Below are 71,617 nucleotides of genomic sequence, written 5' to 3'. Positions count from 1 at the left end.
TAAATGACAAAGCACAGCTACAAGTGAGTGAATGGCAACAACAAGTTAATGGCAATAACAAGCTAAGCTTAATCAATTTGACCAATTTTCTGCTAAGAAATCACCATCCTTATTTCTCTCTGTCTTTCTTCATTTCAATAGGAAAAAGAAAATTTTTGTGCCTAGATTTAGTGACGAGAGATCTGAATTCCTCTTCATTCAGTTCTCTGAGGGCTGAGCTTTACGTTTGACGCTTAAAAAAAAAGTCTTCATGGCATCATGGCATTCCTTTGAGATTCTGTTCCATGTTGGCATGGTTGCATCACACTGCAGATTTGTCAGCTCATTCATGCTGCGAATCTCCCATTCTACAGCATCCCAAATGTGTTCTATTGGATTCAGATCCGGTGACTGGGAAGGCCACTGAAGAACAGTGAACTCATTGTCATGTTCATGAAATCTGTTTGAGACGACTTTTGCTTTGTGATATCATGCTGGTAGTAGCATTATAAGATGGGTAAATTGTGTCCATGAAGGCACGCACATAGTCAGCAACAATACTTACATAGGCTGTGGCATTCAAGCAATGATTTATTGGCATTAGCGGGCCGAAAGTGTTACAAGAATACATTCCACACACCATTACACCACTGAACTGTTGACACAAGGCATGTTGGGTCCATGGGTTCATGTTGTTGTTGCCAAATTCTGATCCCACCACCCCACCATCTGTGTGCCTCAGCAGAAATCGAGATTCATCAGACCAGTCTACGTTTTCCAGTCTTCAACTGTCCAGTTTTGGTGAGCCTTTGCCAACTGTAGCCTCAACTTTCTGTTCTTGGTTGTCAGAATTGGAACCTGATGTGGTCTTCTGCTGTTGTTGCCCATCCACCTCAAGGTTCACGTGTTGTGCAGTCTGAGATACTCTTCTGCTCATTACAGTTCTATAGAGGGGTGTGACAAAGTCTCTGACTTTCTGAAGGAGGAAGCAGGAGCCAGGTAAACAATCCAACGTGAGTTTTATTGCTACACTTTTCAGCATCAATCAACAAACTGCTTTTCAGCACACCATAAAATGCATGAGCACACAGTCAGTGTCATGCATCTCTCTCTCTCCCCTCCGGCAGTCTGGACACCCTTTTTATCCCCCTCCAGCTCTCACTGAAACCCAGAACAGCTGTTAGAGATAATGTCCCACAGGTGTCAATCCTTACTGTTCTCCTTCTCCTGGCCTCGCTCTCCACAGACACTGGTCGGCCACACCCACATCACCACTTGGGGTTATCTGAGTTACCGTAATCTGTCTAGCAATTCTCCGTTGACCTCTCTCATCAACAAGGCATTTCCGTCCATAGAAATGCCGCTCACTGGATGTTTATGGCATCATTCTGAGTAAACTCTAGAGCAGTGTTTCCCAACCTTTTTTCTGTTACGGCAAACTTTTTACAACTAAAATATTCTACGGCACACCACTATCCCACATAGGCTAACCATCATCAATATTTTTCCTTTTCTTACTCAAACCTTCCGCCTGGTCCACATCGACTTAAACTGGGTGCTCGCCTGTGCTTAATCAAATGCATCAAGGGAGACTGATGCTGAAGCAATTGTCATTAGATTTTGTATCTTTGCCTCAGACAGACGACTTCTCGTGGCAGTCAAAACGCCTCATCAAACGCTGCATCGCCCTCCACGTGAAAAAAGTTGCAAAAATCATCAAAGAGGGACGATTTTACAGGTTCCCACGTAACAAAATGGGAGTTGTGCACATAAACATTGAAAACATGTATTTGGAAGAGAGAAAATAAGCTTGCAGTTGCTTTGATAGCAGAAAGTAATAAAATGACTTGTTTATGTTTAGGTCTAAGCATTTTCTTGGTGAATTTAAATTCAATTTCACATTCAATGTTTCTTCACAAATTTGGACAGTTTTTAAATATTTATTGTTGCTTAGTACTCTCAAATACATTATTGTTGAAGCAAAAACGTGTGTGAAGTGACGTCACTTCATAGACTTCAATGTAATCTGCAGCGCTGATGCGAGTCATGTGAAAGACCCTTAACATATATAAGTCACTTGTAAAATTAATCATTGCTCTTCACAATCAAAAAGGTGACCGATTATGATTTCAGTATGGCGAATTTCTCAGAAAGGTGAGGAGTTTGGATACTTGAAATTATAATTTCTTTCATAATTATTTATTTTGTGGAATTTTATCATTTTCCACAGCATGCCTGACAATATTTCATGGCACACTATTGTGCCGCGGCACAGTGGTTGGGAAACACTGCTCTAGAGAGTGGTGTGTGTGAAAATCCAAGGAGATCAGCAGTTACAGAAATCCTCAAACCAGCCCTTCTGGCACCAATAATAATGCCACTGGCATTGAAACCTTGTGTCTCAATTATTGGTGTACAGTATAGTAAAATATAGTGTGTTACCTGTTCCCTGGTCAAAGTCCATACCAGGAGCCGTCCAGGTAAGAAGTACAGCGTCCTGGATTTCAGCACTCAGATCTGGGAAATTTGGATCTTTAGTTGTACCTTTAATAGCCACCTCAAAACTCTCTCCAGTGGCTGTTCTGGTGAAGCGTCCTACCACACAGTTCTGTTCTGTACCTCAGTAACTGGAGGCTTCAGAGGGTTCTGCTCCACTAACACCTGAAAACAGAGTGGACATCAAAAGCTGCATTATACTGTAAGTGATTTTAGAAGGGGACAACTTGCTAACCCATTAAACCTATTTTTGATTTATTATCCCAACTTTCTAATTGGTCTCCACATCGTTGTGTAGCTTATTTTAATGACAGCTGCATAGCTACACATTAGGATTATATAAAACCTAAAGGAATTCAAAATGATGGACAAATGAGGAAATCTGGCTCTTGTTACACTTTTAAACAAACAAGGTTTTTAATCCGTTTGCTTTATGATATATTAGCAGTCTTGATGGCATGGTTTATCATTCACCACATATACAGGTATGTATAGGGCTCCACCCTTTTTTTTGGAGAGCAAGTTTGACTTGCCCTTCTTGATTCTTCACCCTCATTTTCAAGCTGCTTCTCCCATTTTTTAACTGAGTGTAATTCCTGGAATAGACACCATCATCTTTGAAAGCATTTGTGATTTAAGCACAGTTTGGAAATGTATCATAATGTTGTTTGTTTACATTTATTTGAAATGAAATGCAAAATCCGGTTTCTATGTAATTTACCCACTCCCTTGTCCAGGTGTTGAAATGTTTGTGTAGTTCCAGACTCTGATTCCAGTGTCACCCAAACTACAGCATTTATTACAGGCTTGTAATTCTGACTATCCTCAGCAAACACTGGCATAGGTTTACTGCCGTCGCTGAACAGCTGGTTCATGTGGGCTTTGACAATAATAGGGGGAACATCAGCACGATCTGCTTGACTTGTTACTGTCATGGTCAAAGACTGAAGAGTTCCACTTAGAATACTGTATTTCCAGTTTCCAGGCTATCGAAAACAAGATAGGAAAAGCTAATCAATAAGATTGCTGCATCACACACTGTAGTAGTTGAATATATAGCTAAATATCCTCAGTCAAGCTACCTTAAAAAATGTATTACTATAAGTTGCTTACAAAAATGAGCTAACTACAGTACATTCAAGAAACTTTAAGGGGTAATATCTTTTTTAAATATGAAACTGTCCAGTGATGTAACTTATTAGGATTTTTTTACAACTATATCTATACATTTTGTCTGTTTACATATGTAAATGTTGCATTCTGATGGGCTTGTTGACTATAAAGTGCATTTAACAATTCATGCATGCGGTTCGAGCAGTCTTTCCAGCAAGAACACATGCATGTGAGTGTTTGAAAGCAGCTGGCTGAAAGTCAAACAGCTCACAGGTACCAAATTCAGTCAGTACTCTGTACTGTAGAAAGAACCAAATGTGTATTTTTTGACACTGAGTGCCGCAGCACCCTAATGGGGAACCACTGATTGTAAATAACGAGATAATAATCAGTTAATTTACTTTCTTCACTCTTGTGCTTCTAAAACATCCAGGGCTATTCAGAAAAGATCCAGGATGACAACCTCAGCCCAGGTCCAGCAACAACCCTCATGAAGCATAAATGTAATATTCATTATGTATTAAGCAAAATCCTGCGGTAAAAACACCTACTGTCACTATTCCGCAACATCTAAAAGGGATAGTTCATCCAAAAAGGAAAATTCTCTCATTCACTCACCCTCATGCCACCCCAGATGTGTTTGACTTTCTTTCTTTAGCAGAACACAAATGAAAGATTTTAAGAAGAATATCTCAGCTCTGTTGGTCCATACAATTCAAGTGAAGGGTGGCCAGAACTTTGAATCTACTAAAATCACATAAAGTCACATAAAGTTAGCATAAAAGTAATCCATAACTTTTAACTCCAGTGGTTAAATCCATGTCTTCTAAAGCAATATGATAGGTGTGGGTGAGAAACGGATCAATATTTATCATTTATCAATATTTAATATATATATTTGGTAATATTTATCCCTATAAATCTCCACTTTCACTTCCGCATTATTCTTAGTGCATATCACCACCTACTGGTCGAGGCTGGTCAAAGGTGGAGATTTAAAGTAAAAAAGGACTTTATATTGGTCTGATATAAAGAGAGTGGTATTTTTTTCAGCCACACCATATCACTTATGGATATACATTTAACCACTGTTAGTTTTAAGGATTAATTTTAAGATGACTTAATGGGATTTTTGGAGATTTAAAGTTCTTTGTACTTGTTCAATGTATTTGTTCTTAGTTACTTTACACCACTGCATTACATTTCTACTTCTAGGTGAAAATTAGCTTGTTCCTGGTTAAGTTACATTTCTCCCCTAATTCCAAGATGGAACATTAGAGAAATTTGCATTTAATCTTAAACCTGCAGGGGTATAATATGATTTATTCAGAGGGTTTCAGATAAAATAATCAATAATTTACAAGTACTATCTGCCATTACCCTTAGTGCCTCGTCTGCACTGTTGCCAAAAGCTATTGAATGTATAATGGCAACACTTGGTATTGCAATTGGAACACAATTATTAGGGTTGTCTGACACCTTGCCATCTGTCAGAAAAATGATTTTAATCTCCTACAACACTCCCATTGTCTTCTTGAAGTACCTAAAAAGATCTTTAAACCTAGATTGATGCCTTTACAGATGTATGTGCCACCATTTGCTGTTCTTGGCAACTATTTGATGAGATTCTCTATCAATAAGAGTCAAGCTGCTAAGAGTATTGGGTTTATCATTAAAGGTCAAAATTCTCACACTGTCTTGATCGTCGATGATGTACCGCAGGAAATGTGTGGCTGCTTGCTGCAGTTGAAGAATTCTAGAGCCCTTGAAAATGGGTGAATAATTTTCACAATTTCGGTGGAAAAGGGCTATGAGAGAAACCATGTACAAATAGAGGAGGCAATGTTTCCAGGATTGTGGGTGACAACTGGGTATTTAGTGTTTGTAGTTATAAAGGCTCTATATTATATTTTATGCTGAATAAAGACCATGTACTGAAGACTGGCCACCAGCATCATCAGAGTGTTGCTTAGAAGTGGATGTCAGAGGGAATGTTTTACCAACCTACCTCAGCACAAGCACAAATCCTTTATTTGCTTTTTCTCTGTACTGCCAATTTGACAACTCGAAAATATTAGAGGAAAATCTGCTGAAAATTAAATATTTTAATGGAGAATCACAAAAAGATATGTTAGGAAGTTAAAAGGTAAAAAATAAGCTCAAAGCGATCAATATAGCCTAATTAAAAATGTGATTTCATTATAAAATGTAATGTTATAGAGGATGAGAACATATCTTTAAAATCACTGAGAAAGTGCAGGTTCCAGTGGGATTTCCCAAATCCATTTTACGTTGTCCTCATCATGATATAATTTGGTAACTTTCATAATAGGCAGTGACAATAAAACCTCAGCTGTTGTCAGCACAAACAATTCAATTAACCTTTTAATTATTTTTATATTTCCTCATTGTTGGGTGTACTGTGTGGCCAACTCTGAATTGTCAATTTGTCTTTATTGTATTAATTGAATTATTGCTTTACAACTAAAACAAAAATGTCAAAAAAGAAAGAAAGAAAGAAAGAAAGAAAGAAAGAAAGAAAGAAAGAAAGAAAGAAAGAAAAGAACAATAACAGACAGTGAATAATCTATTTACCATAATATCACAATATGGTTGAACCCAGAAGGCCCTTGTCATTGCAACAAAAGCTATTTTAAGGACATGTTTAATGTTATGGCTCATTAAAAGAATGCAGAATCATAATAAATGCAACAATACAAATATATTTTTCTTGAATTTGCTCTAGTTTTATTTTTTATTTATTATATTCTTCTGTTTCCATTTCTGTGTTTCATTCTTTTTTTTTTATGAATAATAGGATCGGCCTCCTTATACTCCCTACACAAATGCAAATGTTTAAGGTATATGTAAGGAATAATGTACAGGCAGTCATAGGGCTGTTCAGCCATCACTAATTCACCATGGGTTCCCTTAGGATTTTCCTATTGGTTTTTATAATGACAGTTTGGGATTTATGAGTAAAGTAAGATCTGTGGTAAACATCCCAGATAGGACACGTACATCTCCGACATGTCTGTTTATGATTGTTTCATCTGGAAAGTGTCACTTTCTAATGAACATCTGCTAAATAACTTAAAAATCAGATTTACAAACATTCTAAATCATAAACATCTCAAAGACACCTACTGAAATTCTTATTGGCATCAGAAAGGAAACATCTTATCGAGGTCCAATTTCGAGGACATAAATTACACACAGTCACACCTCAAAAGTAAAAAACATTTAGTGTTGCCAATAAGTTGCTAAATAAGGACTACATATGCCACAAGCATGTGAGTGGACATGCCTGACAAAACGGAAAACTTGTAGTTCTTATTCAGCAACTTGTTAGGAACATACATTTTTTGAAAACACAGTGGGTTCAAAATTCACTTTGAGGTAGACTGTGTTTAAGTTATGTGATGTTGTATAGAACAAAATGTATCTTCAAGTAATGTTTACCACAAACCTTATTTTACTCATAAATCCAAACTGCCGTTATAAACACCCATAAGAAAATCCAGAGGAAACCCATGGCTCTTAAATGCTAATTCTCTTCCAGGTTTTTGGACAACAAACTGAACAGCTCTATGAACTAAATAGCCATCATCCTAATGCAGGTTTATTAATATGTGGTACACATGTTTTGAAGACAAATTCATAAATGAGAACATAGCAGGATGAATACTTGCAAAATGTTCAGAAACTTGGAAATACCCTCTTAAAAATAAAGAAACTTTGGATTTAAGACATTTTCAAAACCTGTAGGATGCAAGGGCGAGGCTAGCTTCAGCAAGGACACGACTGCGGTCTGACATGGGATGGCAAATGGGTTGGCAAAGCTCATTTTTAGGGTTGCAGCTGCCACGCCGTGCCACCATTCTGGCCACACTCCTGCAGTTTACTTCTACAGTTTTGAAAGCTAAATTTGATAATGATAGTTGTCAGATCCTAATAGTCTGTCCACGCAGTCCCTTTTTTACCTCATTCCGCTAATTTAGTCTGATCGTTTTAAATATGTTTAATGTAGTATCTGTACGTCACAGATTACAACAAAGTACAGCCCTCAAATATAGTCCATTCTTGATTCATCCACAGTTTCCCTTAAAAACTACTAAGCATAAAAATCAGTAGCAAAACTCGAGAGCTTGCATATTTGGATTTGAGAACTTGTACAATAAATATTTGTAATTTAAATTTGCAATCACAGCATCGATGTGAAAAGAATTTGAAGTTGAATGTTGCAGTCTGCACTCACAGACAATAATTCAAAGCTTGTGTTCTGAATTCAAAATTGCAGACAAGTAGTCACAAATATGTCAAATGAAATTCACACAAACTTGTATTACACATGGACTTTTTTCACTCATAATCACAGTACAACCACAAATCGGCACTTACAACCTCTCAAATCTGTCACTGCAACTTTAAATCTTCACGCCTTGACTTTTGCAACTACTTTTACGAACCTGTAGCAAAACTCACTTGTAGAATCCTGATGCAAGAGAGCAAGACCAGTGTTCGGCGGGGGAGGGGGCAATGAAGTAATTTTATTGGTTGATACCTAGCCAATGAATCGGGACATTTTTGTACGTGATGATGTCATGCAAAAGCGCCAGCTCGTGTCTTTTTGTTAGGGAAAAGCAGGAGATGTGTTATGGATCAACTGGTGTTCATGTTAACTAGGTTTATAATTTGGGGGTGTATAACTGGGGATGCAAATCATTTCACTTGCCTTTTCAGCAGATTTGTTCAATGTGAATGTTAACATGGGACATTGGTTTGAATTGTAAGGGGTTTCATATTAACATACAAATGGAAAGAGATTTACAAATTACAAGTTTCACAAAAATGTTATTAATTCACAAATAAAAAGAATGAGATTTATAAATATAAAAGTGAATTCACAAAAAAATTAAATGATATTTGCAAATAAAAAATATAGTTTTTAACTCACAAACACAACTCTATCCAGCATTCATTTGGGAAGCGATCCGCATTTATTTGCTGATATATACGAACTATAGTCATATAGTATGAATTAACCCCTTTACGAACCCAGTTGGGAAGGGAGTTTATTAATAATGAATGTGCTTGACTCATTATGGTAAATTACAACTGCCTGAATGCAGGTGGTTGTGTAAAATGATGGGGAGCCTGTAGTTAAGGGAAGGGGCATAAGTATATGTTTGGTAAATGAAATAGCAAGTGCTCTAAACAGAGAGGACTTTATGTCTAGGTTGTTAAACCTTGTGAATGTGTTTTAAGAAGACCATCCTGCAGCAAAACATTTACCTTGTAAAGACACACAGTTCGTCCATGCCCATGAGGAGGCTATGTATCCAGTTGAGTGTGCTTTAACACCAATTGGGCAAATCTTACCCTGTGACTCATAAGCCAGGGCAGTCGCATAAAAGATCCAGTGAAAAAGTATTTTCTTGGAGACGGGCATTCCTTTTATGCATCCTCCATAGCACGCAAAGAGCCGATCAGACCATCTGAACTGGCGGGTGCACTCAAGGTGGATTTAATCATTTGCTCCTCTAAGGAACTTTATGATTAAATAATTATTACCTATAGTGGCGCCGGCTTCAGGTGCATGATATGCAGATATAATCGCCACATAAACTTGAGTGAGTCCTGCATCTAATCACTCTTGAAGAAATATGAGAATTTAATGTATAGGGCAATTTACTGGGTCTTTGCTATGTGAAAGACACCAATCAGTGAATAAATACAATTTTAGTACATAGAGGCATCTTGTGGACATAATTCTGGCCTGTAAAATGGTGTTCATATCTGAATGCCTCAGTTCTGGTGCATTTAGCATGCACCTTCTGGGGCCACACATGCAGGTTCCACAGTTTGGGCTGGGGATGCCAGATTGTACCTTGCTCCAGAGAGTGCAAGGGCATCAGTCCCAAGACGATGTGCTCATGAATAGCTCTTGTTCTGAGAGACGAATCGCATAGCCATTATCTTCCCCATGATCCACATTGGAGAGGATTTAATCATTGCATGGGCGAGCTGAATAGGGCGTGCACCAGGATTTTGACAGTTCGTTATGAACTTCAGGAAAGAAAAGAGGCAGATTTATGAGATGTGATCACTTGACGGCATCCGGACTTCAGGAACCATTCATCAAGGCGAGACTGTGTAGGTTCCTCCTGGAGGAGACCACTCGATATAGAGCTCTTCGACCACCATGGAAAGGATGCAAAGCATCTCCTTGTCAGTGGCGCGTACACGCTTCTCACCCTCGCTGAGGGGAGGTTTGGAAGTATCATCTACTGACCACTCGCCTGATGCGGCGAGAGACATGACATCGTCATCATCCCCAGCGTCAGAACTGCTGAACAAGACGAGGCCGTTTGCTCCTGCGGAGAGCTGGAGCTCCTCACGCACAAAATGTATCAGCATAGACACGTTGCATGGAGATTGAGGGGCTCGCAGGGCATGCAACAACTCGAGGTCCTCCTCAAATTCATCCTGCTCGAACTTGTGGCCCTGCCGTGCCTCCTCATGTGATCCTCTGGTTTCACAGAAAAGGCAGTTGGGAGCGTGCGGGAGACTGATTCGTCTCTCAGAACAAGAGCGATTCACGAGCACATCGTCTTGGGACTGATGCCCTTGCAGTGAGGGCATCCAAGAGAACTGACTCTGCGTGGTCGCGGCCCAGATGTTACTTGTGCCTCTTGCACAAGTTACGATGCGGAGAGTTGTTTGCCAGAACACTGCAGATGACAGGAGAGTCTACACCTTGCCACGAATATTCCACCCACTGACTCGTGTGGTCGATGGCGAAGCAGTTGAGGGCTTATGACGAGAGATGAATCGCTGTCTCGAAGGAAGAAAATTCTGAGGAATGTTTGCGCACCTACTTTTATAGTTTTGCGCCTAAAATGGTGGGGCTTAGACACCATAGCCAATATTAGAATATGGGGTTATAGAGAGGTTTCAACTAGGTCGTGTAGAAGAACACTACCCATATGCAATAGTGCAATGTCAAGTGTACTGAGTCATAAGGGAACATGTTTTTCTCTAAGATGTTGCATGGAGGTTCAGAAAACTGAATCTTCCATTGAGCCCTTTTCAAATCTTTGGAGGGTTCTGTCATAGTCTCTTGTTCTGTTCTAATGCTGACATTTAGTACACTAAAATGTATCATCATTAAGTAAAATTTATTTCAACAAATTATTACCTGAAATAAAAAAAGCAAAAATCCGCCTCAGTAATCTGTATAAAAATTATTAAAAAAAAACAACAACAACAAAATCACAAACACAAACAGATGTAATTGGTCCATCCTCATCAGCGATGAGTAAAGTAACACAAGTCACGTGAGACCGCCGTCCTTGTCCTGCTTAAGAAATGGTCTGGACAATATTTTCACTTAAATAATGACACAGAGAAACGTTAATAGTCATAGAATTGAAAATACACGGTGAAGAGTTGAAATAGAAAAATCATTATTTGGACTCATCGTAGAAACAATCCTGGAGCCACTTAGCCCCGCCCATTTTAAGTTCCCGTTTCAGATGCATTGCCTTTCCATCCGTTATTTGTATTTCTATGAGGACATCAGAGAGAAAAAAGCTTACTTTGAAGTAAACAGATATTCTCCGCTTGTCGATGACAATCAACTTCTTTCACATGCAATAGTCATCTATATTTTAAGAGCGGCCATAAGCTGAGAAACACTTGGCAAGAGCAAACTGGTAAATGTATTGACAGTGCTGGCATGCTTGCTCTGTTAACGACAACGGCAAAGCGCAGATAGTGCACTCACTAAATTGTGCGCTCAGAAGCACATTCTCGTGCACATCTGGGCGTGTATACGATATTTGCTCGAAATTGTACGCGTTCTGTTATTTACTGCATTTCTGCCGATGCAGAGGCTAACAGTATGTAAAGGAGGCCTAAACCGAACTACTCTGTCAATAAATGAAGGTACTGTCATAATTTTGATGAATACACAGGTTTATAGTGAATGTCACTTAACTAGATGGTAATAATGAAATACAAAAATTTGAGACTGAGACAGGTAGCGAAAAAGCTTATTTTTTCTATATAAAAAATAAGCTTATATATATATATATATATATATATATATATATATATATATATATATATATATATATATATATATATATATATTACAACTCGTTTGAGCATAAACATTTAAGTGAAATAAAAAAAAATTAAAAAAAGTAAAGACAGAAAGAAAAAGGTTGAACAGCTGATCTTGAATGCATTTGACGCAAGGAATTCTGTAATAATGTTTCATTGTTATTCTTTATTTTTTAAGGTTTAAAATAAAAAAGTTATTTCCAGATTTTTAATGTGTTTCAAACTTTTGGACTCAACTGTATGCAACTTTCTTTTTTTTTTTTTTTAACAGTAGGCTACTCTTGATGAATTATTTTAACACCGGTTCATCACTCAGTGCAGTTTACTAATGCACATTATATGCATTTATATAATAAAAAGAGTTGGAACCTTTGGTAGTTCTCTGAACCAACACTTTCATCTATTCTCTTTCCAAAGCCTTGCAGCATACGGGCTGCTTGTTTAGGGTGCTCAAACAGGGAGGATATCATGGACCCGAACGAGAAGAGGCCCAACAAGTGGTGGACTGAACCTGACACGTTTGCCATGTTGGCACTCATAGAGCAGATGGGTTTAGTCCATGAGCTGGACAAGAAGCGCCAGCGCAACGAATCCCTCTTCCGTCATCTCCGGCTCAGTCTGGCCAAGAGGGGCATCCACTTCACCGTCACCCAAATCCGAAACCGCTGGAAAAGCCTCAAACACAAGTACCGCAAGATAAAACTGGCCAGCTACCGGAGTCCCGCTGCACGCCTTTCTGCTATAGAGTCATTCCGTTATTTCCATATGCTGGATAACATGTTGGTGCGTAAACCGAAGGCAGGAAACAAGGAGGAGGACCTCACTGATGGTCATAGCTTGGTTGGACGGACACTCGTGGACCTGGATGACAACACAGACAGTACTGCTGCCAGCTTTTGTATTTGATTTGTCTGTGTGCACTAATTTACTCGCCCTCATGCTGATTAAAACCTATATTCATTTATTTCTTCCGAGGAACACAATATAAGATATTATGTAGAATGTTCACACTGCTCTTTAACATATAATAGAAGTGAATGGTGACAGATGCTGTTGAATACCAAACATGACTTAAAGCAGCATAAGCATACCATAGAAGTAGTCCATACGATGCATGGTCTATGTTTTATATTTTCTGAAGCCAAACGATAGCTTGTGGGAAAATCTGATCTAAATGGATTAGATACAGAGACGAACATTTTTAGCAGATAATGATTTTGTACACTACTTCAAATAACATCTGTACTTTCACAAAACTAATATATGGCTCAGAAGACTTGGAGTACAGTGCCCATGTCACTTTATGATGCTTTTTGTCATTTTTTGAGCTTTTTGGTCCATCTCCATTCACTTTAATTGTATGGAAAATAGCAGCATGTATATTATTATTATTATTATTTATATCTCCTACTGTATTCCACTAAAGAAAGTTATATGGGTTTGTAACGACATAATTATCAAATAATGTTTTAGTAAAATAGCTTTTTTTGGCATGCCTTTTACAAAGCATCAATGTTATCATCTTTGTATTAGTAGCTTCTTTTCACTACATTGGCTTGAGTAGACAGAAATTGGGGGGAAAAATGGCACCAACAAGGACATAAATGAAATTCAAAATGTGGAGGCAAAAATGCCCTCATAATAAATTCTTAAAGAAATAGTTCACCCAAAAATGAAAATGTTCTCATCATTTACTCACCCTCATGCCATCTCAGATTTGTACGACTTTCTTCTGCAGAACACAATCAAAGATGTTTTGAAGAATTTCTCAGCTCTTTAGGTCCTTAAGTGAATTGTGCCAGAAAAGTTAAGCTCCAAAATCCACATAAGGGCAAGTCCTCCAGATGACTCCGGTGGTTAAATCTGATAGGTGTGGGTGAGAATCAGAAACTGACACCTTTTGGGGATTTGCCATATCTAAATCTTTTATAATTGAAAATAGTCATCCATATTTTATCCTCACTTTATTTTGATTTGATTTCAAGTGTTTTAAATTTAAGCGAGGGGGTGCAAAGAAAATGAATTACATAGAAACGTGCCCCGTCTCGAACTTCATGTTTTGCAAAAAATAAATAAAACATAATTTGGTGAATTTAGGTTATAAAAAGCTTAATTTGGTAAATACTTAAATATAGTGCATTGTAACAGGGCTATGATTCTATCATTTCAAAATAAGAGTCCTGAAATAAGTTAGTTTATGCTGGTATGATTTATAGTCAAAAGTCTTGCATTATGCTCCAAATCTGTATTTTGCTGCTTATTATTGGGATGTTGGTAGCACAATAAACTGCAACTGGATTTTGTTAATGTTGAACTCTTGTAGCGTCTATATCTGTGCCTGCCCTAGTAAAGAATGACTAAGATTTGTTTTTTAAAATTGTGTTAATCAAGTTTAAAAACTATCGGCTGATTAATCAGTTATTGGTATTTTCTCCCCCCTTCGTTATCTGTATTGGCAATATCCCCTATCGGTTGTCCTCTACAATTGGGGCGGCTGTGGCTCAGTTGGTAGAGTGGGTCGGCCACTAATCGCAGGCCACATTCCAAAGTGTCCTTGGGCAAGACACTGAATCCCAAGTTGCTCCCAATGGCAGGCTAGCACCTTGCATGGCAGCTCTGCCGCCATTGGTGTATGAATGTGTATGTGAATGGGTGAATGAGTCACAGTGTAAAGTGCTTTGAATACCATTAAGGTTAAAAAGGCGCTATGTAAGTGCAGACCATTTACAATTTTACAAGATTTGTATTCACATTGCCCTTTTTTCTGCTCTTCCAGGTCCTTGGCCTGAAGGCCTAGTCCCTAAATCTGAGCCTGAGAACTTTACTGCTAAACTGGAACTTGATGTTGATGAGAGTATTGATCCAGAAGATGTGGCTAGCTCTGAGCCTCAGAGTTGGGACGTAGGACCAGATGAGGTCATGACTCTGGGTTTGTCGGGAGAATATCTCTATGCAGTGAAGACCGAACAGACATCCCTATGCAATCCCAAAAGCACTAAAAGTACAAGAGAGACTGCTGACTGCAGTCAAGATAATTTCCCAGGTGACATACTGGTTAAGTTCAATCTGGTTAGACAAACATTGGGCTGTAAACCTCATGCAATTATGTAATTTATCAGAACTTACTAAGAGAAATCTCTCACATATTAGCGTATGATTCCTTAAAATGAGCTCTCATTTGTTGCTCTAAATTGAAACTACAATACAATACAAAGCAGATTTTAAAGTTTAGTTCACACAAAGATGACAATTTTGCCATTTATTCACCCAAATGTTGTTTGAAATCTGTATGACTTACTTTATTTTGTGGAACACAAAATACAATGTTAGGCAGAATGTCCATGCTGCTCCATTCCATTCAGTTAAAGTGATTGTGTCAAGAAAAATCACTATTACAATACCAAAAAAGTAGTCCATATGTATTGTACACTATATTCCAATTCATTTGAAGCAGTACAACAGGTTTGTGGAAGGAACAAACTAAAATTAAGTTGGTATTCACTGAAAATCTTCCCATCCACCGAAGCTTTCAAATCTCTTTCACTCTTTTGTATATTTACGGTCGGCATCTCAAGTTTGGTTGCAAGACATGCAGTAAACAGAACCAATGCTGTTTAGCTTCACTGACTTCAAACTGGAACAAAGAAAGTCAAACAGGTTTGGAACGACAATAGTGTGATGACAGATTTTACATTTTTGGGTGAAGTAATGCTCTCCGAGTCACACTTTTTCTACAATTCCTCAAAGGAACGTCTGAGGAGACCAGCAGCCTCATCCTCCAGCAGCTCACCATTCTGAACCACCGCCTTGGAGAACAGCTGGCTGAGCAGAAAGCCTTTCATTGCAGCATGCTGGGAATGATGGATCGCCAAATACAAGTCCTGGAACAACTTTCCAATTTCACCAGGAACCACCAACCCAAGCCTGAATCCACAGAGATGGACTCCTCCATTAGTCAGAAGGTCAACGAAGCCCTGCTGCGCATCCTGGAGGCTCAGACAAAGACTCTTCAGCCATGCTCCCTGTTCCCCAAGACAGAACTTACTCCCCCTTGGAAGGTCTCTCACTTGGAAGTCCACAAGAGTTCACCACCCATTGTGGGAGAGTCAGACAGTGAGACTGATACCTCTCAAACCATGGAGGGACACAAAGACAGCCCTTCTAATCCACCTTCTTTAGAACCTTCATCCTCAACCAAGACTGCTATTTTGCAGAATGGGTTATGTAATCACAATTGAATCCTTATTTGAACATAGTAACACAAGCCTTTTGTCCTTTAGACCCTGTTTACACCTGGTATTAATGTCCATCTCAGGTGATCTGAATACAAGTGGACAGCTCTAAACATTGGAATTAAATTACATAAATTGCAAACTTAAATTAATACAGTTAAATATAGCCATTGTCATAAGAATTCCACCCAAAAAATTATGGTGAGATTATTATTCAGAAGGCCTCCCCTTGACGCAATCCATTCAGTAGTTATCACAAGAGATACACGTTACCAGGTGGAAACAATGTTTCAGGAGGTTGTTTGTCTAAAGATGCAATATCTGAAACACAACCAAATGCATTGAGTTTGTCAGACTTTTGACATCTACCAGTGACACTTTTTGGTTTTCATTAGAATGTATCTAGTTCTCTGATGTTTTAATCAGTGTCAGTTTTGAGAAACAGAATAACAGACTATAATATTATTTATTAACTTTTGATTTCTTCGATTTCAACAGTTGATGTGAATCTTAGATTACAAGTAATTTAGACTGATGTTAAGAAATTGTAGTATCTGGAAAAAATATTGGTCATTGGTAACCAAGCTCAAAGTAATACATTTGCATTAAATTTAGGAATTTCTTATTAGGTTCAGGCTTAACTTTAAGGCTGATTTTAACAAGAGAGTGTATGTTCTCGTGAATTTCATCCTTTTAATCTCAACTCAAATGTAGTCCAGTACAAACTGATAAGTCTGTACATTTTTAAGAATTGCTTGCCTCTTATTATAAAGTCATATTTCACTGACTTTTGGCATAATATTATTCATATTCTCTTCATCTTTAAAAGTTGGTTAGACCAGGAATGGTTAAACCACGGGGTTAGATCCAGCAGCAAACACTACCTTCTCCTTTCAAGCGACATCCACCAAACTTGGCAAACTTCAGACTTTTCTGGAATAGTATGCTATGTCTTTGCTAACTGATCAGACTTATGGTTTTTGCACAGTGGACAATGAAAAATCTTAAATATTCCATAGACTTCAATTGACAGACATTTCAAAGGGGTCAGTAGAATGTTTGTTTATTTAAACTCCAACTGTCAAAAAATCAAATTTGAACAAACCCACAAAAGGCCTTTAACCTGCTTTAAAATCCTCCCATCCTCTGTCTTATCGGACTATGTGGCAGTCTGACTAGATTAGTTTGACTTAATGTCTGTATAACCAAACTTCACAATTTTTATACTAGTTTAATCTTTCAGTCAAGGCTTTGTCAAGCCAACATCAAACTTTACCCACCTAGTTTAGCTTGCTATCACTCAGCTACTTTCGCACTTCTTTTCAACCATAGTTTTTTCCAGCACATCCTGTAATAAAACTGGAATAGTGCAACAAGGCTGTTTGAATTTTTTTTTGAAAAATGTGTCTTTCCCCAATGTTTCATTAGCAGAACGGTGAGCACAACCTGGAAGCATCTGACTGAGGCATCCCTCACAGCCTCGTTTACATTCCCATGAAAAAGATAAAAGGCGCTAGGCCTACTCTGAATAAGGTATTATCAAACTGACAAAAGACATTAACACAAAACTGGATCACACCTCAAAATCATTTTTATTTCTGAGATCAACAGTGTAGCATACCAATGTGTGAATATTTGTCACTGCATTAGCGCTAAACCTGTTCGCAGTTGTTACTCCGCAACAGTAGGTGGCACTATTGGTCATATTCTATGAGTGCTACTGCACCAAAGACGAACTTTTGTTCAGCAGGATATTCATAAATGCATATTTATTTAACGACTAAAGCTACGTGCAAGCAGTAAGTATTTTAAAATGTGTGTGTTTAAATGGATGCCCTGTCATGATTAGCGTCTACAGATTCAGCAAGTTCAAATATCTCTGAAAGAGTAAAGTTAACTTAGCTATTGTCTGTCTTCACTGAAATCATAGAGATGATGTGCTTGTGTACATGCCACGTTTTTATTATTATTTTTTATTATTAATTAGTTCGGTTGTGTATCGAACAAGATTTTTAAATAATCTGCTGGGAGACTTTGTACTTTTTCAAAACTAGCTTAAGTTTTGACAGTACAGTCTAAACTTTACAGAAGCATCATTAATTTACATATAAATAACATATGTGATTCAGGAGATCAAATGTACATGCTTTTTTATGGCTGTAAAGTACAGTGTACAGGTGTATACAAAGTTTAAACATTCTTCTCTGGAGAAAATGAATTCAAAATAAACTTGAACCTCAGATCGCACCAGGCATGCGTCCAATGGCAATGTATTTGAATGGGCTTTTGTACACAAACCATGTAGATTCTCTTACCTAGAATTGAGGAGTTCATGCTGTATATTTGAGTTTGTATGATGAGCTTGGATGCTCACAGTAAAGCTCAGTTTCTGATGTTTTACTACGTAATTTAAATATTACATATGGTAATATTCTATGGACACATTATACAGCAATATCCTTTTACAGATGTGTTTTATTGGGAGCATTTCCACATGTCTGGAGATCTTCTCCATGTTCTCTTTCAGCAATGGCAGATGATGTTCTGTTTGAATTCCTCCACATGGAGATTGTGGCTCACATTTACAAGGAGCAGGTGACCCGAGAGGATATTGATAAGGTAGCAAGTGTGCAGCACACCAATTCGTCATACTGTAGCTCAATACCAGTAGTGAAAAAGTTAAAACAAACAAATAATACAAATAAGTAACTTTACCTTTATTAATATATCAATAAGTTAGGCCTAAAAGAGCTTTTTTTTTTTACAGACAAAAGCAGATTGGATTGGATTGGTGGACATTTTTACATTAGAGCTACTACTAGTATTGTATCAGTGTCTCAATTTATTATTTAGCACATTAATTAGATAATTGTCAAGGTCCATTCATTCTTACTAGATGGCTGTGAAAATCATTCCAGATCTACAACAGATGTTTTAGTCGGATGCCTTTAGCTTTCTGTTAATCAGTTTAAAAGAAAAAATTTAATTATGTATGAATGTGAATTGGTTTTGTTGTAAAAAAAAAATTATTTTGTTTTTACTTTAATGCCTGAATCATGCTCTGATTTCCTTTCCTAAGGAAAGAGTGACATGTGTATCTACTCTAGAGGCAATGGGCTTCAGAGTTGGACAAGGACTGATTGAAAGGTAACTTCTACTATTGCCTCCTGAACTTAGATGATGTTCAAAATGATTTGTTGTTGTTGTTTATGTTCACTGCTTGAATTAGTGTATAAAACTCAGAGGGGGTAATTGTGCCAAGTGAAAGTGCCGGTTATTTGCACTCTGGTTTAGCGCCCGTTTCACTAAAGGGATTGTGCAGATCAGGAAACAGCACCAATGTGCCACAAAATATATGCTAAGCGATATTTGCACGTGCAATCACGATCTTGCGGCCCAATTCTTAGCGCTACATAGCGGAGAATGCAGCAGACCATCGTGATCTGCCACACTTTGGTGGAACTGAACAGCATCACTCCCTTCTGTGATGCAGACACCTGAATAGTCTCTAACTTTTGCTGAAAGTGCGTTTGACTAAACTGCGCATCTGGATTTATAACGGGTTATTACGCTCTTCTCCATCATTTGATCATTATTAAATGAATTACGGCTGATGTGACTAATAGAAAATGTACACAACACCTGTTTTAAATCCAATTCAGTTTGCTTAATCTGCATTAATAGCATGATGTAAATTGCATCTGGCAATATTTGTTAATGAAGCATAATCTGTAATGAGCGTAATTCAAGTTAAAGGAGGCGTGTTTGCGTGGAAAGTAATGACAAAGACTCAAGATGCAGTACATTTTTAGATTGCGTGTGGGTAAGGTGAATGAGACGTAGGTTAGAAAGTGGGGCAACTGTTTAGTGAAATCGGCCCAGAGTATTTTCCTTAATTCAATGATTCTAATCATAGTAACGTACTCATGACATTTTGATTGCCTGAAGGTTTACAAAAGACTGTCCCTGTTTCAAAGATGACTTGGACATCATGAAGTTCGTCTGCAAAGACTTCTGGAGCACAATCTTCAAAAAACAAATTGACAACTTGAGGACAAATCATCAGGTCTGACATTTCAACCAATAAGGTATTTGTTAAGTGGCAAAGCATATGGAGTATTTAGTATAAACATCAATTGTTTTACTCAATTTGTTCTAGGGCACTTATGTCCTACAGGATAATACATTTCCACTACTGACTCCGTTTTCCACTGGAAAGCAATATCTTGAGGAGGCCCCTAAAGTAAGAATCTGTCATATACATATTTTGACATTTATATTATTTTATTTATATTTTGTTAAATATTATTCCATAAATAATTGGATAATAATTGATCTCCATGTTTTTTTCTTTCTCTGTAGTACTTGGCCTTTTCTTGTGGGATGATTCGGGGAGCTCTATCCAACCTGGGCTTGGAGAGTGTCGTGACTGCAGAGGTGTCTTTAATGCCATCGTGTATGTTTTTGCTAACCTAGTATTTCTCTCTCTTTTAAAAGGTGCACTAAGTTAGATTTTAGCTGGCTCCCATTGGTCGCTGAAGTACTTGTGGTTTTGGACCCTATACTGATGATCTGTAATCCTGGATACTGGAAGTTTGTTTAGTAAGTGCTGCCGCTTTACACCGAATATGTTTGTTTATCTTCGGTTTTGTTACTTTTAGTCTGTGTTTTTATCCAGCTCATAATACACATTACTATTATGGACATTGTTGTATTCAATCCATACAAATTTTGGATCGAATGTTGGAGTTTTGCGCTGGACCTTAACCATGCAGCTCGCGAGTTCTCTCACAGCTGAACAACACCATATGCTTGCACTGGCCTTTGATCTCGTGCCGTTTATCGGTGATCTGCGCCGTGAGAGTTGCAGGTAGGTGCGGTTTGTTTCATGACTCCAGCAGGGACCTCTTGTTGGGACATTTTATCTTTCGCTCTTGCACTCATTCTGTTCAGGCTGTTTGGTGGATCACACTGCTGTTTATCAATACCATACCATATAAATCTGGACTATACTGTTGACTTTGGGTCCGTTGTTGTTTGTGTATATTGTGTTTGTTGTTATATTGTTTGGTTTGCTTGTTTTGTTTACATGGATGTTTATTGAGCATTGGCTGAAATGGCTATATAAAGTAAACGTGTTATTATTATTGTCATTATAAGTGGTAATAACTCGGCAAATGACTTCCATTAAGTGCTGTCAACATGGCAGTGCCCATGAGGGGGCGACCTGCACCATGTAAAATTAAACCGCTTTTATTGGGTAACTGATGTCGAAAGTCTTCATCTCATGTGAGTGTACTTAATTTTCAACATATTTTAGTATATTATATATTAGTGCACCCTTTAACCCTTTTTTAATTCTTTGGCTATATAACCATATATTCAGAATATTTTAGGCTATTTGGATGGGAAAGCTTATTTACTGTTCAAGCATATGTGAATAAATGTTATTTGGACTATAACAGTCCTCACTGCCTTTTGTAAATCTTTTTTCTTCTTTTGTTTACAGGTAAATTCCAAGTTGTTGTACAAAATATCTTGGATTGACTAAATGAGCTGAGAACGGCAATGTTTCATCAAATCAAAACTTTATAAATGTGAATTACATGGACCTATATTCTAAATGTTTACACCAGAATGGCAAATAACTAAATTATTTTGATAAAAAAATGATGCTATATTTCAATGAGACGGATCTCATGCATTTCACATTTTTTATTTATACATCTACCCCTTATACATGACCATAAGACTGTTTTATAACAATTGAATGTCATGTTCTTCCTCTACATTACTTATTACAAACTAAATTATATTAATTGAAAATGACCGGAGCATATTTAGTTTGTGCTAATATGTTAATAACAAGTAACTAAAAACATATTTTGAAAGTAATTTTTTATAAACATTTGGTCAAGATAAGACACAGAAAAATTGTAGATACGTTAGTTTTTTTCTACTATTTAATTTATTTCTGTTTGTTTGTTGCCCTTGTATCTTTGATTATCTAAAACATAAAGGAAAAAACGTTCTTAATTTTTAAGGATAACACTTTCTAAATGAAGTTTAGCTGAACATACACTTTACAAGCCATAATTTAGTAATGATACACTTTGTGTTGAAGAAATCAATATCTTTTTTTACCCCTCAGTGTATATTAGGTGATTTAGGTCTCACTGGTGAAGTATTTAGGGGATAAATGAGAGATTCTTTTTTTTTTACACCAGAAGAGGGCAACCTTTGTTAGTCTATTTGTATGTCTCTGGAGTGAAAGACTTGTATATACTCGAACTGGTTGCAAACTTCTTGCACTTAAGTTAGTCTGCAAACTCTTTACTGCTGGTACCTCATTTAATCAAAGCTGTATTTGTTTTTCCTGTTGGTACTGTTTTGAAATGTAGATGGGTCATCACTGGACCGTTTGTTTTCAGTATCCTGCTTGTTTATTGTTTGTCTGTACATTTCTTAATAAATGTATAAATATTTAAATTAAAGATTTCAAATGAAATTAAGTTTGTTGTGTGTGTATGTGTATATATATATATATATATATATATATATATATATCAGAAGTTTACATGCACATTAGCATATACATTTAAAATTTTGTTTTTCAAAAGTTCTGAAATGTAATCATAGAAAACTTTCCCTGTCTTAGGTCAGTTAGGATCACTACTTTATATTAAGAATGTGAAATATCAGGGTAATAGTAAAGAGTGATATATTTCAACTTTTATTTCTTTCATCACATTCCCAGTGGGTAAGAAGTTTTCATACACTTTGGTAGTATTTGGTAGCATTGCCTTTACATTTTTTAACTTGGGTCAAACCTTTTGGGTTGCCTTCCACAAGCTTCTCACAATAAGTTACTGGAATTTTTGCCCATTCCTCCAGACAGAACTGGTGTAACTGAGTCAGGTTTTTAGATCTCCTTGCTCGCACATGCTTTTTCAGTTCCGCCCACAAATTTCTATCGGATTGAGGTCAGAGCTTTGTGATGGCCGCTCCAATACCTTGACTTTGTTGTCCTTAAGCCATTTTGCCACAACTTTGGAGGCATGCTTGGGGTCACTGTCCATTTGGAAGACCCATTTGTACTGAGCTTTAACTTCCTGGCTTGTCTTGAGATGTTGCTTCAATATATCCACATAATTTTCCTTTCTCATGATGCCATCTTTTTTGTGAAGTGCACCAGTCCCACCTACAGCATTGCACCCCACAATATGATGCTGTCACTCTCATGCTTCATGGTTGGGATGGTGTTCTTTGGCTTGTAAGCCTCACCTTTTTTCCTCCAAACATAACAATGACAAAAAGTTAATTTATTTTTAATCAGACCAGAGGTAATTTCTCTAAAAATAAAGATCGTCGTCCCCATGTGCACTTGCAAACTTTAGTCTGGCTTTTTTATGGTGATTTTGGAGCAGTGGCTTCTTCCTTGCTGGGCAGCCTTTCAGGTTATGTCAAAATAGAACTCATTTTACTGTGGATATAGATACTTGTCTAACTGTTTTCTCCACCACACATTTTAATTTCATAACATCTCATGTATACCATAAACAAATAATTATCCAATGTGCTTGGATCAGTCAATTTGAGCCCACTTTGAATATTCTTTCAAATAAATCTTTTCTCCCACTTAAGAAAAATAATGTGTTTTAAGGGGGCCTTTAGCCCCTGCAATATCATCCTTACACTTATTAGGCAGTTATCGAAACACTTTTGATTTAAACACCTTGAACAAAACCTTGAAAATAAATGTGATAATTTCAGGGATTTTCAAATTACAACATTTAAAACATTATTAAATATTAGATCAATTTCCTTCCAAATCAACCATTATACATGGTGTTTAGAAAAGTGATTTGCAAGTTTATGTTGCTATTAAGTGTTTTGGGGAAAAAATGAAATCAAACGTGCCTTTTACCCCCAGAAAGTGACATCTATCGGATAATTGTCACACCCAAACTTTGTATGAGAAAGGCAGATCGCTCTTTCTTTAACCACAGGACATATTCACAGTGTTGTAATTATAGTAATCATATTCCATGAACGTTTTGCACTGTATGACACATTACCCATTGATGCATTTCTATCATTTCCATGTCTATGATGTAAGAAACAAACAAAGGCAAATAAAGCATTCCAACAGTGATGTAAAGCAGACATATTTAAAGGGACCATTTAAACTCATTCAATTCCACGATGAGGTGTTGCTTAAGTATTCCATATTCTTCTAATAAAAGCTAGTGAAGTTAAACACCATGTGCCATTTTCCTGGTTAGTTTTGACAAAAGTCATCATAGTTCTTTTGTAACTCATTTACAGTTTTTTTCCACCCTTTTATTTCTGCCAGATCCAGTTTGTTAGGTCACTTCTTCTCTCGAAAATATATCCCAACAGCCTTCTTCTGCTGTTATAAGAAACAAACAAAAAAGTACCATGCTTAAATAGAAGGCCCACATAAAGATCTTTAGGAAGGCTACGGTAGTGAGAGCCCATTCATGTGCCCTCTTTTGTGGAGCAGTTTTCCTTTGCTGCTGCTGGAGGTAAATAAACACCCTCAGCCAGAGCACCAGCTGTCTCACTTCTCCTGTGTTGTCGTAAAAGGGTTAGTGGAATGGCAGAGAAAAGGAAGTCTGCTGCTGAAACTAACTAAGGCCAACTTTAACCCCTCCCCCCACAATATTCACAATAGTGCTCTACTTATATGCTTTACTTTCATGGTTGATTATTCAATTATTGCATTTGTGGTAACACCCTTGCTTCAAACACCCCTTCTGTCTCACAGCAACATCCTATACATTCAAAGTTTTCTCTCAGGTTAACCCTATTGGACTTTTTTGGCCAAATAGGCAGCTCATATCTATTTGGCAGTTTTATTTGACCTTTCTAGGCCAAACTTTGTACATCCATCCATCCATCCATCCATCCATCCATCCATCCATCTTGTATAGCCGCTTGTCCTATGTAGGGTCACGGGGAGTGTTGGAGCCTATACTAGCAGCCTTGGGACAAAGGCAGGAAAACACTGTTGTAGTTTTACCTGGGCTATTTGTATTGTTCTGACTGAATGTACAAATTTGGGGAGACTTTTAAGACTTTTGTGGCCTTTAAAGTTATTTTAATTTGACTGAAGCAACCTAATAATTTGCAGCTCTTTTTAAACTTTACATGTTGTAAACCAATTAATAACGTCATGAGAACATAACCATCAGAGTAAATAGAGAGTCATATTGTCCACAAAATCACAAGTATATACAGTTATTACTATAGGGTGAAGTATGATTTAATTTGTTTTCACCAATAAGGTGCATTCTGCACAAGCTAAATATGTCAAATAACTGATGGTTAACTATACAGTCCATTCTTCTGTTGGTTAAATTATCAAGCATTTCATATTAAAGGGGTTGATTTAGTCCAGCTATATTTGAATCTGTTTGTATTGTGATTGCCATGACAGTTCCATATAGAAGAAAGATTCCCCTGTTACTAATTTACCCATCTGTCTGTAGCATGTGAAACTGCTTTGAAATGCCTGCAGGGACAGAATTATTATGCATGTCTTTGGCTAACTTACATTGATTCCAAATCATTTCACAGAAGAGCATAAAAATGATAAACTACACTGGGACAATACAATCCACCACTCCTCTCTGTCTCCACATCCTCTATGCCTGTATCCCTCCCTCATCTGCCCTCATGTGCACTCCTCAAGTGGTGGGGGGGGATAATTGGAACTATGGTAACTCGAGCCACTGAGACGAGCTGCAGCTGGTCTATGAATGCAGAGAGAAGAACACAAAATCCCACCAATACAATCCATTGGTTTAAGTGCAGGATTTACTGTGATGCCTTCACAAGCTTTCTCATTAAGCCTTATTGAGTGTACTGGTGGAATTGTGAAACACTGTAAGGTCAGTAATTGTGTCAGTCAGAAAACATTGTGGCCTTTAAAGTTATTTATTGGGAAGTTGGAAACTTTTATACAATTGTACTCTACCGGTACAAAAAATATTTGCTTTATTTTAATTTTTTATTTTAATTTGAGAATTAAGCTCCTCTGATTTTAAATGGAAATATTGGCTGCTATTATTAAAGGAATATGCTGGGTTCAAAACTAGTCAAGCTCAATTTGCAAGCATTTGTGGCATGATGTTGATTACAGCAAAATAATTTGACGTGTCCCTCCTTTCCTAAAAAAAATAAAATAATCTTGATTACAGTGAAGCACTTACATTGGAAGTGCATGGGGCCATTTTTTGGAGGGTTTAAAAGGCAGAAATGAGAAGCTTATAATTTTATGAAAGCACTTACATTAATTTTCTTTTAAAACTTGTGTATTATTTATGCTATAAAGTTGTTTAAATTGTAGTTTTTGAAACAGACTAAACTACTAGGATTATAGAGTTTATGCCGTTACGTTGTCATGGTAATAATGTTGTAAATTTGGATTGAACTTTTCACATATCAAAGGGTAGTAAGCAATGCTATCACAATAAAGTCACGTTTGCACACATATAGTTTATGTCTTCTGGCTATACTTTTGAAACATTGAGTATTTTAATGTTTACAGATTGGCCCCCATTCACTTCTATTGTAAGTGCCTCATTGGAGCCCAGGTTTTTGCTTTTTTTAAAGAAAAGGAGGGGCAAGTTGAAATTCATTTTTGAGGCAATCAACATCATACCACAAATGCTGAAGATTTGGTGTGAAAGGGCCATTTGTCTGCAATTCATCTTGTGCTTTTGCTACATGGATAGTAAGTGTAAAAGGACTTTGATAGAGAATTCATTAAAACTATTAAATAAAACAAATGGAAGTATAAAAATGGTGTAGTAACCTTAAATAAGAAACAAATCAAAACTCTCTTATATGCTAGATTCTTCAGGTGTAGTTGGAGTTCACTTGTATGCTGAACACTTGTGGGCCGCTCTTCAATCACTATCTGGTCCAACTAATGTATGTATGAAAATATATATATATATATATACATTTACAGTATATGTACAGTTTTTTTTTAAAATAACATATACATAAGCACGATTTTTATTTGTCTACTTATTTAAGGCATGTAAGCATAAGAGCATAAAGCACATTTAAGCCACTAAATCAAAAGGTGTTTAAGATCATTACAAATCATGATTCAGTAAAGTGTGTCCAAACTTTTGACTGGTGGTATAACGGTTACAATGTTTATTGTTCAGTTCAAAAGCACCTTTGTCTGTTGTGTCCATAATTGATAAGCTGAACACCTTTATACAGTCACAAAGTTATATGGCCATTAACGTCTTGATTGACAGGAAAAATGCGTAAGGACCGTTCCCCTTTTGTTTTGCCCATAAATTGCCAAGATGTTTAGCTGGACAAATCCTAGACGTGGACCCTGCGTTGAGGGGCGGGTGGGAAAAAATGCATAAAAGTGGCAAACAATAACTTTTATTTTGCCACTCTAATTTCAAAAGGGAGCCATGCAGCAGTCCCTTTGTGAAAGAGAAAGTGGGCCACAATACCAGGATATCTGTAGAGTCTTTCTTTTTACTGTGCTGAAAGGATTACGCTGATAAAAAGAAAAAATAAAGACCAGTACCTAATCACTTCCCCTGGTAATTCCTACGCTTGATTAAAAGAGGGGGACAAACCATAGAGGGATATCAAGTGGATTTGAGCATTGCAATGGGGGAAGGAGAGGGTGTGCTACCTGACGTCTGCGCTTTTTAGTTCATTATGTAGATTCTTCTAAGGTGGTGGAGATCTGCTTGGGAAAGAAAATGGTTACTTTACTGGTTCAAAATGTAATGGATACATGTATGTTTGGCAATGTTTGGTATTGGCAAACTTTACATTCAGCTTTAATTATTGAATTTTTAATAATAATATAATGGACCCTAGTCAACGGCATAGTTACTTTGACGACAATGAAGTCTGCTCAGTGGGTTGTACCCAGAGATGTGGACTCGAGTTAGAGACTCAGACTTGAGTCGCACTCGAGTCGCATTTTAATAGACTTCAGACTCAACCTAAAATTACTTCAGACTTGACTCTTAACCTTAACTATTAATATTTTAAAGGAAGAATTTCTGTTTTATTTGTATGGTTTTATTACATCATTTTACACATTTCCCCATGTGTCATGATTGATCGGACCCATATCATAGAATTTGATGATGTATTTCTGTGTAAAGCCGAAGTGATTAGAGTCCCATTAAACTAGACCGCACCCGCCATGCCATTTGTGCTCACATTTGATTGTGCCCTCAGAAGCAGGAGCTTCAGGAAGGACATATTCTCAAATATTAGTAAAATTAATTAACACACAAAGCAAGCTAATATTGTACTGTTGCAAATATTGGGTGGTGTAGCTACATAGCTCATATGGATCGCCGACCAGAGGTTGCGTCAATTTAAACCTAGCACTTTTATTAATGTTTTCGTGGTATACATGCCCCCTTTCTCTCTCTTAAAACAGCCTGCAAGTTTGTTCAGCATCTATACCTAGTGATATGGCTGGGCAATAAAACGATATTGATATTTATCGAAAAAGAGTTTTGATATCAATGATGAACTTTTGAGTAATTTTCTATATTTAGCCTATATTCTACATCAAGAGTAGCTGATCGAAACAGGTACGTGTCGCTAAAATCGCAAGCAGTTTGGCAATGTAATATATATTATATATACAGGGTTGAGAGGGTTACTTTTTAAATGTATTCCACTACAGATTACAGAATACATCCTGTAAATTGTAATTTGTAATGTATTCCGTTAGATTACTCAAGGTCAGTAACGTATTCTAAATACTTTGGATTACTTCTTCAACACTGGTAGATTTTTTCACTTGTTTTGACTATAAAACTCTGCCAGTACAGTAAGACAAAATACACACAAAAAAATATATTCTCTGAAAAACCTAAATATCTTATGCAGTGTTGTTTCTCAAACAAGATGAATCAAATTGATCTTGTTTTAAGGAATTTTAGATATTTTTACAGGAAAACAATACAAAAATGATCATCAAGAATACAATTTTTGCCCTAATATCAAAGGTCTTAACTAGAAAAAAGAAATTATAATCCAACGTGAATTTTCTTGATACAAAATATGATCGTGTCTGGTAACGTGCATGTAAAATGGCTAGAAACAGCATTTTAGCTTAGCGTAAAGCTAACAATTTACACAAGGCTTATTTCTATTTCTTCTGCTCCAAACTTGCTTCAAATTTACTTCTCTGAATTTAACACATCTTAAGAAAGTGTCTCACCACTGTTCAAATGCACTTTTGATCGCATCATTTATATGTATAAATGTTTTCCATCTGAAAGCACTAAATATTAAATGAAACAAATGACAATAAAATGCAAAGTAATCTCTTCAGTAATCAAATTACTTTTTGAATGTAACTGTATTATAATTACCAATGATTTAAATTAAAACTGTAGTGGAATACAGTTAATTATGTTTTGTATTTTAAATACGTAATCCTGTTACATGTATACATGTATTCCGTTACTCAGTATATATATATATATATATATATATATATATATATATATATATATATATATATACAGTAAATATACTGTATATAAAAGATGAAAGTGACTTGAGACTCGACTCGGGCTCGTGACAAAAGACTCGAGATTTGACTCCAGTGTTAAAGACTCCAGACTTAACTCGGACTTTAGATGAAAGTCTTGTGAACATCTCTGGTTGTACCATTGTGCGTACCTTAGTGTTTATTGTTCAACCAACAGAATATTGAAAATATATCTTTCCAACCTAAATTTTAATTTTCAAAAAACTCTGGAAAACATGTGTTGTGAAAATTATACATGACTTAAGGACCCTAAAGGAATGTTCTGGGTTTAAAAACATTTAAGCTCAGTTAACAGCATTGGTGGCATACTTTAATGTTAATTATATTTATTATGTGTATATAGGTTTAAGTTGCTTAAATGAAGGTATTTGTGGTAAATGTTTGTATTAATTAATTGACAAATTGATGCAATTAAGGTACTGTTAAATAGTCATCTTGCTCTTTAATTTAGGAATTGTGAAAAGGATTGTAAATGCAGATAAAGTAAAATACGATCAAAAGATTGCATACATTTTTAACGGTGAGAAGGGAAGGTATAAGAAGCATTGGCAATAATGATAATGTTTCTTTGTTGTATGTACAATTGGGGGGGGGGGCGCCCCCGCCCCCAATGACACTAGATGTGCACATTTAATGTATTTCACTCTTAAACAGAAATAGTGTTTTGTTTTGTTTTTAACTCTGTTTACATCATTCAAGATTCAAGCCAGCTAATATTCATTCAGAATATTGTCGCAATTTTTTTAAATAAATGAAACCGACTAGTTCAGATTTGTTCACTTAATTGTTTAGGTAACCATTTTTGTAAATCACACTTTTACACCAGTAGGTGGTAACAAATGAAAGTCTTTTATGTGTATTGAATTGTTAAACCATTGATAAAGCATAAAGACATTCAGGACTGAAAGAAGTCTAATTGTTCTTTATTCAAATGACCATTTCTACAAAGAGACTTTAGCAGTGTTTAAATATCACATACCTTTTCCCTGCAAATGACAACAAAGCATATCATTTTGTGAACTGCTGTCCATGACCATCAAGGTATCCAAAAAATACCTAAAAGTAACTGCAGGTTTTAATTATGACCTGATGTCTTAAACAAACAACATCCCTCCTCCTCTCCTTCAATCGGTCAACAGCCACTGATCCTCGCTCGTTCACGAATCGAATGAGGACATGTGGCAGATTTGTTCATTTGGTCTAACCAATGATATGCATCTTCACAGCTCAAACTCCAGTGCTATTGGCTCGTGCTACAGTCAGTCTTTACAGGTGGGAAATGTCTCATGCTTCAAACCAGTGCAACGTTGTGGCTGCAGCTGTGTAAAACACTTGCGTGCTGATTGCCTAAAAGTCACAGAGTTTTAGGGGGTCTGAGATGGATTTTAGCCCTCCTAAAAAGAGTCAAGTAATGCCTTTGCAGTACCATCAATTATGTAAAAATATGGCCTCTTTCTCTACTCTAAAGTGCTAATTGAAACTATGGCTGAGTCTACTTGCATTTAAATTGTACATACAGTACATACAATGAGAAAATTAGATGAATGGATCTAATTTCAGTATTTGTCATAATTGTTTACCCTGACTTATTACAAAGATTGAAGTATTTTCAGGGGCACACAGAGTTCAATTGAAGCCCACGACCCTTAAACTAAAGGAGAGCGAAGTTACTCTTGCTTATCCTTCACAGTTTACCTTACTAGATGCTGTGTCAGTGATAATCCCTTCATTGGCAGTCACTCAATCTCACCGATTCCTTCTTAGCTGATTCACTGTCACCAATGTTGGGGTCCAGTAGCATCTCTTCTTAAAAAACGAGAGAGAGAGAGAGAGAGAGAGAGAGAGAGAGAGAGATGTCCCCCTTTGGCCATCTTCACCCTATATTTACCCCCCTTCTGCCTTTCTACTCTCCATCATCCCATTTGGCTCCTCATGGTAATAGAACATTTGTGCAGTGATGGACGGTCCTTTTGCCTTTGCTAGCTTTTCCATGGACTGTTCGCATTGCAGCAAGCCTTTTGTCACAGGGTGTCGCTATGTTCTCTGGTTTTAATTGAATCAACAGGATTGCTGTTAGGAAAAGCGTAGAGGCAAAGGGGTCTCTTGAAGGGCAAAGGACAGGTCAGGACCTCTGATCCCAGCACAGGACCTGCTGGGCATGGCCCACTAGTGTCAAACTCTGGGCACTGGGATGAATTAGCACAGTGTTTGTAATGGGTCCCAGCTGGAACACAGCACAGAGCTCTTGTTTTTCAAGACTGGCTGAGCATTGTAAGAGAAAGGTCTAATTTCATCTTTCTCAAGAAAATGTTCTTACAAGCTGTACGCTCACATCATGTAAGGATTGCACAGAACAGACATAAATCAGCTGTTCTTGAGAAGGGCTATTCATAAAAGAGAATTATTCCCTTTAATCACTTTATTCTTCACTTCAATCATCACTTTCAAGTGTCTAATAAGTGCAAAAGAAAATGCTTGTAATTTATAACAGCAACAAGTACTGCTAATGTATTTGTTGATCCTCCAACACTCAAAATTGCTTTTTGCTTCTTGTTGAGATTAGTGAATTAAAAGTGAATTCTTTAACATTTGTTAAACTTAATTTCATTGCATGCAATCAATTTACATTTGTGAAAACCCAGGGTTTATTAATTACAGTTTTAATATTTACTATTATTTGTTTTATTGCACTGGTTGTATTGTGTTATTGTACTGTTGAGTCGAACCTTATGCACTACCAATGTCAACAAATGGACCGTTAATTCATGGAGACCAATAAAAAGCTCTTTATATGTTAATGAGTTATTTATTGGTTGGGAATGTTATGTATGACCCATTGTTTAGGGCATAAACATGCTTAATGCCATTCAAGGATATTTTTATTTATTATTATTTTATATATACATATTTTTTTCATACAAAATGTGAGTGGTGCTCTTCGATGCATCACAGTGCTAGGGAGTTGTGGGTTGTTGCCAGAGCATTGCTATACGGTTGCTTACTGGCCTAAGTCAAACCCATAATAATAATAGTAATAGTAATAGTTGATATTTACCCAAATAATTCTCAACCGATGAACAAAACTGGGAGCTCTCCTACCTAGCATATGTTCTCATGTTTCTAAGCTGGAAAGCAGGTGTTGCAAAACTCGGGTTCTTAAAGGGGCCGTGTCCAATTTATAACTAGAATTAAATTAAATTAAATTACATTTCTCCACTTGGCTACATTTACAGGGTATACCTAGGAATAGTTTACATCTTTCAATGTCTATGGTATTTTATTTTTATACTTTATCATACGGCAGATGAAAACCACATGTCAGATTGCTAAAAAAAGTTATAGCAGTATTCTTCTCAACAACTTTCAAGACTTGAGGTATAATTCATGGCCATAGTATGGACTGACATTTGATATAACATTAGGGTTTGTTCAAATCCCTACATTCAATTAACATCATGGATGTTTTCAAACTGAACATATTGCATACAAATTCAACATTTACAGGAGTTGCAAGTGTCGTGCATTGTTGTGCAACTCCCTTTGTTATTGTCACCCCTTCTAAAACACCATAAAAATGAAATGACAAAAAAAACCAAACAAAAAGCAGCTGCTCTGACTGCAAATCTTTCCTGTTTATTTTAAGGGAGAAAACTCATAAATAATATTCAGAGCATTGTTATTATTATTAAAATGTGTCCCATTGAGATCTTTGTCATTGTCCCCACTGTGCTTTTCTCCACAACCATTTTTCTTGAAACATTAAATTATTCTTTGACTCTGGAACAACTTAAAGATCGACCCCTCCTCCACCTCTCCTCTACCCCCTCAGCATGATGATGGTTAAACGACCCCAGAATCCAAACCAGGCCTACATTATCCAGGCCTGTCCTCAAGGCATGTTGTTTATTCCTCCTTGAAGACACGACAAATAATCAAGATATCTGTCTGATTTTGAAGCTCCTGAGGGGCAATTGGGGGAGGAGGACGTCAACACTCTGGATAAAAGTCCCAGTTGCCCCTCCTATAGAAGTTGCTAGGGCATATGAGCTTTGGGACAGATGCTTGTGGAGATAATATGACTCATATCCCACAGGCATACGGTTCGACTGCCCAGCAATTCCCATCTCCAAATACAACTTTAAAGGGTTAGTTTACCCAAAAATGAAGAATTCTCTCATTATTTACTCACCCTCATGATATTCCAGGTTTGTATGACTTTCTTTCTTTACCATATTCTAATGAAGAAAATTAGAAAAATATATCAGCTCAATAGGCCCTTAAAATGCAAGTGGATTTTGATACAATTTGTGAAGCTCCAAATATCACAGACTGTCAGCATAAACATCATGCATATGACTCCAGCGGTTAAATTAATGTCTTCATGATCGCTTTTGGTGCTGAAAAGATAAATATTTAAGTACTTTTAACTAAATCATGCTCTATTCTGCAGTGGTATGTACTTGTGATGTAATCGCATTGGCATTTGAAACACGTGAGAACTGACGCACATGTGGCACAGCTGGAAGAGCAGTGCTGTTTACAAGTGAGGAGGAGGAACGCTGTACAGTAGCTTGGTTGGTTTTGGGTTTGATCTGTATTAATCTGTTTCTTAACTCACAATGGTGCTCAGCCGAGTGGAGAACATGAGATTAAGTCTGTACCATGGCAATGGTAATACATCACATGAGAGACCGCTTGAACTCCACCCTCTCGTGAAGCTTCCCAGAAAATATTTAAAGTAAGCAAATCGCTTTGGAAGATATTAATTTAACCTCTGGAGTTGTATCAATGACAATTATGATGACTGTCTGTGATTTTTGGAGCTTCAAATATCAGATCACCATCCACTTGCATTTTAAGGACCTTCTAAGCTGAGATATTTTTCAAATGTTTTTCAAATGTATTCTGGTGAAGAAAGAAAGTCATACACTCCTGGGATATCATGAGGGTGAGTAAATAATGAGAGCATTTTCATTTTTGGGTGAACTGTCCCTTTAAGCTGTCCATTGATTCTCATGATTGGCTTCATTATGTTGAAGTATTAGTGTTTACTAAAGCAAGCATCACTATTACTATTGGCCATACTTTGTGCTACAGACTTGTTGAGGTGAGGTGTGCCATTACTGTTCTAAGTGATCACACTTACAATGCAAAAACAATCCCATTAAAGAAGGGGCCAAAATCATATCTCGAAAACTATAGATACTTGGAGATGGGCTCTTTTGACCTGGGTCTGTGAGCAACTACCTAGGACACCCTAGCAACCGCATAGCAAAAATACTAAAAACTACTCAGAGCACCTTAGCAACCGCATAGCAATACCCCGGCAACAACCCAACACAAAATAGTGACAATTTTTTTGGTGAAGGTTTAAAAAGAGCATGATTTCATATGGAATTTCCAAAGACTATTCATGCATTGTACTCTATCTTTTTAAATAGCATGATTTTGCCTTTAAGAAGTCCTTCATTCTACTTTAAGATTCCTGATAGTACATTTCCATTACATTAATGTTGAAAGATAGAAAGTACAGTGTAGGAAACACATAAATAATGCACCACACATACTGTAGTAAACATGTTTGCCTTTTTTTTTTTTAGACTATTATAGCTGATTCAGTTGTGCTTCTCCCCTCTTTTGAGGCTTGACCCATGGGGTCATGGGGTGCTCTGTAGTTAGAGCCCATCCTTTCTGAGGGAGAGAGATCTCTTCTGGAAGAGTGCAGTGTTCTCTTTGTTCACTGTGTGGAATAATACAATGAAGGTGCTCAGGCATGCACTGGGAGGCAGATCTCTAGGGCTACCCCGAATCTCATTAGAGAACTTTCCAAAGTTTATTGTGATTGGACGGCCTTGTGAAAGGAAAGCAAGGGCCCTAAGAGTGTGGAGTAAGCCTGAGGGTCTGTGTGTGTGCATGTGTGTGTTTGAATGTGTGTGTGGGGATAGAGTTAGTCCCATTCCCATACAGGAAGCAGATGTTTTGCAATGGCCAAATCCACTGGGATAGGTCTTAAATGCCGTAACTCTTTTTAAACTCGACGCACCGTAAATACGGTTCCATACGCAGTGTTGATGTTTTTCTTCCCCATTCCATATAAATTCATATAAGTGCACTTTTCCATGCTTTTGAGTAGCCTATAAAGGGACGGTCATAAAGGCGACCAGCAGGGGGAGGCTTTGAAAACAAATCTGGTCATTGCGTAGCACGATTGGGCTCTCAGCAGGGAACAGGCCAGCGCTGTGCACAATACGCAGCCTAAAGAGACTTCCTGTGGGGTGAGGGATGTAAAAATAAAAACTAACTTGAGAAATGAAAATGAAAAGCAAGGTCCTTGACTTTAAAGACTGCAAGTGAGGAATTGGTTCATTGCTGATGTAGTTGACTGTTCCTTATCACTTTTAGGTCACAGATCCAACATCCAATACAGAGATGCAGGAATACTTGATGGTATGAGGATGAAGGTCAGATTTGGTTTATTTGAGGGGTTTGGAGTGGGGTAAGTTGAGCCATACCTTGCAAATAAAAAAAAAAGCACACATACTTTTATAATATTATAAGCTTCACATTTCTGCCTTTATATCCTCCAAAAATTGGCCCCCATTCACTTCCAATGTAAGTGCCTCACAGTAACCTGTTTTGCTTTTTTTAAGAAAAGGAGAGGGGATTTGAATGCATTTTTGTGGTAATTAATATTATGCCACACATGCTGTCCATTAAGCTTAATTTGTAAGGAACTCAGAATATTCATTTAAGAGCAGAAAATGTGGAAAAAATAACGTTTTTATCTTGCTAATTTAATAATCATATATTCATAAATTTTCTACATAAATGACAGAGAAATGCATGTATGTGTGTGTGTGTGTGTGTGTGTGTGTGTGTGATATATGTGTGTGTGTGTGTGTGTGTATATATATATATATACTGTAAAAATAAAATAGCATTTTGTCCAGCTTATGGGGGGTTTTAAGTCACAGACACTCGAGATGTAAATTAGTTTGCATCTATATAAAAACACGTTAGACCAACAATATTCCCTCAAATGTTGTCCCAACTAGTCAAACAGAGTTGTCTGAATGAACAAGTTCATATTGAACAGTGTTGCTGAAGTGTGATTTCCCATTATGCATTGCAACATGAATAAATTATTTGGATAGTGTTATAAGCTTATTTTTTTCTGTTTGCTGACTTAATTTGTGCTGTTATTTTGTTAGTTAATAGTTGTGGTGATGTTAGGAGCACATCTTTTAACTTAATGATGTTTGTTGATTGTCACCATTATTGAGATGTGTGTGTTAATGGTTGAGGTCTATTGTGTGTCCATGTTGAACAATCATACATACAGCCTTGCCTTACAAGACATATATTTCCCTTCAATAGCAAAGATCGCAGGTAACTTTATATATAAGTAATTTAAATAGTGACAACATGGAAGATTTTATATTGCAAATTTTTAGTTGGCTGCACTAGAATTAGAAATGAGTAGTTCACGCAAAATTATTTTTGCATTTAGTGAACAAACAAATTCGCTTTGACTAACAAAGCAATTTTACTGAGGACAATTATTAAAACATCATTGAGAAATCCTCCCACAAATTTTTTTTAATACATTTTCAGTATTTGTGTCTGTTGGTGATGGTGATTTGCCAACATAAAACCATATGCAGTACTGGGGAAGTTACTTATTTAATTTTATTACTAATATTTATTTATTTGCAATCAGAGCCATATTTTTATGGCACAAAACCCAATCTGAATCTAAATTAGGGAGACAGCATGAAACAGCATTTGAACAAATCAATACATTTACAAAAAAGGCCACCATTAAAACGAAAAACACAGCATCAAACAACCCCATTTTACAAAAATAAAAAATGTTTTGTTATTTTAATTTACTATTTTTTTTTTCAAAGGAAGATGGTTATGCTTGTTAGAAAATGTTCAGTGTCCTCACCAGTTGAGAGACAAAATTCCATAATATCCATTTAGCAAAAAACAAACAAACAAAAAATAAACAAACAAACATGAGTGGTAGTTAACACAATAAATTACTCTGACAAATAGGCCTACATTCGGTGTAGCCATACAGTTATCACATTTATTTATGTCTTTTAGCAGATGCTCTTACCCAGAGCGACATAAAATGACATACATATCGCCCTTCCTTTCCATAAACATTACTGTGTTCTATTCCTTAAGAGCATTCTTGCTTTGCCAACAGTCATCATTCAGTGGCTGTACAGTGTAAGCAACTTTTAAAAGACAAATTGGCTGTGGTTAAAGAGCAGCAACTTAACCATAAAGCTCTGACAGTTACGAGTGGCGGCTATTATTTAACAGTATCCTTGCAACCACGATCACTGCATGTGTATAATTGTGTGTTTTGTGAAGGCATGCTTTTCTCATTCGGTTCACTTGTTTTCTTAAGCGTAACTGGACACCTTTTCCCTCCAGGACTGCTTTTTAGTAAACTAGCCCCTACCTTCCCCACAAATGCTCTCACTCTGATTATCACACACACTTATTTATACAAACATGAATGTACTGAATTAAATGTTTAACACACCGTGGAATGTGTGTATGTATATGATGCTCACATGTACAAAGTTTCGGACATATATTTAAATGCAGCTGCATTTAAATGTGATGTCCTTGAAGTCCACCCCTTATACATTTAAGACACACACACACACACACACACACACACACACACACACACACACACACACACACACACACACACACACACACACACACACACACACACACACACACACACACGTTGGTAGCTATCATTATGAGGACTCCATAGACATAATGATTTGTATACTGTATGAACTATAGATTCTATCCACTAACCCTCACAAAAAACTTTCTGCATTTTTACATTTTCAATTATAGGGACATGAGAAATGTCCTCATAAACCACATTTATAGCATAATACCTTTGTAATTACCAGTTTGTAACCTAAAAAAAATGTCCTTGTAAACCACCCAAACCTGCCTACACACACACACACACACACACACACACATTTAAAAGGGCAGAGATCAGTGTGGATAGTTTACCTTGCAGGCTGTCTTAAGTGCAGATTGTTTTAGCTTGTCTAAATGGTGCTGCATCACCTGTTCCTGGTTTAGTGTCAAGGTCTGTGCAGTTGATGGAATGATTCCAGGCTAAAATGATAAACACATTAAAACTTAAAGGCTACATGACAGATGTCACTACTTATCCGTTGAGAAAAGTTTAAAATAACAATAATAATAATAATAATAATGAACATTTTTGTGAAAATGGTCAAAACTAAACAAAGAAAAAGCAGTCCATAACAATGACATAATCCATGTTAAAAATGTAATGTTTGACATCAGATATAAGGATATGCAAACAATATAAACCAATGATCAGTACAGAGAAGTTTAAATGACAATAACACATTTGCACATCAAACACTTAGACATATAATTGCGGTAACACTTTACATTAAGGTTGTATTTGTTAAAGGGATAGTTCACCCCAAAATTACAATTCTCTCATGATTCACTCACCTTCCTGGCATTCCATATATGTATGAATTTATTTCTTCTGCAGAACACAAAGTAAGATTTATTTGAAGAATATTTCAGCTCTGTTGATCCTCACAGTGCAAGTGAATGGGTGCCAACATTTTGAAGCTCAAAAATCCACATTAAGGGAGCATAAAAGTTATCCATAAAACTCCAGTGGTTAAATCAATATGTTCAGATACTATATGATTGGTGTGGGAGAGATACAAATAAATATTTAAGTCATTTGTGTTTTTTCAGAAATTCTTCTCCTTGTCCAGTAGGGGGCAATATGCACGAAGAATAAGAATCACCAAAAACTCAAGAAGAAGAATGTGAAAGTTTTAGTGGAAATTGACTGAGCAGGGAGGAAAATTTATAGTAAAAAAGGACTTAAATATTGATCTGTTCCGCTAATGCATCAAAATTAGGTCACTTCTGAAGTCATATGGATTACTTTTATGTTTCCTTTATGTGGATTTTGGAGCTTCATTTTTGCACCCATTCACTTGCATTGTATGGACCTAAAAAGCTGAAACATTATTCTAAAAATCTTAATTTATGCTCAGCAGAAGATAGAAAGTCACACACATCTGAGATGGTATGAGGGTAAATGATGAGAGAATTTTCATTTTTGTGTGAACTAACCCTTTAACATTTGTAAACACAATAGTTAACTTTGACTAATAATGAATGAACAATAGTTGTACAGCATTTATTAATCTTGGCTAATGTTAATTTCTACATATACTGATACATTTATACATTTGGAGATGTATAATTTAACATTGGTTAATGCACAATGAACTAACATGAATTAACAATGACCAAAAGCATTTTTATAAATGAAAATTAACCCAAATTAATAATTTATATTAATATATAATTAAAAAAATTATAGATTATTTTTAGTCCTGGATACCTAATGCAACCTTATTGTAAAGTGTTACTGGAATCGCATATATATATATATATATATATATATATATATATATATATATATATATATATTTTATATCAATAACAAATTAGAATATGCAAACCTCACACACACACACACACACATACACACACACACACACACACACACTCTCTTAGCTAAATACCTTTTCACTGCTCCTTCACATACAATAAAAGCACACTGTGACTGTAAAAGCTATAAAACTAGACAAAAAGCTCCATAAAAGCACCATAAAAGTAGTCTATATGACTTGTGTGCTATATTCCAAGTCTTTATGACAGCTTTGTGTGAGCAACAGATAGAAATTTAAGTTGTTGTTAAACCATCCTCAAAATATGGGTGTTCGAATGACATGAGGGTGAGTTATTGATGATGGACTTTTCATTTTTGGGTGAATTAAGTATGGTAAAAGGGCATAACTTTTATGTTGGTGACAAGGAACATCATACTTACATTGTAAAGTCAAGCAGATTGATTATGGATTCTGGAGATGCATTAGAGTGCAGTTTCAACCTTTGACACCTTTAAGTGACAGGAGATATCTCAGATGGTTTAATCCAAAACCCCCACTGTGACCTCTCACTGTGGGCCAGTCCAGAGGGGTGTGTACTTCAGCACCTGCAAATGAAATTAAAACAGATATAACAGAGTAGAGAACAAACAAATCAAGTCCTCCACCGACAACATGCAAATGTGCAGCCTGTGTGAAGGTTAATGAGACGTTGTCGACTGAAATGACAGAAATATGAATTGGAGCCTTTCACATTTCTGGGTTTGGAATGCGGAAGTAAACTACAGTGGGATAAACTTCTATAGCAGTGAATGGGAGACCATCGCAAGTAGTATTTTTTGCATTCCCTTTTGTTCCAACAGCAAAAGACACAAATCTACTATTACCGTTCCACAATTTTTCAATAAAGGAAGAACAAAAATAGAGAGAAATTGATTATGACAGAAAGAAGAGAGAAGATGCCAAATTTACTGTCACTCCCTCAGCAACTATATTTGAAACCCCATCGCAGCAGGGTATTGAAACATAAAATATAGAGTAATGAATTTACACTTCATCATTAAAACAATTGCAAGATTTACACTGCTAAATAACGTGAAAACTCGTTGTCACAGTCTGTGAAAAGGGTCCATGTGTGCAGGAACAATAAAACATCTACAATCTAACAATTCAAATCGTCAGAACTCATAAAAGACGAATCAAATAGGCTCTGGCCTTTCATTTTTATCTACACATGGAGTGTATAAGTCCACTGAACACTCTTTTGTCACTCACGTCCGTGTGCGTTTCCCATGCGTTTGCCGCATTTGCATGAGAACAGCCCTCAGAGGTGGGTGTGAAATATTCTTTTCATGCTCTGCTAAAGGATGGAGATCCCTGTCAAGGCGAAGCTATCTTGTTGTGGCTTTGGTTTGGAGATCGCTGGATTCCATGAGCCAAGGTTTTATGTCATGTAATGCAAGGTTAGGCCTCTGCAGCTGCAGAGCCCATTAAAAGTTGATTGAGATCATTCTTGGGACGTTTACAGGTCATTTGCAATGGCATGTGGTGCACATGTGGGATTAAGGTCATTGGAAAACACCCTTGTTGAGTTTCTATTAAGTTTCTATGCTTTGTTTGGGATGAATACAAAATATGAACGTTAAAAGACAATTTTGTCAGTGGTATGACTTTCTCTGCATCACTAATTCACAACTAATTTAAAAGGAATGTTTGAATAATGTGCAGTTTTCGGTTGGTGTTATCCAAACAACCTAGGCTTCTGTGGCTTGTTGAATAATTTTCTTCTTGGTCATTTTGAATGAGCGATGGAGCTTGTTGGGTGGGGGGTTTCGGGTGATGTTCCTTTTTGCCCCCTAACACTGTTGTTATTAAGGATTAGTGCAGAGAGGGTCTTCAGCTATCTCGGCCCTTTCCCTAAACAATCACGCCCTCCCTGCCCCCTCCCACTTTTACCACTCACTTGTTCCCCTGGGGTGGGGGATGGCTTTATGAAGGCTTTTTTAGCCTAAAAACTTTTTACTCATTATGGTCTAAAGTCTTTTGCTTAATCAGTAGAACGGGAGGGGAACAGCCCCATCCAAGCAAACACCCACCCAAATCACACCACACTTCCCTAACCACACATCCAGCCCTCACTTTCTTGCCAATAACATTGCATCAAACACTGAAGTCCCCTAATGCTTCTTCCAAGTACCCAAAACAAACTGACCAGATGTCTGTTTATCACATAGTAATGACCTCATGACAACAGGTTTAGTGTTCTAGTCCAAAAGGTATTTAGTATTTTAATCACCGGGGACTTTCTGTATGGAACAGTTCTGAAGTTTGACTTTATCCTTTGTAAGGAACGTTCTGATGAAGCCATCCCATTCTTTATTCATTTATTCTGCATAACTCCCAACAAACCATTGCAACACTCTGTCTACAACACTTGTTTTTTCCCCCTTATTTGGGCTTTAATGAGGTGCCCAGTTCCTCTTGACCTCCTCATAAAAGTACGTTTCTAATTATATGCTGTAGTCTTGCAGGAACGTTGACAATAGGTATTAGACAGAGTAGCTTTTTTGTTCAGTTGTGTTCTATGCTGAGGTTAAGTTGCAGTGGCATGGATGGAAATTAGACTTAAGTTAGGTAGTTCACAAGAGCACTTGTGTCTCAACAAGCCCTTCAGACGATGACATATTGGTTTGTTGGAAACTCCTGCTCCATGCCTGTTTTGGTCTTTTCTGCTTTTCATTAACAAAGGGGGAAATCTTATTAGTGCAGAGCTAAATGTGGTGAGAGAGTAAAATTACACTTGCACTAACAAGCTACCTTGAAACCCTAAAGGGGAACACTATGAAATCAACGTTAGCTTAGAAGCAGGAATGGTTAAAGTTTCTCTTTTTTATCAAAACTTCTTTAATAGGACTAGACCTGAGGACTGAAAGGCAATATTAACTGGTTACCAAGGATGAAGGCTGCACACTCCAGAAGTACAAAATGTGCATGTTCAAACTATTATATCACGCTTTACCACATAGAACCAGTCACGTCTCCTTTCACAGTGGGATCACCAGATCAGTGTCTGTGGTCATCAGGTTGGGGGATATAAAATTACATTTATGTCAACCTCTTCGGCAGTGGGTGACACTTTCAACGCCTTCACTAGGTCATATCAAAGCACCACAAAGGCTTTTCATCTCCAGTTCTGACAGCAGCAGGGTGGCATGAACAAGCCATGAGATGTCGTACCTGAATCAGATGACGTACACTATAGCCTAAAACCTTGTCTTCAGAAACTGATTGGGCATAGCTATGGTAACATTGAGGAACATATCATAGACTACCATAATGGCATGGATAATAAAGTAAACTGTGAATATTTAAAATTATGTAAAAAAAAAAATATACAAAAATAAGTGTGGTTACAACTGTTAAGAGCATTTGTCCCACAATATACAGTACATTTATATAGGTATATATTCTGAAGCATCCTATCTTTTTATCACCCTTAAAGTTACACTTCATATAGCTAGTTATAATGTATAGGGGAGACTAGGGCTAGTTGCCACAGTGAATGTTTGAGTAGATTTACTGTATTTTAGAATGTTAAATTCATAGGTCATAGGCTTAAAAACAAAAAAAACAAAAACAAAAGAAAAATACAAACAAACAAAAACAACAACAATAACAACAACAACAAAAACGCTACTTCCACTGTTATTGCGTAGGAAAAAAGATATAGTTTGCATACCACACATTGACTTTTTGTGAAACCAAGTCCTAAATACCAGGGCATGTTGTCACAAAATGGGACCTGCAATTAAGTAGCATAATTTTGTCCAATTTAACCATTTTTAGCTCAATTTATAAACTATAAAACAATTATGAAACACAAAATAATCCACACAACTTGAAAAACTGGAAAATGTTCATAATAATAAATAACATGAATAATTAACATTAATGATATTTCTATAAAAGTGCAGAAATTAAAACACATGTGACAACCTACCCCATAAAAATGTGACAATTTTATTATATGACCTACTATAGTTGACCCTTTCCCAAATCTATTCGAGTAGTTTTATTTCACTTGTTTACCCAGGAGCTATTACAAAAATATGTTATTGGAATTTTAGTTTGGAGGATAAAATTCACACCAAATAATAATAAGAAACCAACATACAGAATCACAGCAAGAGAAAACAAGCATATGTACAATTGTATTTTCACCTAATACTTTTTAGATTCTATAACTGTTTTTGAAAACTTCCTCGTGTAACAACTAGTACCACTCTGTGATATGTAATGTTTATTTAAAATAGAAGCACATACAGTGGTTCTATTATACATAAAAATGTCATAAATAAACAATAATCAAGCGCGGGCTTTGCACAGTTTAAAGCAGTGATGCACTTCAGAGCACAGGCTAGTGAAATGAGAACGAAGAGTGGGTGGAGCAAAGTGACAATACGGAGGTGTGGCCGCTCGTACAGTGCATGGTTAAAAACACATGTTGCTGCAGACAGTGTGGAGTTCACCAAAACTAAGGAGTTGAGGTGGATCACTGGGTAAAAGCTAGTTAGTCAGTCAAGCAGGACTATGCCGTCCTACGCCCTGAAACATTTTATTGACCTGGATGATATCCTGTGCAAGGTAAACGCAAAGCTAAATTAATAAATGATGACAATATGTTTGGTTTTGGGATACGTAGCGAAATATCATTGATTCAAGGTTATGATTCCAACCATACAGCTATAAGCCATTGATTATGTTGAATTATAGATATTTGTGGATAAAAGCTGCTTGGCACAAGGCATTAGGCAGAAAACTCATAATAATGCACTATGAAAGTGATATATCTGCATGTTTGTAGAGTAAAAGTTAACCAATCGAGTCACATGAAATCTTGCTAGCAACTTTTCAAACAGAGGGAACGTGGCCCATGAGTGAGCGCCTTTTTAAAATTAAATAAGCTGTTCTTTGTATTGTGCTGGTTGTTCCATGTATGCTACTTGGGGGAAACTGTATGCAAGTGCTAAATACTTAGATCAGTGTTGTTATTGAAAGCCCAAATATTTTAAATTCGTTTGCTTTTCAAATGTAAACAAGCTGTTGGAGTTCGAGGGGGGAAAAAAACGTAACGCTGCAACCCGCGTTTATTTTGGAATTCTCTCTAACGTTTTTTTAATGTAAATTAGCACATCTAAGAATAGAACCCAATTTAAATGTAAAAAATTTGAAATTCAAACCTAAATCGCATTAATTGCACCAGAGGAATTCAAGTGCTTGTTTTCCAGTGATTATTTGGGTGGGGGTGGGGGGGTTACTGTAATATTAAAAGTACTTTTAATATTTAAAGTCATTTTAAACAGGCAGACCTTTTCCTTATTCTGAAGTGTAATGGTATTTTTCCCTCCTCCCTTTACAGCATCTTTTAAACCTTGATCTCCGAGAGCCAGCCGAGACCTCTGCACATGTAGCTGTTGGAAATGGAAAGCCTGACAGTCCCTGCACACTTTCCTCCACTGGTTCAGGACTTTCTCTAGACAGCATGGATAGTGGCTCCATGAACCCAAGCTACTGGGGGCCCCAGAAAGTATCATCTCAGTCAAAGTGGTGCAAGATGCCCTTCTGGTCAGAGCGCTCCGTTAGCATGGTGGAGGAAAACACTGGAAGTTTGGGCTGGTTGTCTGCAGAACCCAATAATTTTCAGCATCCTTCAGTCCAGTCCGGTACCGGGTCTCTTTCCGGCTCTACATCTTCCATTTCATCCACCTCATCTCGCTACAAAACAGAGTTATGCCGCACATTTGCCGAAAGAGGGGTGTGCAAATATGGTGGTAAGTGTCAGTTTGCCCATGGGGCCGAAGAGCTGCGAGATCTTAACCGCCATCCCAAATACAAGACTGAACCTTGCCGCACTTTCCACTCCATTGGCTTCTGCCCCTACGGCATCCGCTGCCACTTTGTGCACAACACTGAAGAAGATCTTGCAGATGCCCGACCCCAGACCTCCAATCCAACTGTCCAGCGACCTCCGCTCCTCAAACAGAGCTTCAGCTTCTCTGGGTTTCCTACAACTCTACAGTCTCTAGAAACCCCTCTTTCTACTTCCTCGTTCTTCTGTGCTCCCTCTGCATCAACTCCAACCCCCACTGCCATTTCTGACCTTCTCTCCCTGGCCTTCCCAGACATTGATCCAAGCATTCTTCTGGACCAGGCCCGGGAGTTCCATCCACAGTTTTTGCCCTCACCAGACTCTGGGTACTCTCACTCCGGATTGACTCCCACTTTGTCACCCACCCAGCTCATTCCCTCCCAGGCTGAGGGCTGCCTGAGGCAGAGCCCCACTGGTGGGGCATCTCTAGGCCTCAGGAGTCTATCCCACACCTCCCTCTCAGACCATGAGGGTGGCAGCTGCAGCTCATCCAGTAGTATGAGTGGTTTTGAATGTTCCAATGGACTTGAAGCCAGTGGGCGAAGACTCCCCATCTTCAGCCAGCTTTCAGTACCTGATGATGGCATCTACAGTGAGGGCAGCAACTCTGGCACAAGCTTCTTCCTGTAGACTTTGTTGCTCCTCATGGGGACTGAACTGTATACTGTGGTATACCTACTGTATTATGTGGCCAATACTTTACATTTTAGTTAAGCTCAGAGTGAGACATGCTGTTTGAGAGAACTGAATTTTGAAATGATTCTTTAAGTGGGGTTTGATTGTGCTTTTAAGTGAACCAATCACCAAGTTTTATTTTTTAGTTGACTGCTGCAGAAAAGAAAACGGTAACCTGGAAAGGTACCGTCACACAGATGTTTTGAGTAAAAGATGCAGGTGGTAAAACTTTTAAGATGCATTTAGCAATCTGCTAATTACAAAAGATTATTGTACCAAAATAGCTAAAGAGTATATGACCCAGTCTTGTAAAGGGTTTTCAATATTTGAGATGGCCAGTATTCCTTCTACACAGAGACTAAACTTTCTGATGTTGTTAGAACTGAGTTTAAGTGATGTTTGTCAGCATTATCATTTTGAGATGTTCTTGCTACTTTTGAGGTCAGTGTTTGGTTTGTTCCCAGATTTACTCGCCTTAACTTTGAATATTTCGAAGCAGGCCTCTGGAAGTGCACAGTTGAAGCTCTATTTGGAATAAGTTGCCTTCTGATAATGTTGCGTAGTTTTGGTATAGCTGTTGAGGTTTATTGTAAGTTTAGGCAAATCCAATGATTACTTAATGAGACATTAGTGGCCTTGTGGCCATTAGTGGTTTTGTTTAGTCCTTTTTTTTTAATAGTTCGTTCTGATGGGTCCCTTTTTGCATCTAATTGTCTGCAATGCTCCTGTTGGGTTTCATGATGGAGAGTTTCAAGTAACTTAAAGTTCTTCTTTTTTTTCTCTCTCTCTTTGTAATTTATTTTATTGTATTTATAGAGAACGTGTTTTTGATTAACATTTGTATCAAGTTTAATATATTGATTTTTCTCCCTGCTACCCCTCTCATTTTGTACTGAAATTAAACTTTGTTAATGAACATCTTTGTGGTTCTATTTTTTTCTTCATTTATGGGTTTAATTATGATTTCAAAATAACTAGCGGATTTCCAAAACATGTGCTATATTCTAGCAAAGAAATTAAGTTTAATAAATGACACCTTCTGTTTGATGAAAGCAAACTTAATGTTGTACTACTCTTACGATTTCCATTTTTATTCAGTATAAATGGTAGGCCATTCCGAACTCTGCCTATTTCTAGACAAATAAACTAAGTCTACTGGCATAGAAACTCTGTATTTGACAAAGAACAAAATTCTCTTAAAATGGATTTGCTGTGCTGTTAACTCTTCTGTGTTTTCAAAATAAAAAGCTTAATTTATCCATAGATGTGCATTAATGGTGTTCTAGTTCAATTACACCTTATCAGAGTCACATGTGGCTGTGAGTCTGTTCGTACTGTGGTTATTGTGGGGGAGGAGTGAGCAGAACACATCTAGTATGGAAATGAGAAACCCTTTGTTTAATTTGGTTTATGCCCCATTTGTCCACCCCTCCCTAGGTTAATTGGTTGCTAATGATGAATATGTAGTTATTGTCTTATTTGCTGAAGATCAAATTAATTTGATCTCAAAACTGCTGCTGAAATGACTTGTTGCTCCACTCTGAAGTTACATATGTACGGTAAGGTTTCCCCACTTTTCCATTTATATTCGAAATATGAGGGATTTGTTATAAAGATTTGTAACTGAATCTCACTAAAGCTTTTGACAGGTAAGTAACAAGAAACTGATTCTGTTCACCATTCACTTGTCAGCAAAAACAATGATTTGGGGAGGTGTCCTTTGAGAGAGGCTAACCAGTCAAAGGGTTAAAACGGTCTTACTGTTCTCTATTGTGTGTAGGGAAGATTCTCCCACATCGCCTAGTGAGTTTTTACAAAGCCAGGCACATTCTCACACAGGGCCCAGATCATATGGAATCCCGAGCAGATGGCCACATTCACTGGGACTGTGGGTCAAACATATGCTCTCCAGGCTCTTGTGTAGAATGGAATCTATGAGCAGAAAGGAAAAGGGAGCTGGGGGTGGGGACTGAACCTGGCTACTGTAAGGCAATGAGTGGAGAAAAAACTTTTGAAGTTTATAAAGGAATTCTGCTAAACATAAATCTTGTTAAATTTCTCCAAAAAAAAAACAACAAAATAAAAATCTGATATTGTCATAGATTTGGATGCTGTTGGCTAGACAAGAGAACACAGTAAAACCACAGTTAGCCAAGTGTCAACTATATGAGGAAAACTGTGGTTACATTAAGTTGCTTGCAATGGGGCCAGACTAATGTCAAAATACATATCGTTTTTTTTTTAATCATTTTTTTTAGCTTAACTTGTATTGAACCCATAATATTCTTAAATAGCATACTATTAATTGTAAATATGGATGTTTAGTTGAAGATGGCTTTTTCTAAATGACGACAATATTTAATATTTAAAAAAAAGTTATTCATTGTGAGTCAGTCTCCCTTTGTGCTTTGACAACATGCCCCTCTATAGATTGTATGAGCTTGTTCAATTAACTTATTCTAAATACTTATTCTAGTCATTTTCAATTTTGTTCAAGGTGATTAAATCAAAAGTGTTTTTTTAATAACTGACAATAAGTTTAAAGATGGTATTTGGGATAAAAAGCCCCCCTTTTTGCAGGACTAAAGGCCCCTATAAATCACATTGTTTTTTCTTAAGTGGGTTGAATAATTTTGTTTAGAAGAATGTTCAAAGTGGCTCACACTGACTGATCCAATCACAGTGGAGATTCATTTGTTCATAGAATACTTTAAATGTTATGAAATGCCAATATGATTGACATGATGCACCTTTTTCTGAAGTGGTTATTTTGAACAAGCATTATCTTAATTTGTTATTCAAAAAAGCATCTGGCTGTCTCACAATCTTTGCACAAGTAAAAGAATTGTTCCCTATAACCTTTCCCCAGATATCTACACTATCAATGAAACCTTCCTAGGAGCCTTTTACCCTAGGTGTGGGATTTTTTTAAATTCAAAACAACCTTCTGTTGTTATTTCTTGAATGTTGATACACTTTATGACCAGAAAAAAAGGTAATTTTCCTTAAGGTGTGCCTTTGGCCGTGTTGCTGTACACTACAATATAGTCCACCTTTAGACATTTTAATTAAAGTAAAAATGTGTGTCAATTAGCCCCAGTTTTCCTAATTTTGTTCCTTGGTCCTTATAAATATGTGCATAAGAAGTTATCTGACCTTAAAAACTGTACAAGTTCAGTACCACAAAGATACCACCAGAGGTCAGTAAAGTCATTCAAGTAGAGCCCATAATATTAGGCCTTGTAGTTGGCCACATGCAATGCAACATTCTTATTTATTATGAAAGTGCTAATCATAATCAGTAAATAGCTTTTAACATAGTACACTGTCATATACTGTAGTCTTTCATAGTTTATGATAGTTTACAGTTGAAACAGCGTTGCTTGATGATAAGAGAATAGCGTGGCTCATCAATTTAATTGTTTTAGGTGTTTGTTAATTTGAAAAGAAAAGCAATTAGGTTTGTAGCTATAAATGTTTTTCATAATATATCACTTATATTGAGTTTGTACAACTGTTGTGACGTTACAGTGTGGGAAAATAATTTAAATGGGCATTCCCCATGTGAGATGAACGATGGTGCCTGTAAGACGATAGGGAGATGTGTACAGATTTAAGTCCAGTAACCTTTAACATAATCTGACTAGACTTTCTACTGTGCTATAAGTTAATTCTGCATCCTAACTGTTAATATTTTGTACTGTCTTAATAATACTATTTTCCCTTATTTCCCTTTCGAATTGTTTTAATATGTTCACCTGACCTAATCAAATCCCACTTGACAGATATTATTGAAACATTTACCCCCTGTTTAGCCCCGAAGTAGGCATAGACTTTTCAAAAAATGACTGCTATCCAATACAGTAACACTGCTTTTGTCTGTGGCCAGACTCTCCATTGTGCTACAGTATAAGGTATTTCCGGGTCCCATTGTAAAGCATGACCACCTTGACAGTTAATGTGTATGTAGGTTGACTTGAACCCAATAGTGCCCAAAATTCAGAAATTAATATGGGACCACACGGCCTTATGGCATGGAAAATAAATGTAAAAAAAAAGACAGCTCTGGCTTGCATTGATGTCACAATTGGCAAGTTTCACTTCCTTTTTCCTGCTTGCTTCATTTCCTCCCATATGGACTACCAGTCTCAAAAAAGGAAGTGTGGCCTCTTTACCGAGGCAGTTCTAAGCAGACACAATGCAGACACTGCACTATGTTCTCATTAGCTCAGCTATTGTTCAGGTTGTTCGGGCACAATTATTGATGTTCTTGTTTTGCAATGGTTTAACCCTATTCTTTTCAACAACCATGCTGAGGTATAGAAAATCAGAGGCATAATTGTAGATACAAGGCCAAGAAAGTGAGACAATATGGAAGAAATCATATATATATCAGGGTGTTGTTTTAAACAACAAGGGTGAATATCAATTTTTCACCTGCTGTTGTTTTTGGAAACTCACCAGTTTTTTCAGCTATTTCAGATGTAAGAGAGCCAGGGGAAATACATTTTTCAACATGCTACTCTTAATGAAAACATTTTATAAATATGTTCAAGGACTTGCAAAACAGTTGTAAATTTGAAAACTTGCTCCCTCTCAAGGGAACAAGGCCGATTGAGTAATTTTACTGAATGAACTGAATGTTTCCTTGGATTATTCCAAATGCTGTTTCCTAAGGTTTTTGGGAGGTCAGTTCTTAAACTTAAAACAAGTTGAATGCACCATTTATATAGTAACAGACACATGTTTTTAAATGATCTGTGTCTAGCTACAGTGATAAGTCATTTTCATTGAGATAACCCTCATTTTCTGATTGATCAGATTGACTTTACTGTCCTGATATTTGGGTTTTCCAAGACCCCAGAGAGTTATAATACAATTAACAGTAGTCTAATGTCAAAATAAACTTCAAATTCCCTTAATATGTTCATGTGACCTAAAGAAAACATATTTGACAGATATTATTAAAGCCTTTAATCTTTTGTTTTACCACAGACTTGTTACTGATGTGACTCTTTGTGGTCATTTTGACCACAGCAAAAACTTTTTTGAAAAATGCATTTTTGCATTTATTAATATACTATTGGCCTACCTGAGATTTCTGTTTTTAGAGATATAAAATGCTATAAATTACATTAAATGCATATATATATATATTTAAAAAAAATCTGCATAAGTTTTGGACCTTGGTGCCTTTCTTTTGAGTAAAGGAGCTGAAACAAAGCCTGTATCTGTAGTCTTTGAGGTTTTATGTGTTTTATGCGCGGTGCAGTGTGAGGTGGTAGAGTTAGAGGAAATAAGGCCACAGATGGGTGGAGAGCAAAGGGAGACTGCTGCTGTTTTCATTGCCTCTCTGGGCTGAATGGTTGTCTTTGTAATCCAGTCACAGCTCCACATCCCACATGTGTTTCAGAACCAACAGCCCTCTCCCCCCTGCTGACGAAAGCACTTTAGAAGAAAAAGCAGCCAGCAGAGGACAGCTCCTCTAACCTCTACTTGTTTTGAAAGTAACCAAGGCTTCCATTCCAATTTGACTGCATGTGTGGATTTGTCCCAATGCCCGAGGCTTTGAAAAATGACTTGAAAATTGCACAATTTTGTTCCTTATCAACTGTGGGAAAACATGTTTTTCGAAATGTGTACTTGTTGCTTGCATGTGAAAAACTTACTCTCAGAAAATGAATTTTGGTCTTTCAGCTGCATATGTTTATTACATTGTGTTTGATAGTGTAGATGAACATGTACATACAACAGTAAAAGTGCAAAATAACTTTTTGTATATGTCCAGACTGTTACTTTAAAAGCTTTCAACATTTTCTTATAGGGATAATTTACCCAAAAATTTAAAAAAGAAATTACTTACTCTCATGTTGTTCTAAACACATATTACTTTCTTTCTTTCATAGTACACAAAAGGAGATATAAGGGAGGGTCAGTCACCATTCACTTTCATTGCATATATATATTAATATACTGTATATATATATATATATATATATATATATATATATAATGCAGGTAACAGAGGACAATTCTCTTATGAGACAGTCAATCTGCGCATCTTATAACGTGGCTCGTTGTGCATGCCGCCACAGAGACTCACAGCGTGTGGAGACTCATGCTACTCTCCGCAATCCACGCAGAACTTATCACACACCCCATTGAGAGCGAGAACCCCTAATCACGACCACAAGGAGGTTACCCCATGTGACTTCCCTCCCTAGCACACGGGCCAATTTGGTTGCTTAGGTGACCTGGCTGGAGTCACTCAGCACGCCCTGGATTTGAACTCGCGACTCCAGGATTGATAGTCAGCGTCAATACTAGCTATCTGCAAAAAAGTGATAAAATCACTTACTAAACTTTTCTGTGAAAATCCAGTTTTCAACTCCATCCAATTTTACAACTTTGTTGCCATAATGATGTAAAGCAGTACATCCTAAGGTGATCTACACAACTTAACAACTCAAATTATTCACAACTTTTAAAAGAAGAATTAATGTAGGCGCTTTCATAAAATAGCTAATAAAAATGGGCCCTATTCACTTCCATTGTAAGTGCCTCTCTGTAACCTCTATTTTTGCTTTATTTAAAGGAAATGAGGGGCGAATATAAATTATTTTTGTGTGGTAATCAACATTATGCAACAAATGCTGTAGGCCTAGATGGACTAACTTGAATCGAATCTGGAATATTCCTTCAATATTTGTTATTATGAGTTCTAAATATGGAAGTGATATAGACCTGTGATGTATAATTCATAAAAATGTGACAAATATGCAATTTATACCTAAATGCGTAATTTTGCTATGTAGAAATTTCGTCTGAAATGCAGGTTTGTCGTCATTTAAAGTGGAAGCCACACGCCATAGATTCACATCTGCTGATTCAGCCTTTCGTTGCGACATGAAATTAACATGGCAATAAGAAAACATACATTTTTAAAAGTAAAACTCTTCTTGGATTTGCTTCCGCAAACATTATGCACACATCTAATCAGGTCTGTGGGAGATTCCCCTAGAAGACAAAGTAAAAAAATAAATAAACCCTGAAAGAATTGACCTGTTTTTTCTTCAAAATTTTGTAAGTGAGTGGCGCAAGTGCTAACTTGCTATCTAGCAATCATTGCAGTGTTTTGACTAGGGGGTTGTCTGTGTAAACCAAGTCAAAGTAAACAAAGTAAAGGAACTATAGTGTGACCTCACACCTGATGTGAAAGCAAACGTACTGACATCAACCACAGTCACATTGCGGCAAGGGAAAGTACTTCTGGATATAAATTCAGGACACCAATACCACAGACGTATTCAATGAAGATCTTGTTATGACTTGTGTTTCTCATGAGAATCTGAAGATGTAACCTATTTTGTCTCATTTGGGCCAATTTTGTAAACATGCAATGCCAATATGAGTGAGTTATTAACTTCTGCTGATTCAGCCAGCAACTTAAAATCCCCTAGATGTGTATTATCTCAGGATTGTACTATACGTGCCCCCCTTTGCAGTTGAACTTCCTGTTTGAATAACTAGTGAATTGTCAATAGAGTCTATGTAACCTTACTATAAAATATGTTTCCATTTTCATCCTGTTATGGTTTTCTCTGATGAATGTTTTTTATTCTAAAGGTTTCCTCTCATGCTGCCAGGTACTGTAGTAACTGCTAGAATGGAATAGCTTTGCACTTTTGGGGTGGAAAAAAGGCAAGCAGTTGAGCAGTTGTTAAAGAAGTGGTTACAGTCACTGAAAACCATAATGGAACCATGTCAGGTGGATTAAATCAGAAGAGCCCAGTCTTTGCTTTATGGAAATAATAATAAAAAGGAATGAGAGACAGAGCAAATAATCATCATTAGGGCTGAAGTGCTGAAACCTATTGTAATTGTCAGGATTATAATTATTATTCTTCAGCCTTAAAACTGATTGTGCAAACCAAACCATAAGGCCTAGAATCTTGAAACTTTGGGGCATGGTAGTACTCCGGCTGACTACTCAAACACATGGGGTCTGTTCCAAAACTTAGTGAGCTCCCATGCTGTCACCTGCCTACATATGCAGCTGTCTTCTATGGCAGCATCCTTACTGAAATTATGCCTCATAAGAGAGCGATTTGGAATGTTCTACATAGTCGGCAGCTCCGAGAAGGGTATAGCTGCAGACATTGATCCAAAAAGGGTTGGCCGCCATTGAAGTTATAGGGAGACCCTTACCTAACTCTTTCCCTAACCTAAACCGTGAGTTGAAGTGACGCCCCCTTTTGGAGTTGGCGCAACTCCCTTTTGGAGTAATCATGCTGCCTTTTGGAGTAACCCCACCATCTTTTAGAGATTCCAGCCCCAATTAAAGGTCTCTGGCCTGCTTCTTGGCAGCTCCTCGCATCATTTAAATATCACTCCTCACACGCACGGGACACTCCACTCGCAACTGATTTCAGTACAGGTGGCTGGAGATATATTATATATAATAATAAACAAATAATATATAATGTGTAATAAAGGTATAATAACATATTTTATACAACATAAAAACATGAAGTCAAAACAACGCAACTGATGGCTTTAATAGACACATATACTATTGATTAATAACCACAGAGCTCATCGCAGGTCTGTCTTTAAAGGTGTTTACATATAAATGGGATATTTACTTTCAGAACCAGACACAATTCACATGACATGTGGTTTACACGTGGGAAACAGACACTAAAATGGAGGAGAAATGCTACTACATTAGTTTGCTGAGCTCTTCTGTGGTTAGAGCAGATTGTGAATAAACTGCACTGGTTTAACCATGGCTTTTAAAAGCTGAATTGAAGGAGACATTCAGCAGAAACCTGGTTAGTTTGAACAGTGCAGATCCCTAGAGAAAGAAGGGGTCTGGTTATTGGATATGAAATCTGGAAAAACAAAATAACCAGCTCCATGAGCTTTCAGCGAAAAAAATAGCAACAGAAATCAGCAGGAATTCTAATATGCTTTCCAGGATTTTATGAGACATGCACTAAATATTTAGGCCTGTGCTCAGTTATCTTTAGCCTGGTCCTCAAATAGGCACTGTGGGTTGTTTTGAAAGGCCCATTTCAACTTCTCTGATGCTTCTTTTGTTCATCAGTGTATAATGCCACAGGCCTCATGAAATGTCTTGACATGCACAGTTTTATTTCCTGTGTTGACATATTTATTATTAAAACAGGAAGTTTGGGCAAGATATAATGAAGGGCCAAATAGCCAATAAGCTTTATTATTTTTTTTTTTTTTGAGAAAAAAAAACTAAAGTTAATTAAAAAAATTAAAAACTAAAGTTAAATTGGAAAAAGAAAAGAAAATGACTACAGTATAGGCTAAAACAAATCTAATCTTCAAAATAATTCAATAACCCACAAAAATAATTCAGCATTATAATATTATATTATACTAATATTATATTTGTTTGACAGTTTGGATAAGGGAAAGCAATCCACAGTTGACAACACATTTTCAGCTTTAACCGGTAAGAAAAATAAATAATATATTGAGCCTAAATATAATAATAAATATAGCTGTAAGCAGCATTTAAAGGGATTCAAGCATTTAAGTGCCTTTAAGTTCACATGTAAAAGATATTAAGTATTAATAAGACTGTCCGTTAGCAACTAAAATATAAATTGGCCAAATTTTAAGAACCATCAGGTTGAAGAAAACAGAGAGATGGCCTTTTGAACATCTCTGACTGTTATAGCACCACCCACTGTCCGATTTCCATTAGATTTTCACACTTCTTCAGAATCACATGTAGCATGAACAAAATTAGATGAGAATCGGATTTGTCATTTAGAAGTTATAGGCTTTTGGGTACACTAGGCCACACCCACATTTTAAATTTCCCTTTTATAGTCATGCCAATTAAAAAGTAATTATTGATCTAGGCTGTTCACAGATTATTCCTTTATAGGTTTTGTTGATGTTGAATGAAAAACCTAGGACTAGTTCGCTAAACTAGGTTTTTAAATAATCTCAAATATTTAACAAACCGAGTGACACAAATGGTTCATCAGGAAAAGTTGTTCAGAATGAGGAGGGTCTGTCAAATAATAACAATAACGTGTCTGTGTGAAATATGGAAGAATATACAACCAATTATACTCATGTAAAATGTGATAGCACCTTCTTCTCTTTCAAATCTGACTTTTTTAACATTGTCTAAAAGCTGCTGAAAATTTATTGGACACTGCATGCACGATTTCAAATTGAAATGGTAAATCGTCTGCACTTATATAGCGCCTTTTTAACCTTAACGGTATTCAAAGCGCTTTACACTGTGACTCATTCACCCATTCATACACACACACACACATTCATACACCAATGGCGGCAGAGCTGCCATGCAAGGCACTAGCCTGCCATTTGGAGCAACTTGGGGTTCAGTGTCTTGCCCAAGGACACTTTGGCATGTGGAGTCGTGTGGGCCGGGATTCAAACCACCAACCCTTTGATTAGTGGCCAACCTGCTCTACCAACTGAGCCACAGACGAAACTGATCAAATGGTTCCATAGTTAGATCTATTTTTAGGTTCAAATTGTTATAGCACTACCAAGAGTCAAAGCCATGCAAGTGTCCTCAGACTGACCCCATGCAGAAGTCCATTCAAGAGTTATAACCGCTTAAGTTTAACACCCACTTCGTACCAGTGTTACAATGAATCAAAACGTTTTTTGATAATTATTGATATTGGGACTCTAGAGAATCTTTCTGCACAGTTTTGGTTCCAGATTTAAAAAAAGAATCCAATGTGGTGGAACATTTTTCATGACAGAAATTAAATATGAGATTTGATTCGTTTTCAGACAAGGATTCCAATGATATAAGACAAATGGTTCAGGAGTTATGGCCCAAAATGTGTTTGCCTTCGTTACAGCTTCTTAACGTCTGGTAATTTCCATGACAGGGAATGAATTTGCCCTTGCTTGCAAAAACTGCTTCTGTGTGTGACGGGTAGTGTGGCTCCAAAAAGTGCCTCTTTCAAACTCCACACACATTCATATTTCCCTCTCAAAATTCACACACCTGTTTAAATACGCAGCCTCACTGGCCATAAAGGGGAATTGTTCACCACTTGCAATGTCATGTGCAGTATTTCAGAATACCCTAGTGGGAACTTATTTTAGACTCAACATAAACAAGATTGTAATTACCTGTTTGAAGTCTGACCATCTGGCCATATGCTAAGGCTGGTTACATTGATGGTTTCATAATGCTGAAAGGCTGTTTCACATGCCTCAAAAAAAAAAAGAGTATACCTCAGCAAAATAACATGGATAGAGCACATGTCTGGGTAAATAGATTCAGGCTGTTATATGGCTGGCAAATGACCCTTTGCTAAGGCATGCCTTTAAAACATTACTGACCAATTCTTAACAATTGTTGTCTTTAGCTATATTATTAGACCTTAGATGGGGGGGGGTCCAATAATTATACCACTTTATAGAGCACATTATATTGAAAATCACACTTTTTACACAAATCTCCAATTCATATGGGGTGTACTGTAAAGCTTGTTTGAGCAAGCAGAGTGACTAAGCAGTGTGGAGCTAAGCAAAGGGTCAGTTAAACGGAGTTTGGTAACAATTGTTGGTAAATGTAAAGAGAATTGGTAACACTTTACAATAAGTTTACATTCAGTAACATTAGTTAATGCATTAGGTATCAAACAACTGAGAATATACTTCTACTATAATATTTTACAGCATTTTATTAATCTTTGTTAAAGGGTTAGTTAATCTATGAGGTTGAGTAAATGATGAGAGAATTTTCATTTTTGCATGAACTATCTCTTTAATGTTTGTTAATAAAAATACAATTGCTCATTGTTAGTTCATTTTAGTTCATAGGGCATTTACTAATGTTACCAAATACAGCTTTTGAATTTTTTTCTCCCATTTTCTCCCCAATTTGGAAGGCCCGATTCCCAATGCACTCTTAAGTCCTTGTGGTGGTGTAGTGACTCGCCTCAATCTGGGGTTGCGGAGGACGAATCTCAGTTGCGTCTGCATCCCAGACCATCAATTTGCACATCTTATCACGTGGCTTGTTAAGTGTGTTACAGCGGAGACGTAGCATGCGTGGAGGCTTCACGCTATTCACCACAGCATCCATGCACAACTCACCATGTGCCCCGCCGAGAGCGAGAACCACACATTATAGTGACCACGAGTAGGTTATCCCATGTGACTCTACCCTCCCTAGCAACTGGGCCAATTTGGTTGCTTAGGAGACCTGGCTGGAGTCACTCAGCACACCCTGGATTCGTGACTCCAGGTGTGGTAGTCAGCATCAATACTTGCTGAGCTATCCAGGCCCCCTACAGCTTTTGATTTCAAATATTTATTAGTAAATGTTGAAATGAACTTTAACTAAGATAAATAAATGCTTAATAAGTATTGTTCATCAGTTCATGTTAACTAATGTTAACAAATGGAATCATATTGTAAAGTGTTACCAGAGAATTATTAAACAGAATGACTATATTAACAACTACATGACTCATCAACTACATGCCAGTATTCATTAGTGTTTATAAAAAGAATCATCTAGTGAACAAGAAACATTAGAGTGCTTTGCACACTTGATGTTTGACTTGATAGATTTTGTGAAGTATACCGCAGTAATAATAAGCTCCCTGGCAATTTTCATTGTCATTTAGCAAATTAGCAATTACTAGCATATGAATAATTAATGAATCAATCATCACTAAGATCTTTTGTTTGTAATGACATTTATAGCCTCTACTTTAGTGCAACCTGGCTAAGCATTTGAGAAAAATCACACAATTTTGTGTCCGCAAATGATTATTCAGCCTTTCCTGCTGTTGGAATCCTAATATGGGAATATAACCTTTCAAAACAGTTCTGCAAATAACAGATGTAGATTTAAGCTGTTGCGTTATTATATTGCACTATCACAAGGGAACTTGAAAGAGGAAGAAGAAAAAGAACTTCTGCTGGTTTGAGACAGAGGACATTTTGTGTTCTTTTTATATTCATGCATACTAACCACTGCTTTGTCCTTCAACATGGAGTACAGAATGACAAGTGCTAGAATGTGTTGAATATGTAAAAAAGTCAAACAGGTTTGTGAAGTGAAAACATGCAAGCAATATAATGGGTTATACCAACACACCATTTAAATGTCAGATCTCTCTATATAGACTAGGTTCTTTTGATTCGCCTTTGACTACATTATATTTCTTAAGGATCTCGCTCCCAATCTTACTCACATAACCTCTTTGTGCTGCATGTTTTTCAACTGTATATTTTAATTTTTATTTCAGAAGGTTTTAGCAGTGCATCATGTGTTTGCAATGGGCTCAAGAGGGTTGTGTTCACACACACACACACACACACACACACACACTGGAACAAATTCATGTTTGAATATACAAAAACCTATCGATATAATAAATGAAAATGTGTCCATACAAAATTCCGAACCCGAATTATGTCTTCAGTTATTTTCAGTATTGGGTGTAATCTGATTACAAAATTACTAGTTACTGTAATCAAACTACTTTTTTATTCAAAAAGTAATGTAACACATTACATTCTAAATTCCAGTAATCAGGTTACATTACTGGCTTTCATTTAAGTTAATTACTTTTAAGTACATTACTTGGGTTAAACATTTCTATGTAGTTTTAGTAATGTCGAATTTAAAGCAAGAATTTCGTGCATATGCATGTCTGAAGCTTGTGCGCCTCCTAAAGAGTCATTGTAAGGGAGAAATGTATGGTGCCAGTGTATGACTTGTGTGCAACAATGAATAAAGAGGAAATATATATTCAATGTTTTTAATTCGGTGTGCAAAAATAAAATAATTTAGAAAGTAACTCAAACGTAAAGTAATTAGTAATGTGATTAATTTTGATCAATAAATAAGTAATCCTTAGTTACAGGTAGTGGAGTAATTTAACTTCATTATCTATAAAACATAAGATTATTGTCTGCAATATTTCATATAGTGTTTTCAAAAAGCATTTAGCACTTAAGCCACAATTATTATGTATGAATGCAATTGTACTCAATTAAATAACAAAATATCAAACCAAGTGGCATTTGCAAACAAATGATGCTAGAGCTTCACTTTTCTAACCATTTCTCATCCTAATGCCATTTTTGGAGGAGATATAATGTCAATTTCCCTCGTGTTCAGACAGGTGCACGCACTACCAATGTAACCACATGTGCAATTCATCACATTAAGTTTGTCAACCAGAAAGTGTTAAAGAATATTCTGGGACCAACTTTATATGTATATGTACTTAACCATTTGATAAAATGTACTTATTATGTACATACATGTTGCATTTTAATTACATTTAAATGACATACATGTGTATATATTTATGTATGACTAAATGCAGATCACTTAAAGATTACAATGTTTTAGACACTACTTCATTTATCTATCATCAGAGGTTGTCTTTATAGCCCAAATATATATAAATTTTTTGCAAAAGCGGAACACACAATACAGAAGATGCAACATCCGGCCCTTGATTCTCTTCTGAAAGACGCAGCAGAGGGAACTGAAGGGAAAAAAAGGGGAAATAGTTTGCTCCTGACGTCAACGCCCAGTGGTGGAAGTACTTTCCTTTTATAGACATGCTCTCTCACTGGTGCATTCCTTTCTCGAGCACTGCTAGTCCCAGCAGGCCCAGGGAGGAGAGGTCTTGCTTGGTTGTGACGCAAAAGCACAGGCAGTGAACGGAGAGACGAGGGGAAAATCCCCCCCATAATCCTAACATTTACTTTTACCGTACAGTAATTTCAGGGCGAACAACTGGATATGTGAGCATGTGCTTCAGAGAGATATGGTAAAAATGGTCAACTACTTCAAGGTTGATAGGAGATCTGAAATGAACAACTATTAGGGGGAAAATTAGGGCTTTCCAAGAATCCTTGAGGAACATCTTTTGTTATTTCCCCTTAAAAACAGAATATTCCATTTGAAATGCACACACTCCCTTTTGAATGCTTAATTCACTTTTCCTAAAATAGGCGGGTTTTACTGGTAGTTTTCATTGGATTGTAACGTTAGAAATGGAAATGCACTCCCTCCTGTCAGCAGTGAAAATACTTTACCACAGATGCAAGAGATTTGGCAGTGACTGACTGTGATTTATGCAATCTCTCATTCGGTTCTCATATTTTTGACCACATGTGTTCCCTACACACTCCGCACTCCTTCCTTGGGATCCAGTCTCGTATTGTTCTTGGCAGGCAGATCCTTGACAGGCTTAGGCAGCAACTTGCACAGGCACAACAGAAGCCAGATGCGTTTCCATGACGCCGTACACGTCTGCACCGAGCAGAATTGTGCAATTCCCTTTAAGCTACTTAGTAAAGCTATTTCCACAATTGTAACCTAGCGCCAGCACACTATACTGCACACCTTGAAACTTGAAACCACGTGAATAACGTGAATTTTTCTAATGACTTCCTGCAGTCAGAATATACAAATGAGAGTCAGTTTGATGTACATGTTGTCTGTACACAACAGAACAGAAAAACTGTCTGTACCCCAAACAAACAGAAAAACTGGATCAAAATGTTTTTAAAATTTAAAATTAGGCAAGGACCCTGACACATTGATAATAAAAATAAAAAGTAAATGTATTATTAAATTAAATAAATTATTATTAAATATTTTAATTCAAATATTTGTTACGTCTTTTCAGCAACAACAACATTGCAAATACAGTACTTTGTATTTGATTTTGAGACTTTAAGACCACTTATCGTTTTAGATTGCAGGCATTAGGCCATTCTCATTGTAATTTGATAAGGCCATGGAACTTATCAAATATAATGGATGGATCATTAACAGAAATATAGTGTTGTGTTTTTCTATGTGCTTTTCCCCAGACTGCATTGACATTTCTATTCATGATTCATTCATTTAATACAAATGTATTGCATAAGGCATGTTAAACATTAGACATCTATGATCCAGGCTTTTCACTAGAATTGCACATTGTTGTGTATCTTGAAACAGGTTCGTAAACAGGCAAAGGGGGTTAAAGTACTTTAGAAATGATCATAGTCTGTTAAACATTAATAGAATGGGGTGGAGGGGTAACTTACCAGAAACAAACTTCATCCATGAGTTTTGTTTTAAACAATGGCTTACACATTTAGTCCAATTGTTAAAGAGTAAAGTGATGTATATATCTAATATTATAAGTTCAGATGCATCTACTGAATTAGAAAATAGACAGTAAACAAGAACTCAGTCTTGATTATGGGACTTTAGGTTTGCTGCCATGGTAACTCCATGGCAAATGTTTGTTGTGCTCTAGTTCTCTACTTCCTTCTCTTCTTTTGTTGTCTATGCTTAAAGGAATATTCCGGGTTCAATATAATATACGCTCAATCGACAGCATTAGTGGCATAATGTTGATTACCACAAACATTTATTTATACTCGTACCTCCTTTTCTTAAAAAAAGCAAAAATTGAGGTTACAATGAGACACTTACAATGAAAGTGAATGAGGTCCAATGTTTGGAGGGTTTAAAGGCAGAAATGTGAAGCTTATAATTTTATTAACGCACCTAAATTAATTCTTCTATTAAAACTTGTGTGTAAAGTTGTTTAAATCATAATTTTTATAGTCCTTTTAGGGTTTTAGGATTTGTTGACATTACATCGTCATGACAACAAAGTTATAAAATTGGCTATAACTTTACTTAGAAATGGTTAGTAAGCAATTTTATCACACTAAAATCATGTTTACCTGCATATTGTTTAAGTCTTGTGGCTATACTTTTGAAAAAGCGAGTATTTTGACGTTAAAAATGGGCCCCATTCACTTCCATTCTAAGTGCCTCACAGTGACCCAAATTTGTACTTTTTTAAAGAAAAGGAGTGATTAGTCAAAATAATTTTTGTGTTAATCAATATTATGCTACAAATGCTGTCGATTGAGCTTTACTTTTATTGAACCCGGAATATCTCTTTAAGCATAGAAATGGAAAAATTCAGTTCTCTGAAGAGATATACAAAGCATCTCAATCTGTGCTAAAATGTTCAAACATTTCTTAGTCATCAATATGATTTCAATAAGAACTCAAACATTCCTTAACAAATTCATCCAAGACCAAATTATCTGTGCAATGCTGTCCACATTCATTTTATTGCTCTATACTCTTATTGTATGACGAAAATGGTCTCATTTACGTCTATTTTTATTTCTTCTATATAAGACATTTCATTTTGTGTCTCTGTAACAGCTGAAAGGTGTGCAACAATGAACAAAGAGGACATGTAGACATTATTTTCATATCTTTTCTGTAAAGTTTTTTTAGAAAGTAACTTGAAAGTAAAATAATGAATAATGTGATTAAGTAATCATTAAAGTAATCTGATTACAGTTAGAGAAGAAATTCTAAATTTGCAGTGGATTACTTATTTGACTAACTTATCCAACACTATAGGCCGTTTCGGATGCTATTAAATGTGCGTTTTTTTGTAGGTGTCAACTTCCTCATTGAAACCACTGACTCTATTTGGAGAACTGTGTTTTCAAGGCTTAAATATATTCTGTCAGTAACAGGTCCTTAGTTGAAGACAAAGCAAATGCAGTATGTTAACTATAAAATATAACTGAAATCAGTTTACTGACCATCTAATGCATTCAATCTAAATGTTTATCTTTGCGAAGTTAATCACAGATGACAAAACGATTACAATTTTCTTTAAAAAAGCAAACCTGTTGTGTGTTGTGGTGTTTGTATGAACCTCTTCTTTAAATTTAGGAGGGCATATATTCTTCTTTTCTGCCCAGTGAGAGCTGTCAAAGTACAGAAGCGTTAGCAAACAGGGAGGTAATCAAAATCCACTCACTGTTATTGCAATTTTCAGGCCCAGTCTTACTGTGCTGTTTAACAGCTGCCACTGTTTGCAGGCACAAAAAGAGCACCCTAAACCATGTTGAAAAGAAGAGAGAGGGAGAAGCCAGGCCATTTGTGTGCTCGTCTGGTTATTTGCTTTTACTGGACTGTCTCTGTTGTTATGGTAACACATCCTGTGTGTGTTCTGGCATATAAGACAAGAGGAGTGAAATGGACTATAAAGTTAATTTAACTCTTAAATGTGACAATGACTGCTAAGCCACAAACATGAACTGCACAAACTTACCCATGTCCTTAGGACTAAAGACTCAAATCTCTCTGAACACTGCTATTGGGTGGAACAATAAATACTTTTTTCATGTCAATTTGATCAGATTTTCCTGTGGCATTTGGCTGGGCCCACGCTTCCTCATTTCTGTCCAAAATGTGACATGTGATAGGTGTATTTTAAAGGGCTTCCCACGCATGACAATGGTTTATTTATTTTGGGTTATGGTGTTATTTAATTGCTTTAAATATAATTGGATATGGATAAGTAATGAAATTTAAGGATGAAACGTTTAAACAAACTATAACGATTAATCAAATAGTCTTTTTAGTTTAAAACTGCAGCCCTGTTTTGGTGCTCTAGGGGGTGGCGTTTTTAACTCTGTAAGTTTGTAAGTACATGTGAAAGATGAAAGGGGTTTGGTCCACTCACTAACTGAATTTTTTTTTTATCACACATATATAGCATACATATATAATGAGATAAAACAGTATTTTACAAATGACAGGAAAAAAGATTTTACTACTCTAAACTTAATCTATTTTATAACTCTTTTAACAAGTGCTCTTTCCTACCAACACAAAACAAAAATGTTGACCTAAAAACTGTGCTTCATGCAGTAACACCTAAATTAACTGGTTATATTTGAGTACAAAATATTATTTAACATCACCGAATCAACCTGAATACATTAGGTTACATCAAAACATCTTGGTTACGCATGCAACCTCAGGTCCCTGAAACAAGACACTGTGTCAGTAGCTGATACTATGGGATCTCTTCTCAGGAGTGACAATCTCTGAAGCTTGTTTGGAACCATGGCAATCAATTGGCAGATGTACTTGAAGCTCCGGCCCTTATGTATGCGTCATTGCGGGCATCGAAACCAGAACAAAGCACAATATCGTCACGTAAAGTTTTCTAGGCTTCAGGACTGCCTTTAACAAGCCAAATCCAAACTCTAAACAAGAGTCTTCAACTCATTTTACTGTGGCCAATGCGAGCAGCAGCACAGTTGTCAATGAGAGTATGATCAAACTCACAGCATCTAGTGGCTCAAACGGGAGACACGTAAGCGCTTCTAACACAAGCGCTAAGCCTAAGACTGGAAATTTACTTACCAAAGGATGTTTGTCTAGCAACAATCCAGACTTAATAAAGCTTAAATAAAGACTTAAAGCGTGGATGAAGATAGTCCTTCATCCATCGTCTAGCTTGTAATATCGAGTACTGCCTGTGACAAACCTTTGACATTTGATGATCAGACATCGTACCTTAAGTTTGCGAGAGCAGATCTCTCCTCAAGGGAATTTTTCATGGAGGAGCATCCAGCAGCTCTAACAGCTCCATAAATCAAGGGCAGTTGGGCCACTCCAGCACAACCAGCAACACAGATTTCCTGTCTTCCCAAACCTTGCACAACACTTGGTGTAGAAAGCAAACAGGAAGGAATGCATACTTGCATTTCACTGGCCACTTGTGAGCTAGGGAATCCACCTAAAAAGGTCCAACTCTTCTTCCCTGAAACCTCTCAAATCCTATGAACCATTTGAGAGAGAAGTCTCCATTCCCTGGATCTGACACCCTGATGCAAGAGAAGGTCTGCTCAGAAATTTAGGTGAACCGAGACGTGCATTGCACATAGAGAGAGGAGATGCTTCTTGCTCCAGAGGAGAATATGACATGCCAGGGCCAACTTTGGGCATGAACAAACTCCCCCTTAGTGATTTTTAAGCCACAGCCGTGGTATTGTTCATACGAATCAGAACATAAAAGCACTGCACATCAGCTCGAAAGGTGATATAAACAAAAGTGATATAAACAAAGACAGCACATTCATAAGAATTTGGTGGTGTAAATGGGCTGTATGCAATAATTTAGAAGAAATATGAACTTACGTTCTTTTGTGCATAAAATGTGTCATTGGAAATCAGACATATATCTGTGACAGTGACAAGCTCCTTTTTTATGCAAGGAATCTGTGGTTCTCATAATTTTGATGTAGGCTTTGTACAAATTTAGAGAATGTAAGTATTCTAAATCATATTGATCATCTGACACACAAATCATGGCCAGTATTAACAATGATTGTATCTGCCTTTCAGGTTAGGCATCTGAAACATCTAAGCGCAATTACCTATTTTTTGGGAAATTAGCTTAACTTTGAAATTAGTGCTTTGTGCCACTTCATTAACATATAATATTCACACAGTTTGGGTGCATTTACCCACAAATAACACATTCCCACACACCATACAGTCCATACGCCTAGCGCTGTCACAAAAATAGAGCCCATGATGTCTTAAATATCACTGATAGCATAGGAAGTAAGCTTATCTGATATAGACCATTGTTGTATCTTTATAGCTAAAACTTTCACACTAATTATAGCTGCAAACCTCTTTGGGAGAAAAAAAAAAAACCCACACACAAAACACATATGCTCTGCTCTCATACACAGTGCATCCGGAAAGTATTCACAGCGCTTCAATTTTTCCACATTTTGTTATGTTACAGCCTTACTCCAAATAGATTAATTCATTATTTTCCCCATAATGACAATGTGAAAGAAGTTTTGTTTGAAATCTTTGCAAATTTATTAAAAATAAAAATCACATGTACATAAGTATTCACAGCCTTTGCCATGACACTCAAAATTGAGCTCAGGTGCATCCTGTTTCCACTGATCATCCTTGAAATGTTTCTACAACTTGATTGGAGTCCACCTGTGGTAAATTCAGTTGATTGGACATGATTTGGAAAGGCACACACCTGTCTATATAAGGTCCCACAGTTAACAGTGCATGTCAGAGCACAAACCAAGCCATGGAATTGTTGGTAGACCTCCAAGACAGGATTGCATCCAGGCACAGATATGGGGAAGTGTACAGAAAAATGTCTGCACCATTAAAGTCCCAATGAGCACAGTGGCCTCCATCATCCGTAAATGGAAGAAGTTTGGAACCACCAGGACTCTTCCTAGAGCGATCGGGGGAGAAGAGCCTTAGTCAGGGAGGTGACCAAGATCCCGATGGTCACTCTGACAGAGCTCCAGACAACAATCCTAAGCACACAGCCAAGATAACAAAGGAGTAGCTATGGGACAACTCTGTGAATGTCCTTGAGTGGCCCAGCCAGAGCCCAGACTTGAACCCGATTGAACATCTCTGGAGAGATCTGAAAATGGTTGTGCACTGACGCTCCCCATAGCGTCAGTGCACAAGCCCAACCTGATGGAGCTTGAGCGGTCCTGCAAAGAAGAATGGGAGAATCTACCCAAAAATAGGTGTGCCAAGCTTGTAGCATCATACACAAAAATGCTTGAGGCTGTAATTGGTGCCAAAGGTGCTTCAACAAAGTATTGAACAAAGTCTGTGAATACTTATGTACATGTGATTTTTTATTTTATTTATTTATTTATTTATTTTTTATTTTTTATAAATTTGCAAAGATTTCAAACAAAACTTCTTTCACATTGTCATTATGGGGTATTGTTTGTAGAATTGAGGAAAATAATGAATTTAATCAATTTTGGATTAAGGCTGTAACATTAAGTGGTGGTGGCGTAGTGGGCAAGGTGCATAACTGTTAATCAGAAGGTCGCTGTTCGATCCCCACAGCCACCACTATTGTGTCCTTGAGCAAGGCACTTAACTCCAGGTTGCTCCGGGGGGATTGTCCCTGTAATAAGTGCTCTGTAAGTTGCTTTGGTTAAAAGCGTCTGCCAAATGCATAAATATAATATAAATATAACAAAACGTGAAGTGCTGTGAATACTTTCCATATGCACTGTATGTATTGCTCCAAGCAGCTTTTAGGATGGAAGAGGTGATCAAATGTTGCTAAGATATATTTGTTAAGCTTGCTTTCCCTCTATTCCACTATTACTGTAGTGTATGTATATATACACTCACCTAAAGGATTATTAGGAACACCTGTTCAATTTCTCATTAATGCAATTATCTAATCAACCAATCACATGGCAGTTGCTTCAATGCATTTAGGGGTGTGGTCCTGGTCAAGACAATCTCCTGAACTCCAAACTGAATGTCAGAATGGGAAAGAAAGGTGATTTAAGCAATTTTGAGCGTGGCATGGTTGTTGGTGCCAGACGGGCCGGTCTGAGTATTTCACAATCTGCTCAGTTACTGGGATTTTCACGCACAACCATTTCTAGGGTTTACAAAGAATGGTGTGAAAAGGGAAAAACATCCAGTATGCGACAGTCCTGTGGGCGAAAATGCCTTGTTGATGCTAGAGGTCAGAGGAGAATGGGCCGACTGATTCAAGCTGATAGAAGAGCAACTAATCCAAGATGGTGGCGCGGTAGCACGCAGCGGCCACTCCGGATCCACAATGGTGCTATTTTTGTTAAAAAAGCCCGACTTTTGCAACACATGGACATCGGAGCAACCAGTGTTCGTGTCTACCATCGCCAGACACTACTCAAATATAAGACTCATGCAAAAACCAAGCTGCATGATGACCTGCAGGAGGCGCTACGCGTACTCGGCTTGCTGCGGAGACCAGGCCTCCAGCCCTCGGCGTCGCCTGATGCCGGTGGCGGGGAGAGGGCGTCGTGAGCGGTGTCGCGAGCGAAGCGCGGAAAGAGGCGGGGGTCCATGCTAGGCTAAAAACAAACCCTAGCCGGCCGGCTCTCCCGTCTATCCTGCTCTCAAATGTTTGCTCCCTGGACAATAAACTGGACTATATCCGACTTCAGCAGGCTACGCAGCGTGAGTTTAGAGACTGCTGCGTCTTTGTTTTCACGGAGACGTGGCTCAGCGACAGAGTTCGGATGCCGCCATTCAGCTAGACGGGCTCGCCTCGTTTCGTGCCGACAGAAATACAGCTCTCTGCGGTAAGACTCGCGGTGGTGGCTTGTGTGTTTACATCAACACGGAATGGTGCAAGAACTCTATGCTAGTCTCTAGTTACTGTTCATCGCTGTTGGAGCTTGTGACTGTTAGATGCAGACCTTTTTATCTACCACGGGAATTCACCACTGTTTGCATAACCGGGTTTACATTCCCCCAGCGCTAACGCTAAGGAAGCGCTCTGTGAACTGTATGGGGCTATGAGCGAACTGCAGAACGCTCAACCCGACCGGACTGTTTATTGTCGCGGAGATTTCAACCATGCAAATCTCAAGACAGTGCTCCCTAAATTCCATCAGTATGTGGACTTTGCAACGAGAGGCGAGCGGCTTGATCTTGTTTACACAAACATCCCAGGCGCGTGCGGGCGGAGCCCCACCCCCACCTCGGCTACTCAGACCACATCTCTGTTATGTTAATTCCAGCATACAGACCGCTCGTCAGATGCACAAAACCGCTTCAGAAGCAGGTGAAAACCTGGCCAGCAGGAGCCATCTCTGCTCTTCAGGACTGTTTTGAGTGTACTGACTGGCACATGTTCAGGAGGCTGCAACATATGGCGATTCTACCAACTTGGAGGAATACACAGCATCAGTGACCAGCAACATCAGCAAGTGCATTGATGATGTCACTTTCTCAAGACCATCACCACATGCTCCAACCAGAAGCCGTGGATGACTGCGGAGGTGCGCACGCTGCTGAGGTCCGAGACTCCGCCTTCAGAGCAGGCGATAAGGCAGCCCTAAGAACAGCCAGGGCCAAACTGTCACGGGCAATCAGAGAGGCAAAGCGCGCTACGCCCAGAGAATCCACAGTCACTTCCAGGATAAGCGGTGACACGCGGCGCATGTGGCAGGGCATCCAGGCCATCACCAACTACAGGACAACATCAGTTGCCTGTGACAAAGATGCCTCCCTTCCAGATGCGCTGAACGACTTCTACGCTCGGTTTGAAGTGCAGAACGGCGTGATGGCGAGGAAGTCCACCCCTCCTCCCAACGACCAGGTGCTCTGTCTTACCACGGCAGATGTGAGGAAAACTCTACGTAGAGTCAACCCACGGAAGGCTGCTGGACCAGACAACATTCCTGGCAGAGTGCTCAGAGGATGTGCAGACCAGCTAGCAGATGTTCTTACCGACATCTTCAACATCTCTCTGAGCAGCGCCGTCGTTCCAACGTGCTTCAAGGTCACCACCATCATCCCCATGCCAAAGAAGTCTTCAGTGTCCTGCCTCAACGACTACCGTCCCGTCGCACATACACCCATCATCATGAAGTGCTTCGAGAGGCTCGTCATGAGGCAGATTAAGACCCAGCTGCCCCCCTCACTAGACCCACTGCAGTTTGCGTATCGTTCAAACCGTTCAACGGACGATGCCATCACCACAACCCTCCATCTGGCCCTCACCCACCTAGAAAATAAGGACTCATACGTTCGAATGCTGTTCATAGATTTCAGCTCAGCATTCAACACAATCATTCCCCAGCACCTGATTGGAAAGCTGAACCTGCTGGGCCTGGACACCTCCCTCTGCAACTGGATCCTGGACTTCCTGACTGGGAGACCTCAGTCAGTCCGGATCGGGAACAGCATCTCCACCACCACCACACTGGAGCCCCAGTGTGTGTCAGCTGCTCTGCGATCACGTGCAGCAATGCACAGTCAATCCAGTCATGAGCTGCAGGCCATCAGCAGAGAGGAGGTGCATTGGCTGACGAACTGGTGTACAGCCAACAACCTGTCCCTGAATGTCGACAAAACAAAAGAGATGGTTGTTGACTTTAGGAGAGCACAAGGTGAACACACTCCGCTGAACATCGACGGCTCCTCTGTGGAGATCGTCAAGAGCACCAAATTTCTTGGTGTTCACCTGGCGGAGAACCTCACCTGGTCCCTCAACACCAGCTCTATCACCAAGAA

At 37.5% G+C, this 71,617-nt stretch overlaps 3 protein-coding genes across 3 annotated transcripts; all 3 read left to right on the top strand.

Annotated features, from left to right (window-relative positions):
- The first annotated feature begins 11,139 nt into the window (after positions 1-11,139).
- Positions 11,140-17,289, top strand: LOC127631504 (uncharacterized). Its single transcript, XM_052109647.1, has 4 exons — positions 11,140-11,538; positions 12,136-12,598; positions 14,495-14,761; positions 15,466-17,289. Exons 1-4 carry the CDS (start codon positions 11,533-11,535, stop codon positions 15,954-15,956), a joined length of 1,227 nt encoding a protein of 408 aa, XP_051965607.1. The 5' UTR covers positions 11,140-11,532; the 3' UTR covers positions 15,957-17,289.
- Positions 17,290-17,657: 368 nt separating this feature from the next.
- On the top strand, positions 17,658-22,443 carry LOC127631508 (trafficking protein particle complex subunit 6b-like). The gene is made up of 7 exons (XM_052109652.1): positions 17,658-17,749; positions 18,478-18,569; positions 19,030-19,097; positions 19,899-20,016; positions 20,110-20,193; positions 20,313-20,406; positions 21,460-22,443. Exons 2-7 carry the CDS (start codon positions 18,480-18,482, stop codon positions 21,495-21,497), a joined length of 492 nt encoding a protein of 163 aa, XP_051965612.1. The 5' UTR covers positions 17,658-17,749; positions 18,478-18,479; the 3' UTR covers positions 21,498-22,443.
- Positions 22,444-44,581: 22,138 nt separating this feature from the next.
- LOC127631505 (mRNA decay activator protein ZFP36L1-like) lies at positions 44,582-47,723 on the top strand. Its single transcript, XM_052109648.1, has 2 exons — positions 44,582-44,705; positions 45,481-47,723. The coding sequence occupies exons 1-2, from the start codon at positions 44,652-44,654 to the stop codon at positions 46,618-46,620; spliced, it is 1,194 nt and encodes a 397-aa protein (XP_051965608.1). The 5' UTR covers positions 44,582-44,651; the 3' UTR covers positions 46,621-47,723.
- The last annotated feature ends 23,894 nt before the right edge of the window (positions 47,724-71,617 follow it).

This window comes from Xyrauchen texanus, chromosome 38 (genome assembly GCF_025860055.1).
Source record: "Xyrauchen texanus isolate HMW12.3.18 chromosome 38, RBS_HiC_50CHRs, whole genome shotgun sequence".
Lineage (NCBI taxonomy): Eukaryota > Metazoa > Chordata > Actinopteri > Cypriniformes > Catostomidae > Xyrauchen > Xyrauchen texanus.
The sequence above is the reverse complement of the archived record's forward strand: the minus strand, read 5'-3'. Positions and strand labels throughout refer to the sequence as shown.

Bases quoted from the DNA above. Each gene is read 5' to 3' on its own strand.
- LOC127631504 (XM_052109647.1), top strand. The intron at 12,599-14,494 runs GTACTGCTGCCA...CTGCTCTTCCAG, and splicing joins CCTGGATGACAACACAGACA to GTCCTTGGCCTGAAGGCCTA. The intron at 14,762-15,465 runs GTGACATACTGG...AATTCCTCAAAG, and splicing joins CAGTCAAGATAATTTCCCAG to GAACGTCTGAGGAGACCAGC.
- LOC127631508 (XM_052109652.1), top strand. From the start codon at position 18,480: ATGGCAGATGATGTTCTGTTTGAATTCCTCCACATGGAGATTGTGGCT. The intron at 18,570-19,029 runs GTAGCAAGTGTG...TCCTTTCCTAAG, and splicing joins CCCGAGAGGATATTGATAAG to GAAAGAGTGACATGTGTATC. The intron at 19,098-19,898 runs GTAACTTCTACT...GATTGCCTGAAG, and splicing joins GGACAAGGACTGATTGAAAG to GTTTACAAAAGACTGTCCCT.
- LOC127631505 (XM_052109648.1), top strand. From the start codon at position 44,652: ATGCCGTCCTACGCCCTGAAACATTTTATTGACCTGGATGATATCCTG. The intron at 44,706-45,480 runs GTAAACGCAAAG...CTCCCTTTACAG, and splicing joins TGGATGATATCCTGTGCAAG to CATCTTTTAAACCTTGATCT.